At 37.0% G+C, this 72,089-nt stretch overlaps 4 protein-coding genes across 11 annotated transcripts; all 4 read left to right on the forward strand.

Moving 5' to 3' along the window:
• The first annotated feature begins 5,332 nt into the window (after positions 1-5,332).
• On the forward strand, positions 5,333-21,697 carry LOC104243286 (putative late blight resistance protein homolog R1A-3). Of its 8 annotated transcripts, XM_009798459.2 has the most exons (12): positions 5,333-5,620; positions 6,362-6,454; positions 7,612-7,704; positions 9,115-9,236; positions 9,979-13,713; positions 13,813-14,009; positions 14,142-14,346; positions 16,008-16,326; positions 16,472-16,552; positions 16,632-16,693; positions 21,340-21,436; positions 21,644-21,697. In XM_009798459.2, the coding sequence occupies exons 4-5, from the start codon at positions 9,177-9,179 to the stop codon at positions 13,690-13,692; spliced, it is 3,774 nt and encodes a 1,257-aa protein (XP_009796761.1). In that variant the 5' UTR covers positions 5,333-5,620; positions 6,362-6,454; positions 7,612-7,704; positions 9,115-9,176; the 3' UTR covers positions 13,693-13,713; positions 13,813-14,009; positions 14,142-14,346; positions 16,008-16,326; positions 16,472-16,552; positions 16,632-16,693; positions 21,340-21,436; positions 21,644-21,697. The 8 variants fall into 8 exon arrangements, with proteins under 8 accessions (XP_009796761.1, XP_009796763.1, XP_009796760.1 ...); XM_009798461.2 differs by lacking the exons at positions 5,333-5,620; positions 6,362-6,454 and adding an exon at positions 6,698-7,478 and having other exon boundaries at positions 16,469-16,552; XM_009798458.2 differs by lacking the exons at positions 5,333-5,620; positions 6,362-6,454 and adding an exon at positions 6,698-7,478.
• Positions 18,501-19,385, forward strand: LOC138868330 (uncharacterized). Its single transcript, XM_070145879.1, has one exon. It carries the CDS (start codon positions 18,501-18,503, stop codon positions 19,383-19,385), a length of 885 nt encoding a protein of 294 aa, XP_070001980.1.
• LOC104243287 (uncharacterized) lies at positions 20,164-22,195 on the forward strand. The gene is made up of 4 exons (XM_070145880.1): positions 20,164-20,533; positions 21,644-21,697; positions 21,915-21,992; positions 22,110-22,195. The coding sequence occupies exons 1-4, from the start codon at positions 20,164-20,166 to the stop codon at positions 22,193-22,195; spliced, it is 588 nt and encodes a 195-aa protein (XP_070001981.1).
• A 6,611-nt stretch (positions 22,196-28,806) lies between these two features.
• Positions 28,807-36,220, forward strand: LOC104219849 (putative late blight resistance protein homolog R1B-17). The gene is made up of 8 exons (XM_070145881.1): positions 28,807-28,980; positions 30,655-30,760; positions 31,105-31,205; positions 33,588-33,738; positions 33,787-33,977; positions 34,709-35,150; positions 35,253-36,016; positions 36,107-36,220. The coding sequence occupies exons 1-8, from the start codon at positions 28,807-28,809 to the stop codon at positions 36,218-36,220; spliced, it is 2,043 nt and encodes a 680-aa protein (XP_070001982.1).
• The last annotated feature ends 35,869 nt before the right edge of the window (positions 36,221-72,089 follow it).

A 72,089-nucleotide genomic window follows, 5' to 3' on the forward strand; every position in this document is an offset into this window, starting at 1 on the left:
TTTTATTAATTTAACAAATAAGCAAACACAGACAAATACAAATAATTATCCAAAAATATCACAAATTCCCCTCGATGATTTCTCAACTACCTCTCTAGTTAGGCCTTTTGTAAGTGGATCTGACACATTATCACTTGACTTTACATAGTCAATCGTGATAATTCCTCTAGAGAGAAGTTGCCTAACGGTTTTATGTCTTCGTCGTATATGACGAGATTTACCGTTATACATAACGCTCCCAGCCCTTCCAATTGCCGCTTGGCTATCACAGTGTATGCATATTGGTGCCAACGGTTTGGGCCAAAATGGAATGTCTTCCAAGAAATTCCGGAGCCATTCAGCTTCTTCACCCGCTTTATCTAAGGCTATGAACTCAACCTCCATTGTAGAGCGGGCAATACATGTTTGTTTGGACGACTTCCAAGATACCGCTCCTCCACCAATAGTGAATACATATCCACTTGTGGACTTCGATTCAGTTGAACCGGTGATCCAATTTGCATCACAATATCCTTCAATCACCGCAGGATATATATTGTAGTGCAAATCAAAGTTTTGGGTATGTTCTAAGTATCCCAAAACTCGTTTCATTGCCATCCAATGAGATTGGCCTGGATTACTCGTGTATCGACTTAGTTTACTTATAGCACAAGCTATATCTGGTCGTGTACAATTCATGATGTCCATTAAGCATCCCAACACACGAGCATAATCCAATTGTGATATGCTTTGGCCTTTATTCTTTGCTAGTGCAAGATTTGCGTCAATTGGAGTCTTTGCAACTTTAAAGCCCAAGTGCTTGAATTTTTCAAGTACTGTCTTAATATAATGAGATTGTGACAATGCCAGACCTTGAGGAGTCTTTTGGATCTTAATCCCCAGAATTAAATCCGCAATTCCCAAGTCCTTCATATCAAACTTGCTAGTTAGCATACGCTTAGTAGCATTTATGTTGGCAATGTTATTACTCATTATCAGCATATCATCCACATATAGGCAAACAATGACTATGTGATTTGGAACATTTTTAATGTACACACATTTATCACATTCATTTATCTTAAAACCATTTGACAACATTGTTTGGTCAAATTTCGCATGCCATTGTTTGGGTGCTTGTTTTAGTCCGTAAAGGGACTTAACAAGTCTACATACCTTATTTTCTTTACCTGGAACCACAAACCCTTCAGGTTGTTCCATGTAAATTTCTTCCTCCAACTCTCCATTTAAGAAGGCCGTTTTAACATCCATTTGATGAATTTCAAGACCATACACTGTAGCTAATGCTACTAACATTCGTATGGACGTAATCCTTGTAACTGGAGAGTATGTATCAAAGTAGTCAAGACCTTCTCGTTGTCTATACCCTTTGACAACAAGTCTTGCCTTAAATTTATCAATAGTGTCATCATCTTTCATTTTTCTCTTAAAAATCCATTTAGAACCCAAAGGTTTATTTCCAGGAGGAAGATCAACCAATTCCCATGTATGGTTGTTCAATATGGATTCTATTTCACTATTGACTGCCTCTTTCCAGAACAATGATTCCGAAGAAGACATAGCTTCTTTAAATGTTCGAGGCTCATTTTCCAATAAGAAAGTCACAAAATCTGGTCCAAACGAAGTAGACGTTCTTTGACGTTTACTACGTCTTGGATCCCCCTGATTAAATGTACTTTCTTTTGTTTCTTCCCGAGGTCATTTAGATCCTTCACCAATCGACTCGCATTCCTTTTTATATGGATATATATATTCAAAGAACTCAGCATTATCTGATTCTATAACCGTATTATTATGAATGTCGGGATTTTCTGATTTATGAACCAGAAATCGATATGCTTTGCTATTAGTCGCATATCCTATGAAAACACAATCAACTGTTTTCGGTCCTATTTTTACCCTTTTGGGTTTAGGAACTTGCACTTTTGCTAAACACCCCCACACTTTAAAATAATTCAAGTTGGGCTTCCTTCCTTTCCATTTTTCATATGGAATGGATTGTGTTTTACTCTGGGGTACTCGATTTAGTATTCGGTTGGCCGTAAAAACGGCTTCCCCCAACAAGTTCTGTGGCAAACAAGAACTTATCAACAATGCGTTCATCATCTCCTTTAATGAACGATTCTTTCTTTCCGCAATCCCATTGGATTGGGGCGTGTAAGGGGCTGTTGTTTGATGAATAATTCCATATTCTAAACATATTTGTTCAAAAGGAGATTCATATTCACCACCCCTATCACTTCTTATCATTTTGATTTTCTTGTTAAGTTGCGTTTCAACTTCATTTTTGTATTGCTTGAATGCGTCTATTGCTTCATCTTTACTATTAAGTAAGTAAACATAGCAATATCGAGTACTATCGTCAATAAAAGTTATGAAATACTTCTTTCCACCGCGAGATGGTATTGACTTCATGTCACAAATATCTGTGTGAATTAAGTCTAAAGGATTTGAATTCCTTTCAACCGACTTATAAGGATGTTTAACATACTTAGATTCCACACATATTTGACATTTTGATTTTTCGCATTCAAACTTAGGCAATACTTCCAAGTTTATCATTTTTCGCAAGGTTTTATAATTGACATGACCTAAACGTACATGCCATAAATCATTTGACTCAAGTAAGTAAGAAGAAGCTGAAGTTTTATTATTAGTTTCAACAACTATTACATTCAGCTTGAAAAGGCCCTCAGTAAGGTAACCTTTTCCTACAAACATTTCATTCTTACTAATCACTACCTTGTCAGATACAAAAATGCACTTGAAACCGTGCTTTACAAGAAGTCCAGTAGAGACTAAGTTCTTCCTAATCTCGGGAACATGAAGGACGTTGTTCAAAGTCATGACCTTGCCAGAAGTCATCTTGAGAAATATCTTACCGTATCCTTCAATTTTTGCTGTAGCAGCATTTCCCATAGAGAGCGTCTCTTCGGGTCCAGCAGAAGCATATGTAGAAAATGCTTCCCTCACAGCACAAACATGGCGAGTGGCTCCAGAATCAATCCACCACTCCTTTGGGTTTCCTACCAGGTTGCATTCAGAAAGCATGGCGCACAAGTCATCAACATCATCATGCTTTTCTACCATGTTTGCTTGACCCCTTTGCTTGTCTTTCTTCCGAGCACGACACTCCGTAGATTTGTGTCCGGTTTTCCCACAGTTGTAGCAGTTTCCACTGAACCGCTTCTTGCTTGGGTTGTATTTCGGACCAGAAGCCTTCTTTCTCTTTTTGTTATTTTCAACAATATTTGCTCCCATTATTGTTGAATTTCCACGGCCTCTTCTCTCAGCAGCTTTATTGTCCTCTTCGATTCTCAATCGAACAATGAGATCTTCAAGGGACATCTCCTTTCGTTTGTGTTTCAAATAATTTTTGAAGTCCTTCCACAATGGAGGCAACTTCTCAATTATTGTTGCTACTTGGAATGCTTCATTGATGACAAGACCTTCAATGAAAATTCCGTTAGTAAAATTACTAAAAAATTTACTTTCAATATCAATATTTATTTGAAACATACCTTCAGCAAGTAGATCATGAATAATCACTTGCAATTCCTGGACTTGGGTAATAACAGACTTGCTATCTACCATTTTGTAGTCCAAAAATTTTGCGGCGACGAATTTCTTCATCCCGGCATCTTCAGTTTTGTACTTCTTTTCAAGTGCATTCCACAGTTCTTTTGACGTCTCCACGCCACTATATACATTATACAGATTATCCTCCAGTCCACTAAGAATATAATTCCTGCACAAGAAGTCAGAATGATTCCACGCCTCAATCACGAGAAAACTATCATTCTCTGGAGTTTCATCTGGAAGATCAGGAACATCTTCCTTGATGAACTTCTGTAGACATAACGTAGTCAAGTAGAAGAACATCTTTTGCTGCCAGCGCTTGAAATTCATCCCGGAAAATTTTCCGGGTTTCTCTGCCGGTGCCAACGCCGGAGTTCGACTTGTCGATGCGTTGGCAGTCATCATCGGAACAGCTTGATTTCCGTCATTCGCCATTTTTACTGTAAAAATGACACAATCAAACGTTTAATAAACGTTTAAAACTGGAGTGAAAAATCACGTAGATTTTAATCTCCAACAAAATGCCACGAAGGCTTTAAAACTGGAGTAAAAATCACGTAGATTTTAATCTCCAACAAACCGCCACGAAGGCTTTACTCTCCAAACGGGAGTACACAAAAAACCACAAAGGTTATAGTTTCCAGAATAATAAAAGTAACACAAATACAGAAATTAAATTATTAAATTCCTTAAGATTGTTGTTCCTTCTGTACTTGTAAATAATGATTCTGGAAATTAGAACGTTAGCTTATAAACGTAAATATAAATAAAACAGAAATTAATTCGAGCCCACTGAATTCACAGTGTTTCCTTAAGGAATTTAATCCCCTCCTAGTACCCAAAGTTATAGATTATTTCCTCCCAGGATAGAACGAATTACACACTGGTGTAGCGGTACTTCAAATCCCAGTGTTTCAGCGAACACAAAGTTCGACAGCAAATCACACTTATGGATGCTTTGTTTGTAGTTAAAAACAATGCAGAATAAGGAGGACAACTCAGAAGTCGAATAGAAATTCTGAGAGGAAGGAATGCAAAGTATAGCCGTTGAATTCTTACTGAAGAGAATATCAGATTGCAATTCGTTTTTCCAGTGTATACGCAGTGTATACAGAGTGTATATCCAGTATATACAGAGTGTATATCCAGTGTATACAGAGTGTATATTAAGTGTATACAGAGTGTTTTTTCCGATGTATACAGAGTGTTTTTTCCGATGTGTTCTTCTTTCTCTCCAACTTATGCTCTATTTATAGCAGTTATTTGAGAGAAATCCGCCCCTCCATGGTGCAACAAGCACTAGGCTATCATGGAGGAAGCACTTCCATGGTGGAATGTACACTTGCTTGGTGGGAGGAGCACTTGCACCATTGTGGGAGGTGCACTAGGCTGCTTATTGCTTAGTTTTGCAACACAATACACGGATTGGAAAACATCTGTTACAAACACGGATTATATCACGTTAATATTCACTATTAACAAATAAATTTGGTCCAAAAAATTAATCAATCGATCGATCATTTGACCAAATCCGAATCCAAATCCCATTTCCCATTCACTCTAATTTTAAGACTATTTCATCTTAAACAAAAACTCAACAATCCCCCACATGAATGGGGAATGGCTATATCATGGAAGTATGCATGAAAAACTTGTGTGATTTGCAAACAAGAATTAATTGCATCTGGATAAGTAGGTTTCCCTTTGAACTTTCCGTAGTGAACTTATGTCGGATATACTCGGTCAATCGGTAGAATTAGAGGAAATGCACAATCTGAGTAGATGTAATTTGTTTTATTTGGCTCTATTTCCAAGTTACTATATCAGGCTTGATAAATCTTACCTTATCAGAAAAAAAAAATATCAGGCTTGATGTGGAGAACAAGTTCTAGGTCAACATAAGCTAATGCTTTACGATGTCAGTACTTGTCAGAACATAAACTCGAATAGCCAACCAGCGCAATATTCTTGTTTTTTCCTCAGAAACTAGGTGGAGAATCTGCCTTATATCACTGCTGCAATAACAGCTGTTTTGACCAAGGTATTTGAATTCAAGGAGGCTCTTTAATTTATCCATTTTAACTTCTTAATATTTCTTAAGGCCTTTCATTTAAAATGAATTCAGAATAAAGGCTCAGATGAACTTCAACGTCGGTTGTATTCCAAATGTAGGGTGTGTCTGAATTTGGTTTCAGGTTTTGTTTTGATAAAAGCTAATTTGGATTCTGTTTTTTTTTTTTTAAAAAAACAATTGTATTTCCAATCTAAGGCATTTTAATATTGGTTTTAGGAAACAAATGTTTGAAAGGATATAACTAAAATTTAGAAATGTCGTAAGTGCTTTTAAATTAACTGCTCCTCTGGTTAATGTCGATTTAACTGTTGGATTCAAAGTTGAATACATCCTCCTTCCTCTTATTTACACCAGGGATCAAATTAAGGGTTGGGTTGGGATATGTATTTCTGGTGTATTCTGCATTATTTTTTTTTGTAAATATAAGGTTGCGCACAATAGACCCTTGTGTGGTCCAGACCTTCCCCGGACCCGCGCATAGCAAGAGCTTAGTGCACCGGGCTACCCTAGTAAATATGGTGCTAATTGTGAACATTCTCTAAACATTTTTGATGGTGCTGTTTCGGTATACTGCTTGCTGAAACTAATGTTGTCATTGCAGGTATTTTAAGCTGGTTAAATGCCATTGTTCTGAAATTCGCTGCTTGTGCTGTAATTGCTGGTTTTTAAAGCTGATATAATGTTGCTAATGCCTAATTTTGAATGTAGATAATGTATCTGCTGTTTTTTAAAGCTGCTTCATTGTTGCTGGAAAGGATAAATGCTATTTGAGAAAATTGACAAGATGAGAAACCTAAAAAGGTCAGACTCAATGTATAATTTGTGAACTCGATTTTATTTAGTTTAAAATCAAACTCATTTGAAATAATACATTTCTGTTGGTGGCTTTTCAAGTTGAGTATATAATATTACAGGTTAGAGAGGTGTATATAATTTTCACAATTGATTACAATGACTAAGATGTTAGTAATGGTTATTAAAAAGACTTCTGAAGTCAATGAACTGTATTTTAATCTTAGAATTAAAAATCTCTATTTTATTTTCCTGTCTATTGGTGGGCTTTTATGTTGTCTTTAGCCAATTACTACAACTCACTCACAGATCTTTCTGAAGTCCAGCGCTTACTTTTTTCCCCACTCTTCATCTATTTCTCAATCTATATTAGGAACTTCACGTCAACATGCTGTGATTGGGAAAAAATCGAGAATATCGAAAAGAATATCAATATTGAAAAATCAACTCTATGTTGGTTTGATTTGATTTGTAGATCTAGAAAAATGTAAAATAATTCCATTCTACATATATCTCATCATTAGGTGAAAAATGAAACACAAGTTTTCTGTTCATGTATGTAATAAATAGTTAGAGATAAGTCTTGTTGAAGTTAATTTGATTCTACTGATTGACATCTATATAACTATTGAAGTAGTTAAAAGGTTTTGCTGGTGATTTGATGTTAAATGTTTAAACAAATATCAAGAATATAATATTATAAGCCAGCTCTCAAAACAAGACAGGTGAAGCATATAATATTACAGGCCAGCTCTCAAAACAAGGGACAGGTATATTATTTTCATAATTGATTACAAAGACTAAGAGGTTAATGGGTATTAAAAAAGACTTCAAGTCAATGAATTATAATTTTATCTTGGAATTCTCAATCTGTATATGATTCTTCTTTCTATTGGTGTTGTCTTCAGCCAAATACTTCAACTACTCTCATATATCTTTCTTTCGTTCTGAATCCCAATTCTTACTTTCTTCACCTATTTCTCGAACAAGAGGTTCTAACAGCTTAATCTTCGTTGGTTTACTGAAATTTAAGGTATGATTATATGTTGGAAATCTCTTATTTCCTTCTTTCTGGTGCTTTCTGTCTTCTATTTCCAGTGCAGCTTGATTTATTGTACTCTCTTATTCCGTCTGGTGGTTCTAATTAGTGTTTTAAATATTCAAAGGAAGTTACCCCCGATATTTGGCCGAGTTCAAGACTGGTGCTGAACATAATTTGGAGGTTTCTGAGAGCTCTCACTGCCTACAAAGCTGCTCAGGTTTGTTTCTTATTTGCCTTATGCTTCATCTGTTTTGTGTTTTGATTGGGATTTTACGGATCTGTTTGCTGCGATTTGATCTTCTGTTTTGTTTTGCAAAATGAGATCGTTTTGTTATATTTTCGATAGATTTGGCCTTAATTAGCAACACAATGACATAAGATGTTGAAATGCTCTTCTGTAGTGAGTAATTGACGGATTTTCCTGTCCATGTAACATTTTTTGAAAAATAAAATATATTTTATAACTTTTGAAATGTGTTATTTTTTTAGATAATCTTTTTCGAATAATATTTATAATAAAACTTGGCTAGAACTACATTATTTAAGCTAATTTTTTATTTGGCTAAAAATAATAAAGTTTTAGTTATTGTTTTTTGAATTTGACCTGAAAAATAAAGATTTATATAGTTGAAATAAATAGTCAAGACATCTAAAAGATTTGATTTTTATTATTTTGGCTATAATTTATATATAGCTCTAAATTATGGAGCTCTATATAAATATATATATCGGAAAAAGTAAAAATACACAGTTGAAAAAAATATTCATTGCATCATATTTTAATTATTCTTGTTCAGACTATGTGTTTATGGATTCTCTTCATGTACACGGGGTTATTAATTTAATTATGTCTCTGATGCTAAAAAATTGTTGATTTTGTCTCTATTTGTGGTAGCTATATTTGTTCAATATAATCAAAGGTCATTCTTATATCCAAGAGCTGGAAATAAGTTTATAATCTTATAAACTTCTTTTAAAAATTAATAGTTATGTGGGATAATATGTGTATGATTTCGTGTCCAGACATTTGTGTGATTATGATTGACATTTCTGGTGTTAGGGTCTAGTTGCACAGAAAGTTATTATTCATCAAAATAATTGCTCCACCGATACCATTCGATGTTTGACCTTGATCAATATTTCGAGGATTTAGAAATTAAGATGAATAAATTATTTTCTTGATACATACCAACTAACTCAAGATGAAAATCTTTTATATGCTGAAATATTAGCAAAATTAGCAACAACCTACTGCAATCAACTTGACAACCATAGGCTCAAGCTGAAGTACAGTACTTCCATTGTTTTTGTAGCCCATCCTCTTTGTTCAGTAGATACAACAACAACAACAGACCTTACCCATACCTTCAAGAAGGCAGAAAGACTGTTTCCGAAAGACTCTCGGCTTAGGAAAGATAAAAGGAAGAGACTTTTTTCAGTAGATAACTCCATATTATTTTGATAACTGGGTTGGGAGATTTATGGTCAATCCACCTTTTTTTGCTTGAGGTGTCTGGCTATATGTGCAGTAAACTGTCATCTGCTATATGCTTTATGCTTCTTCTTTCAGATTCTTGTGTTCTTTCTTCTACTTCTTTCTCTTAGTAAATGTTTATGTACTTTTCAGACATCAGATCTCGAGAACTTTAGAGGAAGGGAAGGAAAAGTTACTTAGCGAGAATTACATACATGGAAAAAGGAAAAGAAAATGAAGGAGAAAGAGAGAAAGGGGAAGCAAACAACTCATTGGTATGCCATACAATATTTATATGTATTAAAACTAATATGAGTTGGATGACTATCCAAGTAATCCTCAAGACACTATAATGTTATTCATATCTTTTGGAAATTGTTGTTCAAAAGTTCATAATCTGATCATGGTATTTTCTTTATATTTACTTTCTAAGGCGTAAAATAGTTATTCGATTGATATCTGGAATATTTAATTAATAATTGTTCTTACTCATATGTAGTAAGGTTCAGAAAGATAAATTGGAAAAACTTTTTTTTCTTTCAGTTGAACTTGGTTCACCCTTATTTTGAGTAAATAATATATATTCCCTCCATTCAAGTTTATGTGAACCTATTTCCTTTTTGGTTCCTTCCAAAAATAATGACCTCTTTCTAAATTTGGAAACAACTTAACTTAAACTTCCAATTCTACCCGAGAAGCTTCTATAGCCACACAAATACTCTGACATGTTTAACATCACAAATTTTAAAAGAATTATAGCCACACAAATATTATGGCTTGTTGAGGACCAGAAATTGTAAAACCCTTCATTTCTTTCTTAAGCTCCGTGTCCAATCAAATTGGAATGGAAGGTGTACAAAGTAAACCATATTTCTTTAACATGCTTGCTTTGTGATATAAGCTATAACTACAGGATAAACATTTAGCTTCTCCAGTATTGCCAGTTAATTTAAAGTAAAATTTATCATGGTGAATATGTGGCATTGAAAATATGATACACATTTGGTCTTTTGGCAGATGACATCTGCTGTATTTCACAAGGACATTGACAATCTGTTGGATTTTATAGAGAGGCTAAAGAATCGACGAGATCAAATTGCTCTTGACATAGATGAAAATGAAAATCTGACAATGCTGCTGAAGTTTATGTCATCATTTTTTCAGCTTTTTTATTTCATTCCCGGTGGTTTGGATGCCGAAAAATCTTGCATGTTATATGAGTTTCATGGTCTGGTTCAGTCACTTTTTCATCAGAATGGAGATGACATGCTGCGTAAATTGACGGATGATGTCCCTACTTGCCTCCTGGAAAATATGGTAAGTTGTCTCAGCTCATATCATAATTCTGAACCAAGTGCCACTATGACTGAGGATCAGTTGGTCGTATCTATGACTGAGGATCAGTTGGTCGTACTTTTGGACGCCCTCCTCGTGTATCTCCATGATCAATCCAAGTTGTTTGCTAAGTTGATTTGCCCATTAAAGACTGAATATGAGGTTCTTCAGAATGTATGTGGTAATTTAAGAGATTTCCATGGGCTAAAAGTAAATAATTACATTGAGTATGAGACAATTGAATATGTCTTGTCTCAGTTTCAACTTATGGCTGAGAGAGTAAAACACTTCTGTTTTGCCTTTTTGGCTTATCATTTTAAAATGATAGCTGACGTCCCTCAAGTCAAGCTAGCTCATCTGCTTCTGGAGATTGTTCCTGTTCAACTGGAGGTTATGCACATATGTTGTACAAATTTGAAAGCTTCAAAATCAGCAGAAGTTGGACACTTCAAGAAGCAGCTCTTAGAAGCCTCTCCCGACATTCTTAGAGAATATCTGATTCATCTACAAGAGCATAGGGTAAATGTTATTACTCTTAGCACTTCAGCTCAAAACATTTATGTCATGATAGAGTTTCTATTGATTATTCTCACAGATTTGCCCAAAGACATTATTCATCACGACAAACTGTTTGTATTCTTGTCACGTGTTGCAACTCTTACTAGGGAGGTATCCATTCTGGTTCGCAACACAGAAGAGAACTCAAGGAATGAAGAGAATACGAATGAAACAAGTTATACAAGTCTAGATTTACGGGGAAATATTGAATTCCTGAAGGAAGATCTCAAATATGTTTTCTTGAAAGCCCCTGTAGACTCACAACAACTTTGCTTCCCCAATAGTGATGGATCACTCTTCATGAATCTTCTACTCATAAACTTAAATGGTTTGCTCAATTCCAATGCTTATGCAATTGCTTTGATTAAGGAAGAAATTGGGTTGATGAAAGAATACCTACAGTTCATAAGATTGTTCTTTGGGAATGTTGAGCAAGAATTGAATAGGGATCTTTGGACTCGTGTTCTAGATGTGGCATATGAGGCAGAACATGTCATCAATTCAATTCTTGTCAGAGATCATGGTCTCTTGCACCTTATTTTCTTACTACCTGATACCGTTGAAAAGATCAAGCTTATCAAGAAAGAGGTACAGGAAAACATGAGTCTTATTGTTGTAAACTCTCCCAATAAACAAGTTGAAAGAAAGCCATCAAAAAAGCAAGTTGGGCAAATAATTGTAGGCTTTGAGGAGGAGAAAAACCTGTTAATTTCACAGCTTACCAATCGACTAGCAGAGCTAGATGTTATTTCGATCATTGGCATGCCTGGTGCAGGTAAAACTACTCTTGCGTACAAAGTATTCAATGATAAGTCAGTTACTAGTCATTTTGATATTCGTGCATGGTGTACAGTCGACCAAGAGTATGACAGCAAAAAGGTGTTGCATAAATTTTTTAATCAAGTCACTGGTTTAGATGCGGAATTTACCGAGGATTTTGATGTTTATGATGAGCTTCGAAAAACGCTGCATAGTAGGAGATACCTTATTGTTTTGGATGACTTGTGGGATACTAAAGCATGGGATGAGCTAACAATGCCTTTTCATGATTTTCAGAAAGGAAGTAGAATTATTTTAACAAGTCGAGAAAAGAAAGTGGCTTTGCATGGAAAACGTCATAGTGATCCTCTTAACCTTCGATTGCTAAGACAAGAAGAAAGTTGGGAGTTATTAGAGAAAAAGGTATTCGGAGAAGAAAGCTGCCCTGATGAACTAAGGGATGTTGGAGAAGAAATAGCCCTAAAGTGTGATGGTCTTCCTTTGGCACTTGATCTGATTGGTGGAATCATTGCGAAGATGGAAAAGAAAGAGGATTTGTGGCTGGAAGTTTTAAATAATTTGAAATCCTTTAAGAATGAAGGGGAGGTGATGGAGGTTATAGAGTTAAGTTATGACCATTTATTGGATCACCTAAAGCCATGCTTGCTCTACCTCGCAAGCTACCCAAAGGACACAAATATTCAAATCTCTCAATTGAATGACTTATGGAGTGCCGAAGGGTTTGCGGAACAAAATGACATAAAGAGTGTGGAAGAAGTATCTGAGTCTTATGTTGATGAGTTAATTTCTAGTAGCTTGGTAATACTTTTCAATGAGAGAGGTATCAGTGACCGGAGTATCAAAATTCATGATCTCGTGCATGATTTTTGTTCGAGAAAAGCTGAAAAGAAAAATTTGCTAGGCTTTGTAAGATCAAGGGATCCATCCTCTTTTTCAGATCTGATGCCACGGGGAATGATCATTCATTATGATCATTCAGAAGAAAGTTTTGTCCTGTTCAGCCCAGAAAAGAAAAATCCTTATGTTAAACACCTCCTCTCTTTGAAGGTAGACATGGATGAATATGGGATGCCCAACAAGCTTCCCGAAAACTGTCACCTAAGACACTTGAGGCTTCTTACACGGTTGGAGCTGCTCCACATAACTTTGACAGATTCTACGCTGAATGAAATAGGCATGCTTGTTCATTTGAGGTGCTTAAACATTCGAACAGAGGCAAGAGCTTTCCCTCCATCATTTGCAAACCTCTTGAATCTGGAAACTCTGGTGGTGGATAATGGTCGATCATTAATGGTAATATCACCTAGTATTTGGAGTCTTCCAAAGCTACGACATGTGAGCATGAATAAATTTTTTCTCTTTGAACCGACCATCGACAAACCAACAGTGTTAGAAGAAGAGTTGAAGTTAGAGAATTTGAGAATATTACATAAGCCCGCCATTTTCTGTTTGGAAGACAGAAAGGAGATATTCAAAAGGTTTCCCAATCTTCGAAACCTTAAATTCAGCATTACCATACCAAGGAATTTCAGATCAGATGCAATAGACGAGGAAATTTGTTTTCCAAGATTGGATGTCCTTAATGAACTTGAAGAAGTTTCTGCATATTTTAGCGTCAAGTGGCACAATGCACATCAGTGGGATTTTCACTTTCCTTTGAGCTTGAAAAAATTGGAGCTAAGACGGTTTGATCTGACATCCGATTCGCTATCAAGAATTGCGAGATTACCCAACCTTCAAAAACTGTGTTTACACAGCTTAACCATCCAGGGTAAAGAATGGAACGCTGAGGAAGTCACCTTCCACAGTCTCAAATCGCTAAAGTTGGCATGGGTGTCTTTTTCTGAATGGCAGGTTGGGGAGGAATCGTTTCCTGTGCTGGAAGAACTACAATTACGACACTGTACTGAGCTTACAGAGATCCCAGACAGTTTTGGGGATATTCCTTCATTGAAGTCCATCGCACTGGATAGCAACCCTCAACTCGAAGATTCAGCCCTAAGGATTAAGGAATATGTTTCAGAAATGACGGGAAAAGACAAGCTTGAGTTAAAGTAGTCCTTATATGCACAAATCTCTGTGAGTATATACGAATTTACTATCTTCTTCATACATTAATTAAGTTCCTTTTCAGTGTATTTTTTCCAATTACTTTAACCTCTACAATCTTGTTTGCAGAGCGCATATAAAGGTTTCCATACAATTTACTTTGGCCAACACATCAACCTGTAAAGGCTTCAAATGATGGATCATACTCAGACTTCTAATGTCTTATTCCAGCTGTTTCCTTTCCATTTCTTTTATTCCATTGTGGCCAAAAAACTGATTGTCATTTGTGACTCGGATTTCTGTTCAATTTCTTCTTCTTTTTTTTGGTGAGTAAAGCTGTTAAGGGACAGCAAAATTATCCTAGAAACAAAGTAGTATCTTATATATATCCCAAATTTGTTCTATTTCCTTCTTAAAAGTAACATATATTCTTTTCTTTTCTATTTCTACTTATATAGAAGAGCGGGAGAAGCAGCTCGAGGTCGTCATGTGTGCTTGCCGCTAGAGGTTATTCTGGTCATTTCAGGTTTAGTCTTTAATTTCTCTTAGAACAGCTGCAGGCACCCTAACACTGACAGCAGCAAAGTAGCCGCCTAGATTATGATCGGCGCTTGGTTTCTCTGTTGGTGGCTCAACGCGTGCACTTCCATTTTTTATATCCGGGTAAGTGACCGGTTCGTATTTTCAGTCATAACACTATCTGAAAGTTTCCCTCTCTCTGAACACCTCCTTGCAATCTCTGCTTTCTCTCACTGTTATTGTTGCTAATTGCACTTCAATGATTTTTCCTCGCTCCACTGTTATTTTCCGGTGTGTATGTTGGTCCTCATCTTGTGCTTCTTTCATCTTTGATGGCATGTTAGAAATTTGTGTTTCTTGAAGAATTAGGCTTCTGCGTATAGAAATTTAACATGCCAAGGCTTTTGTTCTCTAAATGTTTGAAAAAATTCTTCAATGAATTGTGCTTCCGGGGTGAGTTTAGTTCATACTAATTAGATTCCATATATTTTCCTTTTGGTTTTCTGCTGCGTTTGATTTATGTAATAATGAAGTTTTATACTTTAAAACCTCATAGCATAATGATAATTCCTTTTAAAAAGATTTGTGCTTTTGTCAATTAAATTTTAGAATAAAAAGGGTTTGGCAGCATGTTTTAGACAATTTACCTGTAGTTCAGCAGATGCTCTAATAAAATACATCTTTTCCCACTGATTTCTTCTTTGTTTCAACTTTCAAGTGAGTGATGAATTTGTTATCACTGTAATCTATGAGTTTGTTTTGAATTATTGTAAGCTCTTTGCTGTTTTGATAGCAATTTGGTCGCTACTTTCGATTTTATGGAAAATATCTGTACCTTCCTCTTCAATGTTGATTTTTATCAATCTCATTGGTGCTTGTTTTTTGGGGTTTTCCAGGGCTAGCACAATGTCGTATGTTAATTAGTCAATTTTTGGTTTTATTGATTATGCTTTTTGAGAAATTTTGGACTGATTAAACATCTAAATCTTTTTATATGCTTTTCTCTACTGTTGCTTTGAATAATATGTTATTTTCAGTTCTGTATGTGAAACCATTTAGTAATGATTTTTAGTGATAGCAAGAACAATACTTCTTCCGTTTTTCTTCATAGAATAAGTTGTTTTCTTTTTTAGAATATATGTCAAAACATGAGTGTGCCTCAAATATTTATCTTTCTTCTATAAGTTTATTTTGTTGCAAGGTTTCTGAGCTGGGCTATAATCGTGTGCAAGAATAAACAATCTTTGTTCTAAGTTCAGCCTATTTTTTGGCATAATTGTTAAAAGTTAATTCCTGAGTTAGCAGTTGAAAAGTTTACGAAAGAAAATGAGAAAGAATGAAGTTTCTTCTTTTCACTCTCTTGAGGCAACTAATAGTGCAACTATGACAGAAATTCGTTTTCATGTTTTCAATAGTTTGCTCTAATCAACTTAAAACTATTTAAAATTTGAAAATAATTTGTATTTCTTCCAGTGGTGTAAAAGCTTTAATACGTTTAGCAATTTGACTATTTTTTGTATAAGTTACCAATAAATATTAAGAAGCCTCGTCTATCATTGTGCTCTTGTTTCTATTGTACACTAAAACCATAGTCAATGTTCAAAGTTTCTGCCATGTACAAAAACTAATTCTATAATAAGAAACAATTATAGTATTAATTCGTTTGCTTTCCAGCATTACCACTATTGAATTCTTTATTTTGGTCGTCATCTTATTTGCCTAGAGTAACAAATACATACTTTGAACTGTAACTCTCTATATCTGTTTGTAGAACCTTTCATATATAGAAATCGTTGTTACTGCAGATTTGATGTTAAAATTTTATAGATTGCTTGAACTGCAAATGTCGACTGTTGAAAAGCATTTACCGTCAGCTTGTTCAGAAAAGGAAGCAACAGTACTCAACAGAAACCGTCTCTAAAATTAACCGTAGGAGACGTGATCTATACAAGCAGTTATCGGTTGATAAAAAAGAATTGCTTTTAACGCACTGCCGATCAAAAAAACTTGAATTAAAAAACGATTCGACTGCGCTGCTTGAATATACGAAACAAGCTGCTGGGTTTGAGCTGCATACAGAAAAACCTCTGACAATAGTCGACGCACCATGCGTTGCTGAGAAAGGTTAGAAACCAAAAAAGATTTATTCGAGCAAAAGACACATCTTTTGTAGACAGAAATATATGCATGTATATATGTGTTTTTCGTCGTGATCGTACTTAAATACAATTTGCTCTTACTAAACACATTTGGATTTGCATATTAGCAGGTATATCTTCAGTTGTAGGGGCAGTAGTTGATTGTCACAAGGGAAAAAATATTACTGATCACTTCTCCGTTTTTGAACATGGTAAGTGAGTGAAAATATGTTTTTACAGCTTGACTGTACTCCCTTTTAATATATTAATTAGAATTATTTGTATGTCAAGTTCGACCTCTGGTGCACCTTGTGACCAACATCATATAGAGACATCTGCTGTCATAAACAAAGGTTTGTCTCAATTTAATTTTATATTACCACTTGCTGTTTCTTTCTTCTCAACACTCATAGGATATATTGTTGCAACTAATATACACAGGTTCTAAATCAAAAATAAAAAGTTGGAACTGGAACATTAGAGAACTACCCACTGATGCAACCATTTTAAAAATTGTACCAGACTGTAAATATTGTGGAGCAAAAAGATTTGAATATGAGCCGCCAACATTTTGTTGTAGCAATGGTTCAGTTAAGTTGACGTCACATGAAATGCCTAATGAACTCTTGAGTTTATATTTAGGCAGTACCGAAGAATCTGAACACTTCCGTACCTACCTTAGATTATACAATAATATGTTTGCATTTGCTTCCCTTGGAGTGAACTATGACAAAGTACTAGCAAAAAGAAACCAAGGAATTTATACATTTAGAGTACAAGGTCAAATGTATCACTTTATAAATGATTTAATTCCAACAAATCGGCAACCAAGAAATTTACAGTTGTATTTTTACGATGAGAATGCAGAAATATTAAATCGAATGGCTTCGTCGGATATACTTCGACAATCGATTGTTGAGAAACTAATGAACATACTAAAGATAAATCCTTATTGTATCTTCTTGAAATCTCTAATACATATTCCAGAATTATCAAACTTTTATATTGCATTAAGATGTGGCTCTGGCTTAGATCAACGAGTATATAACCTGCCAACTGTGTCAGAAATAGCAGCATTATGGCTGGAACAAGAAACAAGCAATAATAGTTCTGCACCCCATGTTCGAATTTATACTCACAGTAACAAAAGCCAATTAGTAAATTACTATTATGGTTGCTATGATCCTTTGCAATATCCACTTTATTTCCTTATGGTCAAAACGGCTGGCACTGCGGTATTCCAAAATCGAACAACCTAGAAATAAATTGAGAAATCGAGCTTATTATGAGACCGAGCAGCTTCCGAGTGTCTCTAACATGTGTTCTATTGATGGATTACTTGATATGGAAGCAGATGTTCTGCAAAAGGGGAAACGAAAAAGAAATAATGTTTCTTGTCGTGAATACTACTGTTACAAATTCCAGATGAGAGATAATGAGGAAAACGGAGTTTTACATTCTGGTAGATTATTTCAACAATATTCAGTTGATGAATTCATAAAAGTAGAAACTTAGAGATTAGATTTTGCCTCATTTAACCAAGATTTATTTCGGATTGATGTACTACAAGGACTTTTAGATATCGTGAGACTTGGCGAAAGAGAAGCTTCTAAGATAGGAAAACAAAACTTTCTTCCAACAAGTTTTACGGGTGGTCCAAGAGATATGCGTCAATGTTATATGGATTCTATCGCGTTAGTGCAGCATTTTGGAGAGCCTGATATATTTCTGACCATAACATGTAATCCCTCTTGGCTTGAAATAAAGGAACATTTGCTCCCAACAGACGAAACTCAAAATAGGCCTGATTTAATTAGTCGAGTATTTAGAGTAAAGGTAGAAGAGATGAAAACAGATATATCAAAAAGAAACATATTTGGAAAAGTTGCAGCCTTTATGTACAATATAGAATTTCAAAAATGCGGTCTTCCACATGCCCATTTTCTTGTTATACTTATTGATGATTACTAATTATTAACGCCCGAGGCTTATGACAAATTTGTTTGTGCTGAGCTGCCTGACCCTGATACATACTCTTACTTACATAAGCTTGTCGTTAAACACATGATGCATGGGCCTTGTGGTCATTTAAATCCTACAAATTTATGTATGAAAAGAAATGAGTGCAAATTTAAGTACCCCAAGAGCTTCGCTGATGAGATGACGAAAGGAAAGAACTCATACCCAATTTATAGAAGACGAAATACTGGTAAATCTGTTAAAGTTAGAAAACAATTTCTTGATAACTCATGGGTTGTTCCCTACAACCCCTATCTGCTATGTAAATACAATTGCCATATAAATGTAGAGGTTTGCTCCGACACTAAAGTTGTGAAATATATATACAAATATATCTGCAAAGGACATGATAAGATATCATTTGACTTACACGAAGATAACACAAATATACAAATAGATGAGATAAAAGAGTATCAATCTGCTAGATGGGTGTCACCTCCAGAAGCTATGTGGCGCTTATTTGCGTTTCATATTAGTGAAATGACTCCGAGTGTTTATCACCTCCCATTACATCTTGATGGACTACAATTTGTCTCTTTTAAAAAAACCGACACAATAGATAGTATCATAAAAAATCCTATGATTAAGAAGACGATGTTGACAGAATTCTTTTTGATGAATGAAACAAACAAAGATGCTAAAGAGCTTAAATTACTGTATAAAGATTTTCCACAACACTTCGTATGGTCATCTACCTATAAAATGTGGACTCGACGACAACAAGGTCACGTTATTGGCCGGGTAGTAACATGTCATCCAATAGAGGGAGAAAGATATTACCTTAGATTATTACTAATGAATGTGAAAGCACCAAAATCATACAAAGATCTTCTAATGGTAAATGGAATATGCTGCGACACATTTAGAGAATCTGCAGAAAAAAGAGGGTTGTTACACTATGACAACAACTTGATTGGATGTTTGTTAGAGGCTGCATGTTATCAAATGCCTTATAGTTTAAGACGTTTATTTGCTACAATATTAGTATACTGCAGCCCTGCCAATCCAAGAGAATTGTGGGAATAGTTTGAAGATTCCATGTCCGAAGATTTTAAAATCCTAGCCAATATAACAGCAAAAGATATCCACCTCGCTGTTCTAAATCACATTAATGATATACTACATTCTATGAGTCGTGATATTAATGAGTTCAATCTTGTTTCAAAAAATATTACATCTTCGAAAATGGCAAATGAAGCATATTTCGAAAGAAATATCGTCGTGAGTAACGAAGATTTGTTGTTACATAGAAAATTAAATACAGAACAAAAAATAGCATACAACATAATCTTGCAAAGAGTATTTGCCAATGAATCAAGAGCATTTTTTATTGATGGTCCTGGAGGAAGTGGTAAGACGTTTTTTATATTGTGCCTTATTAGCAACTGTGAGATCTAAAGGATTTGTAGCATTAGCAACAACAACTTCTGGAGTTGCAGCTTCGATCCTTCCAGGAGGACGAACAGTTCATTCACGTTTTAAATTTCCGATTAATATTGATGAAAATTTTTCTTGCAATATTAGCAAGCAAAGCTCACTGACATCTTTGATTCGTGATGCAAAATTGATTGTGTGGGATGAAGTATCAATGGCTAAAAAGAACATGATTGAAGCTTTAGATTCTCTCTTGAAAGATGTAATGAACACAAATGTGCTTTTCTTTTGAAAAGTTGTTGTGTTTGGAGGGGATTTTAGACAAACACTTCCCGTGGTTCGAATTGGAAAAAAGGAAGATTTCATTCAGGAAAGCATATTGAACTCCGAAATATGGAACGAACTTGAAAAACTACGATTATCAGAGAATATGCGTGCCAAAACTGATCCCTCTTTCTGTGAATATTTGATGCTAATTGGAAATGGAAAAGAAAAAACAAACATGGATAATAAAATAGAAATTTCGAGGTCTTTCATTGTTCCTTATATTACTGAAAAAGAATCTTTGGATCTTTTATTCAACATAATATATCCTAATTTGCACATGTCTCTTCGCAATTCTTCTTTTTTAACTTCACACGTTATTTTGACGACAAAAAATGACTTTGTTGATGAAATAAATGAGAGACTTATAGCTCAATTCCCTAAAGAAGCTAAAACATTTATTGCAATGGATGAAACTGTTGAACCAAATGATCAAAGCCAGTTTGAGGATTTTTTACATTCATTGAACCCTGCTGGTTTGCCTCCTTACAAATTAATCTTGAAGGAAAATTGTCTTGTTATGTTGTGAAATTTAAATCCTTGTGAAGGTTTATGCAACGGTACACGACTGATATGCTGTGATTTTATGAGTCGTGTTATAAGCGCTAAAATTGCGAGTGGTGATTTTAAAGATACACATGTATTTATTCCTAGAATACCATTATTATCTTCAGATGATGAGAAGTTACCAATCCCATTTAAAAGAACTCAATTTCCAATACGCCTGTGTTTTGCAATGACGATAAATAAAGCGCAAGGGCAAACATTAAATTATGTTGGTATTTATTTGCGTGAGCCAGTGTTTTCTCATGGCCAGCTATATACTGCTTTATCCAGAGCAAAGAGTTCAAGTTGTATTAAAATATTAATCCAACCACCTACCATAGATAACGATGATGACCATTCTACATATAACATAGTGTATAACGAAATCATTCAAAAAGCACTTCTATAAGTCTGTAGCTTTCTTCTTTATACTCCTGATTTAGCCTTCTATTCTTTATTTCAATAATTTTCTTGAGACTTGAGATAATTTCTCTGCAATTTACTATGTGCTAAATAAGAGTTGGCTTGTGTATCTACAAATCCTTCCTAAACTTTTACTCATTTGATATTGTTTTTTGATGCACAATATACAAATCAAATTATTTACATTGTGAACATCCAAAACCAATAAGTCAAATCATTCATCTTTGCAAATCTATAAATACAAAAGCTACTTGCATATTTATGTGATTTTTTTTCAACTCTGTGAAGCTGACCTGGCTGACATTTACATCAGGAAAAAGATAATGTTTTTACCTCCGCCTGTGTTCAAATTATATTGTAACACAGGCGATCCCAAGCCCGAACAAAGGAGGAGGGTCTATTGTCTATTGGTAATAGCAATTGTATTTTATTTCTTCATTTGAATGTACTTAGTGATTTCCTCTTATAAATTTTTATACATCACTATTCAATATGTTGGCGAAAAAAAAATCTATTGTTCGTTTAAGAAACGAAATGAGAAATAAGTTTATTTATCTTCTATTTTGATGTCTTTATGTTCCTTTACTGCTTACTAACACATATAATCTGTGTTGCAGGTATTTTAAAGAGATCTTCTAAAGTAAAATGTTTTCACAAGCTGGTACTAAAAGGTACTGTCACACTAACCAAATTTTGATATAGTAATTTCATTTTCTACCTTAGAGATTTTTTCATTATTTGATTTTATATGGATATCTTTGCATATTTCAATGATGTGATTAGTTTTACTACTGGAAGTTATCCAATTAATCTTCTTTAATGTCTTTATTATATTCATTCAAGTATTATGCATACATACAAATAATTAACATCATATATATTTAACAGAAAAAGCAGGCAGGAGACCGTCGACATCCCTGCTTGCTGACAGAGGGCAATTTGGTCTTTCTACTACTTCTGTGCTAGGTATAATTCCTTTTGTGTCCCTGCACTTGCTGATTTGTGTCTTCCCGAGAAAATCTAAATATGTAATTTTGTAGTCTCCATTGACGACTACCAACGATTTTGTTTCGCTTTTGGCAGAAGTGAAATCAGGTGCTTTGCTTGGTATTTTGCAGTTCCATATTTGCTCTATTAAAGTAATGGTTGAATCCTTCTTGATTTTGTGAAATTAACTGCTTGAAGAGAAATTGGTGTTTCAGCCAACTTATCTTGTCTTTGTTACTATGTTTTTTCATAGCAACTCCATTTCCATAAGTGAGGACTCAAAGAATTCATTAAAAGAAGATTTTAGGGCTATGTCCAGCGGCATCCCAACCACAATCATCAATTTTTGAATATATCAACAAAACAACAAAGACTACTGCTGTAAATTAATGGGAATGGAGACAACTGATAGAGTGAGTTAAAATTCTTGTGAGTTAAAACTCTTTAACAGTAACTCATGTTGGTATTAGCTACTATAATTTTCCAAAGAAAGTTTTAAGCTCCATTATTCAAAACTTCGGTTTTAAAGAGATGAATACTATGTTATATGCTTTTGCTGTCAAGTAACTACTGCTTTGTAAATCCAAATGAAAATAGTGATACCCTTGTCCTATAGTTAAAGTGTTAGAAGAAATTTCTGTTTCTTATTGATGGATCCCCTTATTGTGACTCAGATTTTGCGGGTGATATGGACAAACGAAGATCAACTACTGGTTATGTGTTTACTTTTGCAAAGGCACCAGTTAGTTGGAAGTCTACTTTGCAGTCAACAGTTGCTTTGTCTACAACAGAGGCAGAATACATGGCTATTACAGATGCTGTGAAAGAGGCAATTTGGCTTCAAGGATTGCTAAAGGAGCTTGGTGTTGAACAAAAAGGTATCACAATTTTTTGTGATAGTCAAAGTGCTATTCAATTAGCGAAGAACCAAGTTTATCATGCAAGGACGAAGCACATTGATGTTCGGTATCATTTCGTACGCGAAATCATAGAAGAAGGTGGAGTCACGGTGAAGAAAATTCATACTACAGAGAATCCTGCTGATATGCTGACAAAGGTGGTGACTGCGGTCAAGTTTCAACATTGTTTGGATTTGATCAACATTGTTGAACACTGAAGATTGAAGATGAAGACACAACCAAAATTTGTTATTGAGAGAGAATTGAAAATGTGGAATTTTGCCAAGGTGGAGATTTGTTGAAGTTTGGCAAAATGCCAAAGTCCCACATTGGTTGGGAGTTAAGTTTGGGGGGGATTTTTCCCCTATAAAAGAAGGCCTAATGTTTAGGATTGAAATACACCTCTCATTTGCCTTCTCATCTGTTTAAGGCATTTGTATCTTCTCTCTTTAGTATTATTTCACTTGTATTTTTGGAGTGAAATAAAATATTGGTTGTGTCCGAGGAGTAGGCAAAATTAGCCGAACCTCGTAAATTCTGGTGTTCCCTTTTATTGTTGTTTTATTGTCTTATTTATTATTTGGTGGCTGTCATAATTTTTGGTATAGTAGTTGTGACTTATTCACACTATATACATTTGGCTTCCGCAACAATTGGTATCAGAGCCAAGGTACTGTCTAAGTATGCTCTGTGGTTGCAGCATAGTCTGATCTTCCACATCAGAAAAGATTTATCTTGGTAACTGAGTCAAGGTTCTGTCTGAGTATGCTCTGTGGTTGCAGCTTAGTCTGATCTTCCACACCAGAAAGGAAATAATCTTGATTTGTGTCGTCAGCTATTAAATAATATTTGTGTCAAAGATGGGAGACAATAAACAAGAAGAATCTACATCAAGTGTCAACAATACGTCATCATTGGCATCTTCGCTTATGACAAGAATTGTGTCAAATGCGAAATTTGCGGTCGAAATATTTGACGGGTCCGGACATTTTGGGATGTGGCAAGGCGAGGTTCTAGATGTCCTTTTTCAACAAGGGCTAGATCTGGCCATTGAAGAAAAGAAACCAGATGTTATTGGAGAAGAAGATTGGAGAATTATCAACCGTGTTGCTTGCGGTACCATTCGATCCTACCTTGCTAGAGAGCAGAAATATCCATACACAAAGGAAACTTCTGCAAGTAAATTATGGAAAGCACTGGAGGATAAATTTTTGAAGAAAAATAGTCAAAATAAATTGTACATGAAGAAGAGACTGTTTCACTTCACCTATGTTCCTGGTACCACGATGAATGAACATATCACCAGTTTCAATAAGTTGGTTACAGATTTGCAAAATATGGATACAACTTATGATGATGGTGACTTGGCCTTGATGTTGTTGGCGTCACTTCCTGATGAGTACGAGCACCTTGAAACTACTCTACTCCATGGAAATGACGAAGTTTCTCTCAGAGAAGTTTGTTCGGCTTTGTACAGCTATGAACAAAGAAAGCGAGAAAAACAGAAGGGCGGAGAAGGAGAAGCACTATTTGTGAGGGGTCGTCCTCAAAATCAAACGAGGACAAAGAAGGGAAGATCCAAGTCAAGATCCAGACCCAGCAAAGATGAATGTGCCTTTTGTCGAGAAAAAGGGCACTGGAAGAAAGACTGTCCGAAGTTGAAGAATAAGGCCAAACATAACAATGGAAAGGCCATTATGGATTCAAATGTAGCTGATTGTGATGATTCAGACTTCTCATTAGTTACAACAGAGTCATCAACATCATCAGACATATGGTTGATGGACTCGGCTTGTAGCTATCATATGTGTCCCAACAGGGACTGGTTCGTGGAATTTCAAGAAGGAGAATATGGAGTCATCCACACAGCGGATAACAGCCCTCTTACCTCATATGGCATTGGTTCAATACGATTAAGGAACCATGATGGAATGATCAGAACATTGATAGATGTTCGATATGTACCGGATTTGAAGAAGAATCTCATCTCTGTGGGAGCCCTAGAATCAAAAGGGTTCAAAATCATTGCAGAAAATGGAGTGATGAGAGTATGCTCCGGTGCACTAGTGGTAATGAAGGCTAATCGGAAGAATAATAATATGTACCGCTATCGTGGCAGTACAGTTATTGGGACAGCGACAGTAACATCCAGTGACGACAAAGAGGCAGAAGCAACCAAGCTATGGCACATGCGCTTGGGACATGCTGGAGGAAAATCCTTGAAAACTCTATCAGATCAAGGATTGTTAAAAGGAGTAAAGGCTTGCAACTTGGAGTTTTGTGAGCATTGTGTCAAAGGGAAACAGACAAGGGTTAAATTTGGTACAGCGATCCATAATACTAAAGGCATTTTGGATTATGTACACTCTGATGTTTGGGGTCCTTCCAAAACACCTTCATTGGGTGGGAAGCACTATTTTGTAACCTTTGTTGATGATTTTTCTCGAAGAGTGTGGGTGTATACAATGAAAAACAAAGATGAAGTGCTGGGAATTTTTCTCAAATGGAAGACGATGGTGGAGAATCAAACAGGCAGGAGGATCAAGTGTATTCGCACAGACAATGGAGGTGAATACAAAAATGATCATTTCAATAAGGTCTGTGAAAATGATGGCATCGTCCGACACTTCACTGTTAGACATACACCACAACAGAATGGAGTGGCAGAACGTATGAACCGGACCTTGCTGGAGAAGGTACGGTGTATGTTGTCCAATGCTGGCTTGGGCAAAGAATTTTGGGCTGAGGCAATTACATATGCATGCCACCTCATTAATCGTCTACCATCTGCTGCTATTGATGGCAAAACACCATTTGAAAAATGGTACGGAAAACCTGCTGTAGATTATAACTCTTTGCACGTGTTTGGCTCAACTGCATATTATCATGTGACAGAGTCAAAATTGGATCCAAGGGCAAAGAAGGCTATTTTTATGGGAATTACTTCTGGAGTCAAAGGATATCGCTTATGGTGTCCTATGACAAAGAAAGTAATATTCAGCAGAGATGTTACCTTTGATGAATTTGCTATGGTAAATAAGGTAACAGAAGATACCAAACAAAATGAAGGTGCTTCTAAGCAGGTGGAGTTTGAGGGAAAATTTATTTTTCCTACACAAGAAGCAGAGGAGGAAACAAATGAAGATTACCCTCTGGAAGGAGAGCCAGTAGAGGAGATTCCAACTCAGGAATCTCAACAACAACTTGAATCAATAGCAACCAGCAGGCCAAAAAGAACAATAACGAAACCTGTTCGTCTCATAGAGACGGTTGCTTGTGCAACCTCAATTGTAGCTGATGATGTTCCTACTACTTATAAAGACGCTGTCCAAAGTTCAGAAGAAGATAAGTGGAGGATTGCCATGAATGATGAAATACAGTCCCTTCATCAGAATCATACATGGAGATTGGCCAATCTCCCGAAGGGAAAGAAAGCAATTGGGTGCAAATGGGTATTTGCAAAGAAGGAAGGATTTCCTAACCAAGTAGATGTTCGCTACAAAGCAAGATTGGTGGCCAAAGGATATGCTCAAAAGGAGGGAATTGATTACAATGAAGTGTTTTCTCCAGTTGTAAAACATTCCTCCATTAGAATTATGTTGGCTTTGGTAGCACAATTGGATTTGGAACTAGTTCAGATGGATGTAAACTTGGAGGAGGAAATCTACATGACTCAGCCAGAAGGATTCAAAGTTGCTGGAAAAGAAAATATGGTGTGCAAACTTGAAAAATCATTGTACGGATTGAAACAATCTTCTAGACAATGGTACAAGCGATTTGACGAGTTTATGTTACGGCAAGGGTACAAGAGAAGCAAATACGATCATTGTGTGTATTTGCACAAGCTTAAAGATGGTTCCTTTGTATATCTTCTCCTATATGTTGATGATATGTTGATAGCTTCCAAGAATTTGGAAGAAATTGATAAGTTGAAGATTCAACTGAAGAAGGAGTTCGAGATGAAGGATTTGGGTGAGGCAAAGAAAATTCTTGGCATGGAGATAATTAGAGATAGACGTTCAAAGAAACTCTGTTTATCTCAAAAGGAATATTTGAAGAGAGTACTTCAACGTTTTGGCATAGATGACAAGACTAAGCCAGTTAGTACTCCACTTGCTTCCCATTTTAAGCTAAGTACTACTATGTCGCCAATGGATGAAGCTGAACGAGAGTATATGTCAAAGGTACCATACGCAAATGTTGTTGGTAGCTTGATGTATGCAATGGTTTGCACAAGGCCTGACATTTCACAAGCTGTTGGAGTTATTAGCAGATATATGCACAATCCAGGGAAGGAGCATTGGCAAGCTGTGAAGTGGATTCTACGGTATATTCATAATACTGTAGATGTCGGGTTAGTTTTTGAGCAGGAAGACAATCAGTCTGTAGTTGGATATTGTGACTCAGATTTTGCGGGTGATATGGACAAACGAAGATCAACTACTGGTTATGTGTTTACTTTTGCAAAGGCACCAGTTAGTTGGAAGTCTACTTTGCAGTCAACAGTTGCTTTGTCTACAACAGAGGCAGAGTACATGGCTATTACAGATGCTGTGAAAGAGGCAATTTGGCTTCAAGGATTGCTAAAGGAGCTTGGTGTTGAACAAAAAGGTATCACAATTTTTTGTGATAGTCAAAGTGCTATTCAATTAGCGAAGAACCAAGTTTATCATGCAAGGACGAAGCACATTGATGTTCGGTATCATTTCGTACGAGAAATCATAGAAGAAGGTGGAGTCACGGTGAAGAAAATTCATACTACAGAGAATCCTGCTGATATGCTGACAAAGGTGGTGACTGCGGTCAAGTTTCAACATTGTTTGGATTTGATCAACATTGTTGAACACTGAAGATTGAAGATGAAGACACAACCAAAATTTGTTATTGAGAGAGAATTGAAAATGTGGAATTTTGCCAAGGTGGAGATTTGTTGAAGTTTGGCAAAATGCCAAAGTCCCACATTGGTTGGGAGTTAAGTTTGGGGGGATTTTTCCCCTATAAAAGAAGGCCTAATGTTTAGGATTGAAATACACCTCTCATTTGCCTTCTCATCTGTTTAAGGCATTTGTATCTTCTCTCTTTAGTATTATTTCACTTGTATTTTTGGAGTGAAATAAAATATTGGTTGTGTCCGAGGAGTAGGCAAAATTAGCCGAACCTCGTAAATTCTGGTGTTCCCTTTTATTGTTGTTTTATTGTCTTATTTATTATTTGGTGGCTGTCATAATTTTTGGTATAGTAGTTGTGACTTATTCACACTATATACATTTGGCTTCCGCAACACAACCGTGTTTTTATTCAATTATAGAAAGTTACATTAGACCATTCCTCATATTTGGATGGCTATAACAGAAAATGAAAAATATTAAGTAACAAATAAAGTTAAAATACTTTAGATGTTTATTAATATATCAAAATTCATGTTAAAGGAAACAAATATTAATATTGTGATGTCTGCTTCTTGATTTGGATGGTTCCAAAAAAGAGAAAGAAAAAGTTGCTAACTTCTAAAAAGAGTAACCATGTTAGACATTATTAATATATTGAAATTTATGGTATAGGAAAAAACTAACTTTTTCTCCATTTATGGATAATAAGAAATGAATTTTCTTGGCTTATGATAAAAAGAACAAAACGGAAATAGTTTACTAATAATTTACGCATAGCTGTTCACATGAATAACTGCTTTTCTATATCCTTGTATATTTGATTTTTAGTTTTTTCATGTATGTATGTTGCATTTGTTTATTCCTTTATTTTGGTATAAATAAAGTTTTATTCCCTTCTTTATGAACAAAATTCACAAAAATATATCAGTAACTCCACAACATGGCAGTCTCATTTCTGTCATATGATATCAAACTTATCAAAAGTAAGAAGGATGTGTTTATGTGATGTTACATACGTTTGAAGATGATGTTGGAGTTGTGGATGTTGACTCTACTTCTGCTTGCTTTTCTCAATTAAGTCATTTATCCTTAACCTATGAACTCACATATTCACTTAAGTGTGGATTGCTTGGTTATTCTCAGCTGAAAAATGCGGTTATATTGGAACTTGGCTGGAAAGTGATTACTGTCAATAAAATTTTTCTTTTTTGCTTCTGTGAAAACTAAACTTGTCAGGCCATGGCTTCAGGGACAGGAAAATCAGCAGCATATATGCTTTGATCTTTAATGTCTTTCTTTACTTCATTGTTATTGTTATTACTTCTTGGGATGTCAATCATACCATAGTAAGCATTGCTATTTTTCCTATTCAATTTGATTAAGACAGTAATTCAACTTTTCAGGCTAAGTTTATTAAAACTGAGAAGAATGTGAAAGAGTTGAGCAGTTGAAAGAGCGGCTTTCGCTGAAGATGATATGAACCGTGGCCTGTCCGAGCTTCAATGCTTATTTTCTTCATTAATATACTCAAAGCGTAAGACTCCCTGCAGCGGCATTTTCACATTACAACTTATATGAACACTTTTTGGTTACAGGGATAAATTCTCAAGTGTGTTTTCTTGTTCTGCTTATTCTTAACGGGTTGCTTCACTTGAAGATACACATTTTGCAAATTTTATGGATATTACATCAATAATACCTGGTTGTAATTGTTACCTATGGTTAACTGGATAGCAGTAATGTTGTAGATTCTTTTTATGTCCTATTTTGCGGATATTGTACCATCCTACAATTTTCTATGCTATATCGAAAAGCCTCCTGCCTGTGATAGCCGAGTTTCTTATCTGCAGATGGACCACTATTCCATTGGTAACAGAACACTCACATAAAAAACAAACAGAATGCTTGATATGTTGGGCCCGTGCGATATGTTACGCGGCGCCTTCCTAAGATTCCTTGGAAGGGCGACGTAAGGCTAAGCAACTGATGTCAGTGCAGTTGCTGTCCGCCAACTGAGGTCCCCTCCGTACGCTAGACTAGATTGTCAGTGCCGTACGGGAAAACCAATGCCAAGAGCAATTGAGAGAACATGAATGAGAATTGAGAATGAAAGAAAGCTTGATTGCATTAATGAAAGCTATTACAGAAAGGCAACGCGGTGTCGAGGGGGAGAGACACCAGTACAGAGAATTGTTTGCTTGCTAGAAAGTTTGATTGCTTGATCCCCCCTAATAATGCTTAAAAAAAATAATCCAAAGCTACAAGACTAGACTTGATTAAGCTAGAGAAACATAATGGAAGTACATGGAATAAAACTACTCTATATTTACAATGAAAAAGACTTAGTTTGCTATAAGGCAGAAACGGGTCCGTTGTCAGCAGCATAGTCTTTGGCATCAGGGTGTGCGCGCGCGGCGTTGTCTGCACGCGCGGTGCTGTTGGCATCTGCCTGCGGTTGGGCGCTGGCGAGGGATATCGGTGGGGCGACAGAGGCACATGCGCACTTGTCACTTGGCGCGGCCAAGACCACGGGGCCGTCCGTGGTGCTAGGCATTGGAAGGCTTGCTAGGATGCCACGGGGCGCGCCCAAGGGGTCATGGGGCACGGATGAAAAGCCGCCCATGACAGATAGCACGGGCAATCTTCATCTAGACTACTATATAGAAGCCGCTTGGAAGTAGGTCAGGGTCGTCATGCCTGCTTCCCAAGGGCTACTTTAGTCTTTTCGTAAATTTTGCTAATAGCTAACACGCGTATGGTAACTTTGACGGGTAGTGTGATTTAGGGACTCTCACTGCCAACGACTAATTCCTCCCTCTGTTCATCCTCTTTCTTTCTCTGCTTCATCTTCAGATTTCTTTCTATCTCACAGCGATTAATCTGCTTCCGTTTCCCTCTGCTCTTCCTCTTTCTGCCTCTGCTTCATCTTCAGAATTTGCTGTCACTTTTGACACCATCGGTTAATCGAAGGTCTTTGCTTAGGAAACTTGGTTCACTGACTTTCTTCCCAATGTTTTATCACCAATACAGCATCAAACGTTTTCGGAATAGCTGAGGAAACAGTTGCGGAGAATTTATATAAACTGTACTTTGCATGATGATGCACTTACTATTTTGTTGCTGGTGGTTCCTGAGATTGAAAGGTATAAAAATGTATTTGCAGGATTATATTCTGTGTTTTGTTATTGGTGTTGATCCAATGCTATTTTTACTGATGGCTTCATCAAAAATGTTATTTGTACTGATGAAGTTGGTTTGACTCTGAACTGTTTGCTTTAATTATTGCTTCTTTTTCTGATGTAGAATTTATAGTTGAACTTGATGAGTTTTGTATTATGATCAAATTTGACATTTTCTTTGTGTTATTATTGAAGTCAATCATCTTAGCGGTTGTGGTTACAAAGGTAGCATATACTGTGATGTATCACTCTTTCGACACAGCCAATATTCTCCATCATATTGTTGTTACTTCTTCAGTTTTTTTGTATAAATTATTATATTGGAAATTCTTCTTTCAAAATTTCCTCACACTTGTGTTCTTGCAGGTTTAGCTCAACTTCTATGATGCTGCTGGCTCATCAACTGCATCTCTCATCTCTTGTTCAGACCCAATGTGTGCTTCGACTGAGTGCTGTCTATTATGCGTCAGATTTATTATATTTTGACACAGTCCTCGCGACCTCACTGATTGCCAACTCTTCAGCACAAAAATCCAACTGAAATTCTGTACCTATTGCAATTCCATGATGTTAAAAGCTATAGTATGGTAATAAACAACAAATGTATGTTCCAGCAGAATATTCAAAAAGCTTGAAAACCACCAGACAATAATAATGACAAACACGAATTCTAAGTATCAATTCCAACAAAAAATAAGTAATAAATTTTCTTCTCTCTTTTTTGGTTTCTAATTGACTGAATACCACAGTTTTTTCCTTCTCATTACTTTTATCTTTTGCTTTGCAGATTCATGAAATCCATCCAAGAAGGTGGCCAGGGAGGATCAGTGGAATTGTCCAGATAAAGTGATATGAATAGGCATCTCATATGAGCAGCTTATACTGTAGAACAACATGGACTGGTAGAAGAGCCTTGTAGACAGAGTTGAGCAGTATGAAAGTTGAAAATACAGCCTAAGGATGCTTTCCACACAATTGACGTGCAAGGACAACTTCAGTAAAAAAAAAAAAGAAAAAAAATACCATCCATGAAATGGATGATCAAGTGAAATATTACTTTGATACATATATTCTTTACAATTAACTCAATTTATTTGTGACTACCGCAACAAATAAAGAGAACTTTAGAATTGTTGGGCCCATGCGAAGCATGGGCAAGATTATCTAGTAGCTCTATATACATGTGATAGTTTTATTAATGACTCTTTTTGTCAGTTTAGCATTCAGAGAATCTCAAATTTAGCTTTTTCCCATGTAGTTTTAAACGTTTCATGCTGTTTTCAAACCAAAATCAGAAATAAGAAAAGGTATAAATATTAGGGATTTATAATAAATCCACAAGCTGTTAATGACTGACTAAACATCCACAATACTTTCTTGTTGAGAACTTCTGATGTACTTAGATTTTTCTAAAGCTTGTGACTCCAATCTCATCATCTATTATATTTCAAATGTTAAGAATAGTGAGAGGCTATGCAAGGGTGTTCAAAGTGTATTTTTTAATCAATAACAAGTGGTAATATTTTAAATTATACATAGTATAATATTTTGGCGAAGGATGTTCAGTTTGACCCTCCTTGAGCCAACATAGCTTCGCCCCTGATAATAAGACTCTTAAAAGTAATATTACTTGCGTAAAACGCTGGTAATTTAGAGCCAGTTTGGCTTACTTGATTGAAGTTAAAGTAACTTATGAGCATCAAGTACTGAAACTGATTTTGTTCCAATATGAATCGTTTCTAAACATTAAGAAATAAGTTCATAACACAAAATGAGGCTAATCAAATATTATACAACAATAACTGCTATCTCAATCTTCATAAATATTAATTAGAAATTCATAAATGGTTTATGAATCTTCATAAACCATTTCGCTTTATTTAAGCTCTCTATATATATATTCTATATTTTGAGGATCCAACATATATTAATTAGTTTTACGCCGGGGTTGTCAGCCTACTGCGACCCTCCTCATTTGTCCCCGTGTGGGACTAGTGATGGGTGCAAGCTCATAAGAAGAAGTTAAGTCGCATGTTTACGGTTAAAGCAAAATAAATTACATAAACAATATAAAGCTTATCGATCCTTGTCAGTTATAATTTGCAAGACAGTTTTATATGTTTGTTAGTTATCTCTTTTCACCTCTTCCTCCAAAAAACGGTTTAAGAAAGTATTTACTAAATCATCCATGCATCCATATTTTATGCATACTCTGTAAAGAAATATATATAGAATAAAAGTTGTTTTTTTTCTCTAATGGACGAGTAACTAACTAGTTTGTGGGTGGATAGATCAGTAGAAACTCGATCGTACTAAGGTTTAAAAAAAATCAGAAATTACTTTTTTTTTTCTTTGTTACTGTTGAACTTGGTTCACCCTTATTTTGAGTAAATAACATATACAAATTAAACCATGTTTCTTTGAGATGCTTGCTTTGTAACAAAAGTTGTAACTACAGGACAAGCATTTAGCTTATCCAGTAAAGCTATTTTGGAGAAGGCCCTTTACACTTATGTTAATTGCCTACTAGTTAAGACTTAAGAGTAAAAAATTTGATGGTGAATATGTGGCATTGAAATTTTGATATAACATTTGGTCTTTTGGCAGGTGTCGTCTGCTGTACTTCGCAAGGACATTCTCAATCTTTTGGATTTCATAGAGAGATTAAAGAATGGACGAGTTCAAATTTCTCTTGACATGGATGAACTTGAAAAGCTTGCATTGGAGCTGACATTTGTGTCAGCATGTTTACGGATTTGTTAGTTTATTTCGGATGGTTTCCATGCTGAAATATCTTGCAAACCAGATTATGAGGTTCGTGATCTGGTTCAGTCACTTTTTCATCAGAGTGGAGATGACATGCTGGTTAAATTAAAGGATCATGTCGTTCCTCGCCTTCTGGAAAATATCAAAAGTTCTAAAAGCTCACGTGATTATTCTGAATCAAGTGACACCATGACTGAGGATCAGTTGGTTGAACTTTTTGATGCCCTCCTTGTAAATCTCCATCATCTAAGTACCGTGCCGAGTTGATATTCCCATCGATGACTCAATATGAGCTTCTTCAGAATGTATATATGTGGCAATTTAAGAGATTTCCATGGGCTGAAAGTAAATGGTTGCATTGAGAATGAGACAATGGAATATATCTTACCTGAGTTTCTGCTTTTGGTCGAGAGAGTAGGACACCTCTGCTTTGTCCTTTTGAACCATCAACTTGACACAATAGATGTAACCTATTAACTTTATGAAACAGATGATTCTGATGATATGGATGACATACTTGATGTCCCTTAAGTCAATTCCATGCTAGCTCGTCTACTTGTGAAGATCATTCCTGTTGAACTAGAGGTTATGCACATATATGTTTTACAAATTTGAAAGATTCGAAGTCAGCAAAAGTTGGACGCTTCATTAAACAGCTCCTAGAAGCCTCTCTAGACATTCTTAGAGAATATCCGATTCATCTACAGGTGCACATGGTAATTGCTCTTACTGCTAACACTTCAACTCGAAACATTCATGTCATGATAGAGTTCCTATTGATTATAGCCCAAGGACGTTATTCATCATGACAAATTGTCTGTTCTCTTTGCACGTGTTGTAGCACTTACCAGGGAGGTTCCCATTCTTGTTTGCCACTTAGAAGAGAAATCAAGGCGTAAAAAGAATACCAATGAAACAAACTGTGCAACTCTAGACTTGCTGGAAATGTTGAACTTCTGAAGGAAGATCTCAAACATGTTTATATGAAAGCCCCAGACATCTTCCCCATGAGTGATGGACTAATCTTCATGACTCTTCTACTCAAAAACTTAAATGATTTGCTCAATTCCAATGCTTATTCAGTTGCTTTGATAAAGGAAGAAATTGGGCTAGTGAAAAAAGATCTAGAGTTCATCATATCATTCTTCGGGAATGTTGAGCAAGTTTTGCATACAGATCTTTGGATTCGTGTTCTAGATGTGGCATATGAGGCAGAACATGCCATTAACTCAATTCCTGTCAGAGATCATGGTCTCTTGCAACTTATCTTCTTACTTTCTGATACCGTAAAAAAGATCAAGCTTATCAAAGAAGAAGTACCACAGAAGATCCCCAAGAACATGGACCTTCTTGTTGTGAACTCTCCCAGCAAGCAATATGAAATTAGCAAGTCATCAACAGTTGGTCAGCTAATTGTAGGTTTTGAGGAGGAGACAAAGTAGATAATTAAGAAGCTCACCAGTGGACCAGCTGGGATAGATGTCATTTCTGAAGTTGGCATTCCAGGGCTTGGAAAAACTACTTTGGCTTACAAAGTATATAATGACAAGACTATTGTTGATCATTTTGACGTTTGTGCTTGGTGCACAGACGACCAAGAACGTAACGTGAAAAAGTTGTTACAAATTTATTTTAATCAAGTTATTGGTTTGAAAGAAAGATCCAATGATGATGGCATAGATGATAACATTGCTGATAAGCAACGGAAACAGCTGTTTGTAAAGAGGTACCTTATTGTCTTGGATGACATGTGGGATACTGCAACATGGTATGAGCTAACAATGACTTTTCCTGATAATAAGAAAGGAAGCAGAGTTATTTTAGCAAGTCGAATACAGGAAGTGGCTTTTCAAAGTAAACGCCACAGTGATCCTCTTTATCTTCGATTGCTCAGACTAGAAGAAAGTTGGGAGTTATTAGAGAAAAGGATATTCGGAGAAGAAAGTTGCCCTGATGAACTATTGGAAGTTGGAGAAGAAATAGCCAGAAAGTGTGAAGGGCTTCCTTTGGTACTTGATCTGATCAGTGGAGTCATTGTAAGGAAGGATGAAAAGGGAGTGATGAAGGTTATACAGTTAAGTTATGACCATTTATCAGATCACTTAAAGCCGTACTTGCTTTATCTTGCAAGCTATGGAAAGGACCAAAGTATTGAAATCTCTACATTGAAATATCTATGGAGTTCAGAAGGACATGTGGAACCAACTGAAATGAAGAGTGTCGAAGAAGTACTGGAGGTTTATGTGGATGAGTTAATTTCCAGTAGCTTGGTAATAGTTTTCAATAAGAGAGTTGGCAGGGACCCAAGGTATTAAATTCATAATCTTGTGCATGACTTTTGTTTGATAAAAGCTGGAAAGGAGAAGTTGTTTGACTTTGTAAGTTCAAATGCTCTGTCGTCTTCTTCGTCAGATCTGATTCCACGTAAAGTGACCACTCGTGTCGATGAAAATGTTGTCCTGTTCTCCACATAGTTTGATATCCACTTCCCTTCGAGCTTGAAAAAATTGGAGTCGTTTAAGTTTGATCTGACATCCGATTCACTGTCAGGAACTGCGAGACTACCCAACCTTCAAAACCTGCATATTGAAAAAGCAGTCATCCAGGGGAAAGAATGGAACATGGAAGAAGTGACCTTCAAGAATCTCAAATTTCTGAATGGCTGGTTAATGGAGAGGAATCCTTCCCTGAGCTCGAGGAATTACGAATATAATGGTTGTGTACGCTTATGGAGATCCCAGACAGTTTTGGGGATATTGCTTCATTAAAGTCCATCTCACTGCACTACAACCCTCAACTTGAAGATTCAGCCCAAAAGATCAAGGTGTTGGGAATAAACCCCGTAAAATAGTATTCACGGTATTAGTGATAAACGTTGAACACTAAGTTATGGTTAAATCAGCAAGAATAGAAATGCAGCAATAATGACACCAAGATTTTACGCGAAAACCCTTCTGAATAAGGGAAAAACCACGACCAAGAAGAGCAACTGATATCACTATAGCGAGAAATTTTACACTATGTAGTAACGAGTAAAAATACTCCTAAGACCACTACACCCTCAAAAGAAATAAACACTCTTTTGCTTTTTTCACCTAACTACAATATTTCTGACACTCTATTTTTCTTCACAAACTATTTTCTTATAGTTTATGAAATACCTTGCTCTCTCTCTCTTTTCTCTCTTTGTTGGTGTGTGGAAATGAGAGTTAAAGCTCTCCTTTTATAGCCGAAACCTCACTCTCTAAAGCATACAATATTTGACAATTTGCACACCCTTTTCACAATTTCAATAAGGTTGGCTACCAAACCAAACCAAGTCAACAAAATTGGCTACCAAATCATTTGAATGAGATGGACACCATATCAATCTCCCCCTCCAGTCTCATTCATGTAGAGGAGGTAGCACTATCTTATAGTCTGAGTGCATGTCGACAAGTTCTTTGCATAGCTCAAACTTATCTCTTGGTATCACCTTGGTCAACATATTAGCAGGATTCACTTGTGTGAATCTTTTTGTCCTGAAGTGATTCGTTCTCCACTTGCTCACGAATCCAATGATATCTGACGTCAATGTATTTTGTTCTCGCATGGTACATGGAGTTTTTGCTCAAGTCTATTGCACTCTGACTGTCGCAATAGACAACATACTCCATCTGTCGCAATCCAAGTTCTTGAAGAAATCTCTTGAGCCATATCATCTCTTTGCCAGCTTCAGTAGCCGCAATATACTCCGCTTCAGTTGTAGCTAGTGCGACATACTTCTGCGACTTCGACTGCCATGATATAGCTCCCTCTGAAAAAGTAAACAAATATCCAATAGTGGATTTTCTGTTATCAAGGTCACTTGCCATATCAGAATCTGTATAGCCTTTCAAAATTGGATTTGATCCTCTAAAACATAAGCATTCATGAGAGCTTCCTCTTAGATACCTGAGTATCCACTTTACAACTTCCTAATGCTCCTTTACTGGATTTTTGAGAAATCTGCTAACAACACCGACTGCATGAGCAATATCTGGTCGAGTGCATACCATTGCATACATCGAACTTCTAATAGCGGAGGAATAGGGAATCTTGGCCATTCTCTCTTTTTCCTCCGTTGTTGTAGGACACATCTTCTTACTCAACTTTAGATGACTAGAAAGGGGTGTGCGAACCAACTTAGCACTTTTCATATTGGAGCGCTCTAGTACACGTTCTATGTACTTATCCTGTGACAAGTAAAGCTTTCTTTCGTTTCTCGAATGAGTAATTCTCATGCCCAAAATCTGCTTAGCATGACCCAAGTCTTTCATTGCAAAAGACTTATTCAACCGTTTCTTCAATTCGTCAATCTTGGAAGCATTCCTGCCCACAATCAACATATCATCCACATGTAGCAAGAGGATGATAAAGTCATCATTAGAAAATCTTTGTACAAACACACAGTGATCTGATGAAGTCTTCTTGTAGCCTTGCTCCCCCATAACAGACTCAAACTTCTTGTACCATTGTCTGGGAGCTTGCTTCAATCCATATAGACTCTTCTTAAGTTTGCATACAAGGTTTTCTTTACCTTTTGCCTTGAAGCCTTCAGTTGTTACATATAAATCTCCTCTTCTAAGTCACCATGAAGAAAAGCAGTCTTCACATCCATCTGCTCAATCTCCAAATCAAGACTGACAGTCAAACCAAGAACTGTTCGAATGGAGGAAATTTTCACGACAGGAGAAAATATTTCGTCAAAGTCAATACCTTTCCTTTGACCAAATCCCTTGACAACCAATCTAGCTATGTATCTGGGCTTCAAACTATGTTCTTCAACTTTAACTTTGAACGCCCACTTGTTCTTCAAAGCTCTCATGCCCTTAGGCAATTTCACCAACTCGTAAGTATGGTTCTCATGCAGAGATTTCATCTCATCTTGCATGACTTCAATCCATTGATCCTTGTGCTCATCTTCTATGGCCTCCGCATAACATTCAGGTTCTCCCCCATCAGTGAGTAATACATACTCATTGGGTGAATAACGGGAGGAAGGAGTATGAGGTCTAGAAGATCTCTTGAGTCGAATGTCTACCTCGTCCATAGCTTCGTGAGTATGAGCATCTACCTCATCAACATTAGCATTGTTATCACCATCACTATCAATATGTTGATCTGGAATATAGTTCTGGGCATCACCATCATCATTGATCCCACCAACGCCATCTGCATTTGTATGAGGAACTTGATCAAGATTAACTAAACCTTCAGAACTTGGAGATTTTATCTTCTCCGCTTTGTTAATATCTTCAATGGTTTGATCCTTCACAAAGATAACATCATGGCTTATCACGACCTTCTTCTCAATTGGAGCATATAGCCTGTAACCAAACTTATCAAGGCCATAACCAATAAAGATGCACTACCTTGTCTTGGCAGTTAATTTTGACCTCTCATCTTTAGGCACATGTACTTTTTGCAACCAAACACTTTCAAGTGGTCATAAGAAACATCCTTGCCATACCAAACTCTGTTTGGAACATCACTTTGCAAAGTAACTGCAGGGGATAGATTAATAACATATGCGGCGGTCAACAAAGCCTCACCCCAAAAACAATTTGGCAACTTTGCTTCAGAAAGCAAACATCTGACTCTTTCCATCAAGGTCCTATTCATCCTTTCTGCTAAACCATTAAGCTGAGGAGTCTTAGGAGGAGTCTTCTGGTGTCTGATACCCTGTTGTTTGCAGTATTCATCAAACAGTCCACAATATTCACCACCGTTGTCAGTACGAATACACTTCAGCTTCTTTCCAGTTTCTCTTTCAACTGAAGCCTGAAAATGCTTAAAGACACCCAACACTTGGTCTTTAGTCTTCAATATGTAGAGCCAAAGTTTCTTTGAGCAATCATCAATAAAAGTAGCAAAATAAAGTGCACCAACCAAAGTCCTTGTCTTCATTGGATCACATAAATCTGAATGCACCAACTCAAGCAACTCTGTCTTTCTTGAAGGAGGATGAGATTGGAAAGAAACTCTTTTTTGTTTTCCAGCCAAGCAGTGCTCACATTTTTCTAATTTTGCACTTTCAAAATTTGACAACAATTTCTTCTTGACCAGAACATTTAGTCCTTTCTCGCTAATGTGGCTAAGCCTCTTATGCCATAACGTTAAAGAGCTATTGCTCTCAACGACATTCACCATATCAACACAGGTAGAGGCCATAGTCCAGTATAGACCACAACGTTTTTCCCCATGAGCCACAATCATGGAACCCTCAGTGAGCTTCCACTTTTTAGTACCATTGGTACTGACATATCCCTCATCATCCAAAACACCAACAGAGATCAAGTGCAAACGAACACCAGGTGCATGTTTTACATTGTTTAAAACTAGTTTAGTTCTAATACTAGTTTCTAAACAAATCGTTCCAATACCAGCCACCCTAGATACAGTCTCGTTACCCATACTCAAAGTTCCAAAGTCGCCCTGAGTATAGGGTGAGAATAATTCCTTCCTTAGTGTCACATGAGATGCGGTACCACTGTCCACAACCCAGCTTGACTCATCACAAGCAATATTTATCAGATCCGCATAAAGGGCATTAACAAGATCTTCTGTAGTGACAGTGACTACACAATTGACATCTTCTTTCTATTCTTCCTTGTCTCTATTCTCCTTTTACAAAATCCGGCAGAACTTCTTTGTGTACCCTTTCTTCCCGCAATGATAACACTCAATATCTTTAAGTCTGCTTCTGGATTTGCTTATATTATGTTCTCTATTTTGAGAACCCCGATTATTGCTTCTCCCCCTAGAGTGAGTCACCAAGACATCTGATGAGGAGGAACCCTGAGATTTTTTTCTCATCTATTTATTTAAAAGGCTGCTCTTGGCAAGATCTATAGAGATCACACCATCCAGAGCAGAATTTGATAATAAAGTTCCAAGAATTTCCCAAGAATCTAGTAGGGAACCAAATAGAAACAGGCCTTGAATTTCTTCATCAAATTTAATGCCCATAGCAGATAACTGGTTCATAATCCCCTGAAAATTATTCAGATGATCTGTCATCGTGGAACTATCATGGTATTTTAAACCCAACATCTGCTTTATCAGAAACATCTTGTTGTTTCCAATTTTCCGAGCATACAAACTTTCAAGGTGCTCCCGTAGAGTCCGAGCATGTGTCTCCCCAGAAATATGGTTCAAAATATTATCATCAACCCACTGTCTAATAAAGCCGTAAACCTGCATGTGTAACAAATTCCACTCTTTATCTGATTTATTATCAGAAATTATAGTGGTGAAGACAGGTTGATAAAAATTCTTGACATAGAGCAAATCTTCCATTTTGCCCTTCAAAATGGCATAGTTTGTGCCATTCAAAGTAACCATTCTACTAGTGTTGGCTTCCATCGTTTATCACAAATACAAATACTATTAATTATGAGACCAAAGTAATTCTTTTCTGATGTAGAAGTTCAGACTGTGCTGCAACCACAGAGCATACTCAGACAGAACCTTGGTTCTGATACCACTTGTTGGAATAAACCCCGTAAAATAGTATTCACAGTATTAGTGATAAACGCAGAACACTAAGTTATGGTTAAATAAGCAAGAATAGAAATGCAGCAATAATGACACCAAGATTTTACGTGGAAACCCTTCTGAATAAGGGAAAAACCATGGCCAAGAAGAGCAATTAATTTCACTATAGCGAGGAATTTTATACTATGTAGTAACGAGTAAAAATACTCCTAAGACCACTACACCCTCAAAAGAAATAAACACTCTTTTGCTTTTTTCACCTCACTACAATATCTCTCACACTCTATTTTTCTTCACAAACTATTTTCTTATAGTTTATGAAATACCTTGATCTCTCTCTTTTCTCTCTTTTTTGGTGTGTGAAAATGAGAGTTAAAGCTCTCCTTTTATAGCCAAAACCTCACTCTCTAAAGCATACAATATTTGACAATTTGCACACCCTTTTCACTATTTCAACAAGGTTGGCTACCAAACCAAACCAAGTCAACAAAATTGGTTACCAAATCATACCAATTCAACAAGATTGACTACCAAACCAAACCAAGTCAACAAAATTAGCTACCAAATCATTTGAATGAGATGGACACCATATCACAAGGAATGTGTTGCAGAAATGACGGGAGAAGACAAGCTTGAGTTAATCATAAAGCAGTGAGTACATACGAATTTATTAACATCTTTTGTATGTTAAGTTACAACTACTACGCTCCAGTCCCAAACAAATTGGGGTCGGCGATACGAATCTTTCCTTTCTTTATGGTCAATTCATATTATCATCAATATCAAAATAATATGAATAATAGTAATATTATCTTCTTTTTGTACATTAAGTTCCTAATATATTATTTTTCCAGTTACTTTAACCTGTATAATCTTGTTTGCAGAAAGCCCATATAAAAGATTGGCTAGAATATCAACCTTAGAGGCTTCAAATGATGGATCAATCCTCAAGACTTTTATGCCTCTTCTTCCAGCTGTTTCAGTCCATTTCTTTTGTTCTATTGTGATTAAGCACTGGCTCTCTACCTCTCCAGGTAGGTGTAAGGTCTACGTACACACTACCCTCCCCGGACCGCACATGTGGAATTATACTGGGTTTTTTTATCGTTGTTGTTGTTGTGATTAGTCACTGTTTTTCCAATTAGACTTCTGTCACGACCCGGATTTCCCACCCTAGGGAGTCGTGATGGCGCCTACTGATGAGAGCTAGGCAAGCCAACCTTTAACTACCCTTTTCATTAGCAAATTAACTTCGTTTAGCAATTATCAGTAATATCATAAAAACAACGGATTTAAATAAATATGCGGAAGAATTTAAATTAAAGAAACTGAACAATAATGCGGAAATCAACATATGCCTCTACCCAAGAACTGGTGTCATATTACTCACGAACTTCTAAAAGTACTAAATAAAACCGTTTGAAAGAAAAGAAAAAAAAATATAAACCATTTGTCTCGAATACAGAAGATTACAGACTGAAATAAAAGATAGAGGAGACGCTGGGCCTGCGGACGCCTGCAAGGGTACCTCGGTGTCTCATTGGACTGAAGGCTGGCTCCCGCGCTATTACTACTGTCCAAGACCTGGATCTGTGCAAAAGAGCACAGAGCGTAGTATCATGTGCTGGTAAGTGCCTAGCGTAACCTCGGCGAAGTAGTGACAAGGCTAGGACCAGACCACCAAATAACCTGTGTAGTTTAAAATATATATACATGTACAGCGGAAAAGAAATACAGGAATTAACCAGTCAATGTAGGAAGGGGAAACATGCCGGGGGGAGATAACAGTTTCAAATAGAAATCCTCAATAAAAGAAAGAAGCAACAAAGCCAGAATATCAACAAGAATCAAAAGTCAACAATTTGCACGGCATCACCCTTCGTGCTTTTACTCTCGTCCTCACCCAAGCAATATTTATAATAAAAATGTACACGACATCACCCTTCGTGCTTTTACTCTCGTTCTTACCAAATCAATTCGTATCATAATAATGTGCATGGCATCACCCTTCGTGCTTTTACTCTCTTTCCTCACAATATAGTCAATGAATATCGATACAGAATGGTACATCGTACGGCACGACATCACCCTTCATGCTTAACACTCTTTCCTTACAATAACAAACAATGCACGGCATCACTCTTCGTGCTTTAACACTCTTCCTCACCCAAACAACAATCACAAACAAAGGGGCAAGGGAGTAGACAAATAATGGTAGAAATCTCGGCAAGGGAATACAATTAAACAGCTAAATCCTGGCAAGGGAACACAATTAAACAGTTAAATCCTGGCAAGGTAACAATATCAATAATCTCAGCATCCCGGAAAGGGAGATAATCAACAAGCAACAAATATCCCGGCAAGGGAGCAATTTAATAATTCTTTCTCTTTCTTTCACTTTTACTTCTTATCTCACTTTACCACCTGAGCCAATGCTCCAAAGGGGTTCAATCATTTCATATACTTTCACACTTTGTAATATAACTCGAGCCAATGCTCCTCGAAATTCAAGGTCACAATTTCCTTCACAAGCTTTTCACAACATATAGAAATCATCATTAAGGCATGAAAGATACAACAAAATCAGAATATCCGCAATATAAAGACTCACGGTCATGCTAGACACCAACATATAGATACTCGTCACCATGCCTATACGTCGCACTCGACAATTAGCACGTAGCAAATAAGACTCAACTCCTAATCCCTCAAGCTAAGATTAGACCAAACACTTACCTCAAGCTTCCACAGCCAAATCAATCCTCAATTACCGCTTTTCCTCTCGAATTTGGCTCTAAATCGATTGTATTTATACAATAATGACTTCAATACATCAATAAATGCTAAACAATGCGATCCCAATGCCTAATTATAGCCTTCCAAGCATTCTTCCCAAAATCCCAAAAATTGACCCCGGGCCCCCTTGGTCAAAACACGAGGTTTGGACAAAAATCAAATCACTCATTCACCTACGAGCCCGAATATATAATTTGTTTTCAAATTCGACCCCAAAACGAGGTCTAAATCAAGAAAAATCAAAAAGCCCTAACTCTACCCAATTCCCTAATTTCTACCCTTAATCACATATTTTAGGCCTAGAATTTCAATAGATGTTGATGAAAAATGAAGGAAACGAGTTAAGGATTACTAACCCAAGAAACTTTGGTGAAGAAGTGCTTCAAAAATCGCCCTAGAACTTTGGAGAAAAAAGAGTTTGTGAAGTTTTGGTGAAATCCCGTAAGGGGTTCTGGTTTGGGGTTTTAAAATAACTGGGCAAAATTGCCCTTCACGTTCGGATGGTCCAGGTCTGAAGACCTTCGCGTTCGCGACACTAGGCTCGCGTTCGCAATGCTTTAGCACCTCGAGCCCTCGCGTTCGCAGGCCACTGGTCGCGTTCGCGTAAGGTAGCTGTCACACCTCCTCTTTCCGGCCCCGCGAGGGTGCGAAGAAGTTTTCTCCAATTAAAGGACAGTCAAAACGGGATTTATTTGTTTGTTTCAGAGTCGCCACCTGGGAATTTTAAGGCGTCCCAAGTCACCGGTTTTAATCCCTGAATCGAGGAGAATATGACTCTGTTTGTTATTCTGCGAACCAGAAATCCTGAGTAAGGAATTCTGTTAATTCGGGAGAAGGTGTTAGGCATTCCCGAATTCCGTGGTTCTAGCACGGTCGCTTAACCGTTTTTATATTTGGCTTAATTATCTTGATTTACTAAATACATTTTTTCTTGTTGCCCGATTTTATTACCGCTTTTGTTTAGATTGTTTACAATTATGTAAAAGAATCACGCGTACGTATATTCGTATTATATACCCTTAGTAGAGAATCGTGCCACGCATACGTGTACACAGAAAGGTTGATAATATTTTTGTATATATAAAAAATATGATGTACGCAATTGTGCTTAAAATAAAATCAAGAACATTCGCCCCCTTTATATGATTAAGTAGTGAACCGCACATCTCGGGTTTTTTATGAAATTGATTTAACATCCTCCGACGAATCTCTTTTTTATTAAATGTTCGCTCGAAGTTGCGCGAACGCATAATCCGAATTGCTTTTAGAAATATAATCAGGTTACACGAACGCATCCCTAATCACGCAAAATATTCTTAATAGTAATATAGATTTTCCACAAATTGTTTATTACTACCATATATTTTATATGAAAGTCATGAGAAATCACTATTTGGTACGCCTCTAAATTCCTCGAAAAGAATTCACAAATTATTGAATGTTGACCGCAAATTATATTTTTCTGCATAAGAATTATATTTCTCCAAGCCATTCAAATTTAAAGGGTAAAAATAAACGTGGGATTAATACTACCATTTTTCCGTAAATACAATATATGCATACCCAAAAAGTGAATTGAATATAAAAATAGGAAAAAGAATTAATTTGATAAACAAATTAATAGTTTTCGAAGAATTTTCATTATTTATATTTAGTGCAAATTCTATTTCTACATTCTTAAAATTGTTACACCTTATAAATCTAATTCCTTCTACATCGCTTGTTCTTACTCTAATAGGCATAATTATTTTGATTAATTCTGCTTATGATTGAGTTTGGGATATACATAATTAAACCAATTTTTATTCTCAATCTATGCGAACTATTGCTAAACACTAACTTTACGCATTGTATAAATTCCTAGGCCATTTGTTATTAAGAAAGAGAACAAATCTACCTGTTGACTTAATAAGATGATATTACATATAACATTATTCGCCATATTTCAACATTGTGAACATAACGGATTGTACTAATGCATCTTTCAACTATTGATTATAAACATAACCATTATTATGCCATATATGAACAAAATAAAGCTAACATCATTCGATCCACAACTAAATCGGATAGTTGACAAAATAGGCTAGTGATATAGTTTTTGCCATTTCCACACTATTCTTTACTTAACTAACAATGTCACAAGACTTAATTAATGGCCAACTTTATGCCATGTTCCCTATCTTGATAATTCAATCACAACTATACTTAATGAAATTCTGAAATAGATAACACTATTACAATACTTATACGAACTTCAAACGGGAATGATTAACTAATAGTCATTATGTCAAGCATATTACCATGTTAAATAACTAAAACAAAACTGAAATTTAAACTAATAGATTTAAACGAGTAAAGACATAATTATAATCCCAAACTTCATTTTTCTTCCAATGTTGAAGCTTTTCACAACATGAGTCTTAAAAATATGTACCTGGAAATGAGGGCAGAAGGGGTAAATTTCAGCAGTATCAGTAGCAACAAAACCAGCAGAATATACAGGACCCGTGAAACCCAGACACACAGTAGCAGGACTTTTTAAGAAAATTCAGATTTTAAACCAACAATAAGATCACACAAATCCGAATGGATTCAAGGGAAACAGTTTTTCTGATTTTTAAGACTTAGGACAAGGCAGACTGAAAAGCTCTCAATTTCAAAACACAGAATCAGCTTCAATACTAGTTTCCGATGTAGAATTCTGTTTTACTGTTTTTGTTTTTCTTTCTTTCTATCTTCTTCTTATTTCAGATTTTTTCTTTCTTTCCTTTCTTTTGCTCTCTTCTCTCTATCTGTATCTCTTTTTTTTCTCTTTTTTCTTTTCTATCTTTGGTTCTGTTTTTCTTTTCTGGTTTCTATCTATTTTTTCTCTGTATTTCTCCCTTTTTTTTTCTATCTCTTCGATCCTCTCTTAAATCAGTCCTAACTCCCCTCTTATATAACTTATCATCCTAATGCTGCCTGGACCCTTTTCTCTTTTAAAAATCTGGAAATCTCCACCCAAATAACACTAAGGCTGATTTCTTAATAAATCAGCCACTAAAGATACTTTTTCCCTTATTTTCAGCACTCCCATTACCCTTTGTTTCCCATTATCTCATTAAATTATATCCATTACACTCCACTATCAGCACACTACTATTATCATATTACCCTCACTGTTTTATTCCTCAAATACCCCTGAAAATCCCTTAATATTACTGTTATTACTGCCACAGACCAAAACTGCCTAAACCTTAACAAATTTAGCTGAATTAAACTGTTTAGTAGATAATAACCAATTCCTAAATCAAACAAACATTCTGTCCTTACAGATTATGCTAAATAGGGAAATGCAATAGCTAAATTCAGATTGAACACTGAACTTGCATACAAACATATTAACAATACACAACTCAACAGAACAAAATTTGAATCGAAATTGAAGTCGGCATGAATGCAGGGGCATTGTCAGTATTGATATTGCCTGAAACTAACTGCCCAGAAATCAATACACACACGACATCCATTTGACGGACGCATTGATTTACAAACAAGCATGATTTAAAAGACTAATCAACTGACTATCTATAACAATTGTCAACAAACAATAGGTAAACAGATTGTTTCAATCAGTATTATCATAAACGGGAATTCATAATATAACTAATCGACGAACTTAATCGAGTCGATTACACACATTGTAAACAAACATAACATACAGAGACAAATGCCATTATTTGATCACAAGAACGGGTATGAGACAGAATCACAACACTAAATAAACAAATATGAAAAGTACACAGGCTATTGAAACAGGCAACAATATACACATAAAATACAGAAAGAAATAAGCAAATACCTCTGAATCTTCAAATCTATACGGACCCAAGCTTAACTTTGAATTCGGACCTTTTTGAGGCTAAACAGACTTTATTCGAAGTATTCTCAATTGAGAATACTTCGATTAAAGTCTCTTGGATCTCAATCCCTCACTTAATTTGGGCAAATTCCATGACAGGAAATTTTTAGGGTTTCAGATTCTTCGATCTCAAATTCGAACATTTCTAGGTATATTCGAATCAAAACAATGGTGTTCTAGGCACGAGGGGGGTCAGGTGGATAACTTGTGTGAGTTTGAGGTAGGTTGGGATAGGGTCAGGTTTCACTCGAATCTTCAAATGAAGATTCGAGCAGTTCCAGGAGGATTCGAACCATGCCACTAACAGATCCGTGATGAGGATGAACTGGGGAGACTGTGGTGTTAATTTGGAGGCCATCGGAGAAAGTTGGTTTTTCAGATCAACCTTCAATCGAAGATTCGAGACTATGTGATCTGATTCGAAGGAAACTAATATTAGATCCATAAAGAGGGGGTTGTGAGGAGTCGAGGGTGTTAAGGTGGTGACCGGCGGCGTTGTTGCCGCCGGGTTTCAGGAGATGGAGTGTTAAGGCGGCTAGGGTTAGGGGTGTGTTTTCGGAGATGATGATGAACAGGAGAGGGGGGGTGTTTAGTTAGGGGGCCGTGGTAGGGATTTGGATTTATATAGGGATGGGGTGGATTGATATAAGCCGTTGGATTAAGCAGAATAGATGGCCAGGATCTATCCGCTTACAGGAACGACGTCGTTTTGGTTTAGTTGGGGAATGGGTCGGCCTGGACAATGGATCGGGTAGGGGTTACGGGTAAGGGGAGTAGAATATCAGCCGTTGGATTGATTTATTCCAACGGCCCTTGATGAATGATAACCAAACGACGTCGTTTGGTGTAGTTGAATTGGACCGGAAATGGGGTGTTTGGATTGGGCTATGGGGTTATTTCTTGTTTGGGCCTGATTTTGTTTAAAATTTTGGCCCAGATCCGTTTTGCCCATTTAATCAATTCCTTTCAATTTTCAACTTTATTCCTTAATTATTAAATTCCTAATTAAAATTATAAAAACAAAATTACCCTTACAAAATATTAATTACTTTTTTAACAACTATTAACACATAAACAAAACATTAATCACACAATGACATAATTAAATAAAAAATAAGATAAATGCATATTTTTGTGATTTTCTCTTTGAATTTAATCAATTCTTAAATGCATAACTAAATCCTAAATATGCATGCAACATGTATTTTTATTTTATTTTCGTTTAATTATAACAAAGCAAACATTTATGGACAAAACACAAACAATTAATAAACGTCACATAAATTCTAAAAATTGCATACTAAGAGAATTTTGTTTTATTTTTGATTTATTTTAGAGTATTTTTCGTGAGGCAAAAATCACGTGCTCACAGCTGCCCCTCTTTGTGCGGAAACTCGAAGAGTTTTCGTGCAAAGATAAAGTGAGCGGATACGAGCGATTTTTGCCTGTTCGAATACTCCGTGGGAAGCATTTTTTGAAAGATTTGACCGAACCTCTGCTTCAAAGGTTTCCTACATATCCTTGGCTATAAAGGAATCAGGTCAATGTAGTTCGGGAAGTTTTGGGTAGCTGGTACTACCATGGGACTGTGATGCCGCTGCTGTTTCGTGCTGCTTTTGCTGCTTACTGACTTCCTTATTACCCCCTGCTTTAAAGGTAAAGTAAAAAGCTAAACTAGACTATGGTATATGAATTACAAGATCTTATCTAGATCATGCCCTTGCGTTTCTTGTTGTCTTGATGTCTCGGTGACTCTCGGGCATCTTTTGCTTCTGACTTGTTCTGCATTTCCTTTCATTGTGTCTCGTGTTTCCTTTATTTGTTTGGGACTCTTGTTGTTTCTTGCTGGGGATTTGGTTGGGCTCCTCTGCTTTATTGACTTCACGTGTGCTTCTTTCTCATATGGGCGGGCTTTTGACTTCAACCCGTAATGTCAATTCTTCATCCTCATTCTCCAGGTGGACGCCTGATTTCTTCTTCAATTCTTCATCCTCATTCTCCAGGTGGACGCCTGATTTCTTCTTCAATTCTTCATCCTCATTCTCCAGGTGGACGCCTGATTTCTTCTTCAATTCTTCATCCTCATTCTCCAGGTGGACGCCTGATTTCTTCTTCAATTCTTCATCCTCATTCTCCAGGTGGACGCCTGATTTCTTCTTCAATTCTTCATCCTCATTCTCCAGGTGGACGCCTGATTTCTTCTTCAATTCTTCATCCTCATTCTCCAGGTGGACGCCTGATTTCTTCTTCAATTCTTCATCCTCATTCTCCAGGTGGACGCCTGATTTCTTCTTCAATTCTTCATCCTCATTCTCCAGGTGGACGCCTGATTTCTTCTTCAATTCTTCATCCTCATTCTCCAGGTGGACGCCTGATTTCTTCTTCAATTCTTCATCCTCATTCTCCAGGTGGACGCCTGATTTCTTCTTCAATTCTTCATCCTCATTCTCCAGGTGGACGCCTGATTTCTTCTTTAATTCTTCATCCTCATTCTCCAGGTGGACACCTGATTTCTTCCTTAATTCTTCATCCTCATTCTCCAGGTGGACGCCTGATTTCTTCTTTAATTCTTCATCCTCATTCTCCAGGTGGACGCCTGATTTCTTCTTCAATTCTTCATCCTCATTCTCTAGGTGGACGCCTGATTTCTTCTTACTTTCTTCATCCTTGTTCTCCAGGTGGACGCCTGATTTCTTCTTCAATTCTTCATCCTCATTCTCCAGGTAGACGCCTGATTTCTTCTTCAATTCTTCATCCTCATTTTCCAGGTGGATGCCTGATTTCTTCTTCAATTTCTCATCCTTATTCTTCAGGTGGACACCTGATTTCTTCTATTTCCTTCACCGGGTGTTTCCTGACACAAATGTTGTTTTTGCCCCTGTTTCAAATCAAAGAAAACTTTGTTATTTTAAAGCAGGGTGGTTAGCTGGGGCATTCTTGTCGATGGTGGAGTTTCTATTCATCTTGTTTTACTGCCTTGGAATGGTTGAGAAGACTGTTTTGTCCTTGTAATTGATCCTTAACTTATAGGATCCCCAACCGTTGTTTTCACTTCAAACCCTTTCAATTGTAATCATATGTCTCTCCTGACATTGCTAAACCACTTTTTGATTCCACTTTTCTTACACCCATATATTATTTTTTTTATCCTATTATCTCCTGCCCATCATCGCCGTATTTTGTCCTATGCAATCTTGAATCTTGGTAGTATACCTTGACATTCCTTCTTATTTGTTTGGAACAAAACTCATCTCAAAAGCTTTAGAAGAGTAAGATTATTAGTGACGAAGACATGACGATTTCGACAATCTAGAATGAAAAGAAAAATCCAAATTTGGATAACTGTTGGAGAAAGAATAAAGAACTTATCTGATTGGAATTACTGGCACCAATGATCATGGTATGCATTTTGGATTAATCAACCCAGTCTTTTTAACCAATCTCCTTTCAATTGTTTCATTTTGTTTTCCCAAAATTTCTACAACCCAATTTTCTTTTGCCAATTTACAAGCCTTATTCGGATTGCTGTATCCAAAAGAGTTTTCACCGGCAAACCTTCCTCATTTGTTTATTTCTTCATTCCTTTTCGCCTTATGGTGCCTGAGAAGGTTTTCACCAATAAGACTCTCTCATTTTACTTTCTCTCAACTTCCGTTGTCTCATGGTGCCCGTGGGGGTTTTCACCTATAAGACTCTCTCATTTTCATCGCTTTTCTTGTTTGGACCAGAGTGTTATGAACCATCTTCATTTGTTCGACTCGGTATTTTTCTAAAATTGATCGGAAGGTCTTTTTGGTATGTGGTTGGAATCAAAAGTTAAACAATTTTGATATGGGTTTAAAATTACAACTCTTGGAATCTTTTTCTTATTACCAATACAATCCCTGCCCCAGTTTCTTGATTGGGGTCTCTTGATGTTTCTTTTTGTGCACATTATGCATATCGTGCACCCTATGACCGAGCCGTGAGGCGCCTACATATCCTTCTTGAGGAATCAGGTCAAACGTAGTTCACTACAATAATAGTGATTTTCTATTTTTTATTATTATTATTATTATTATTATTATTATTTATTTGATTTGATTTTCATTGATTCCAAGAGAGGGTAAGAAAGAAACGAATGTGGCTCAAAGGGGAAGCAAAGGGTTTAGTGTTTGGATAGCAGAATAAATTGCCTTTGTCATTCCAATCTTCGAAATAATGCCGAATACAAACATTTAGTAATTATACCAAAGAAAAAAATCATGCATAATATCTCTTTACCGCGTCAGAATTGATAGCCATGTCTATGCATTTTCCTTCAATATCTGTTAAACATAGTGCACCATTCGACAATACTCTGGTCACAATGAATGGTCCTTGCCAATTTGGGGCAAATTTGCCCTTTGCTTCAACCTGATGTGGAAGAATACGTTTCAGCACATGTTGACCCACTTCAAACTTTCGGGGACGCACCTTTTTGTTGTATGCCCTTGCTATTCTTCTTTGATATAATTGGCCATGACATACTGCTGCCAATCGTTTTTCATCAATCAAGTTTAACTGTTCCAAACGGGTTTTGACCCATTCATCATCATCAATCTTAGCTTCGGCGATGATCCGAAGGGAAGGAATTTCAACTTCTGCAGGAATTACTGCCTCAGTGCCATATACCAACAAATAAGGAGTTGCTCCTACTGAAGTGCGAACAGTAGTGCGATATCCCAATAACGCAAATGGTAGTTTTTCGTGCCATTGTCTTGAACCTTCTACCATTTTTCGAAGTATCTTCTTTATGTTTTTGTTGGCTGCCTCGACTGCTCCATTCGCCTTGGGCCGATATGGAGTAGAGTTGCGATGTGTAATCTTAAACTGTTGACATACTTCCTTCATTAAGTTACTGTTAAGATTAGCACCGTTATCTGTGATGATCACCTTTGGGATTCCGAATCGACATATGATATTTGAGTGAACAAAATCGACCACAGCTTTCTTGGTCACTGATTTGAATGTTTTGGCCTCAACCCATTTGGTAAAATAATCAATGGCTACCAGAATGAACCTGTGCCCATTGGATGCTGCCGGCTCAATTGGTCCAATCACATCCATGCCCCAGGCGACGAAGGGCCACCGTGCCGACATTGTGTGCAACTCGGATGGTGGATAATGAATCAAATCCCCGTGTATCTGGCATTGATGACACTTGCGCACAAAACTGATACAATCTCGCTCCATGGTAAGCCAATAGTAACCAGCTCGGAGAATTTTCTTTGCCAACACATATCCGCTCATGTGGGGTCCGCAAACTCCCGAATGTACTTCAGACATGACAGCCGTAGCTTGTCTGGCGTCTATGCATCTTAATAATCTAAGGTCTGGTGTTCTTTTATACAAAACTCCTCCGCTTAAGAAGAATCCATTTGCCAATCGCCTAATGGTTCTCTTTTGATCCCCTGTGGCTTGTGCTGGATATATCCCTATTCTGATATACTCCTTGATGTCGTGGAACCATGGTTCACCGTCAAATTCCTCTTCAACCATATTGCAGTAAGCGTGCTGATCGTGGACTTGAATATGCATTGGATCCACATAAGCTTTGTCCGGATGGTGCAACATTGATGCTAGGGGTAGCCAATGCATCGGCAACCTCATTATGGATCCTTGGAATATGTCGGAACTCCACTGATTGAAACCGCTGACAAAGATCATGTAGACATTGTCGGTATGGTATGAGCTTCAAGTCTCGGGTTTCCCATTCTCCTTGAATTTGATGTACCAAAAGATCCGAATCTCCCATGACTAAGATTTCCTGGATACCCATGTCTGCGGCTAGCCTTAACCCCAAAATACAAGCTTCATATTCAGCCATATTATTGGTGCAATAAAATCGAAGTTGAGCCGTAACAGGATAGTGATGCCCTGTTTCAGAAATAATTACGGCTCCTATCCCGACTCCTTTCATGTTAGCGGCCCCATCAAAGAAAAGTTTCCAGCCAGGTTTTTCAATTTGTTCCATCTCATCGATATGCATAATTTCTTCATCGGGAAAATAGGTTTTCAACGGCTCGTACTCCTCGTCGACCGGGTTTTCAGCTAAATAATCAGCCAGCGCTTGGGCTTTCATTGCAGTTCGAGTCACATAGATTATGTCAAATTCTGTGAGCAATATCTGCCACTTTGCAAGTCTTCCCGTTGGCATAGGCTTTTGAAAAATATATTTCAACGGATCCAGACGCGAAATGAGGTAAGTAGTGTAGGATGACAAATAGTGTTTCAATTTCTGAGCTACCCAAGTTAGGGCGCAACATGTCTTCTCCAGATGAGTATACTTAACCTCATAAGCTGTGAATTTCTTGCTAAGGTAGTAGATGGCCTGTTCTTTTCTGCCGGTGAGGTCATGTTGCCCCAATACACAACCAAATGAATTTTCCAAGACCGTCAAGTAAAGAATCAGAGGTCTTCCTGGCTCCGGCGAGACCAGCACGGGTGGGTTCGACAAGTATCCTTTTATCTTATCAAATGCTTCTTGACATTCATCGGTCCATTTGACCGCAGCATCCTTTTTCAACAATTTGAAAATAGGCTCACAGGTTGTCGTAAGCTGAGCAATAAACCTGCTGATGTAATTCAACCTCCCCAACAAACTCATTACTTCAGTTTTGTTCCTTGGAGGTGGCAATTCTTGGATGGCTTTGATTTTTGATGGGTCTAGCTCGATGCCTCGCCGACTGACTATGAATCCCAGCAACTTTCCAGATGGAACTCCAAATGCGCATTTGGCAGGGTTAAGCTTGAGGTTGTACCTGCGAAGTCTTAAGAAGAATTTCCTCAAATCCCCAACGTGGTCGGCCTGATGCTTTGATTTTATGATCACATCGTCCACGTATACCTCAATCTCCTTGTGTATCATATCATGAAACACCGTGGTCATTGCTCTCATGTAAGTTGCCCCGGCGTTCTTCAAACCGAATGGCATTACCCGGTAGCAATAAGTTCCCCATGGTGTGATGAATGCCGTCTTTTCTGCATCTTCTTCATCCATTAGAATTTGATGATACCCGGCATAACAATCCACGAAAGATCCTATCTCATGCTTGGCGCAATTATCGATCAAAATATGGATATTGGGTAATGGGAAATTATCCTTTGGACTTGCTTTGTTGAGATTGCGGTAGTCGACGCATACTCTAATTTTGCCGTCTTTCTTTGGTACAAGAACGATATTAGCTAACCAAACAGGATATCGAGTGACTCGAATGACCTTTGCTTCCAACTGTTTGGTGATTTCTTCTTTAATTCTCACACTCATATCAGGCTTGAATTTTCTCAACCTTTGCTTGACAGGAGGCACCATTGGATCGGTGGGCAATTTGTGAACCACTAAATCAGTGCTCAAGCCCGGCATGTCGTCATATGACCATGCAAAAACATCTTTGAATTCTATGAGTGCTTTAATTAACTCTTCTCGGATCCTTGGTTCGAGATGGACACTTATTTTAGTTTCCCGGATATTATTCGTGTCCCCTATGTTGATGTCTTCGGTATCACTCAGGTTAGGTTTGGTTTTTTCCTCAAAGTGAATTAACTCTTTACTAATCTCTTCAAAAGCCTCATCTTCATCATATTCTGATTCATAATCACAATATATTTCTTGAATTATTATTTCGGAACCAGATTGATTTTTAAGACTGGGCTGAGGATTCCTCATGCATGCCATATCACTAGAGCCAACGTAAAAAGAACTGTACAGAAAAAGAAGAAAAAGAAAAGAAAACTATCAGGAACGATAATGAAAAAGGAAACTGTATTTTATTGGATGATGAAAGATAACAAGGTTTGCACACTTCAAACAAACTGTAAGATAAGCATTGGGATTACAACCCTGAGGTAACCCAAACAAACTGAAGGAAAATCAAAAATAAACTACCAAGACTCCTTTCGAATGGGGAGAGGAGTGGCTTTCCAATTATTAAGCTTTGTTTCTGGCCCAACGAATTGAACTTCTGCGTTGCTACAACCTTCCCCGCTTTCCACCATATTCACATCGTCAAACAATTTCTCGAATCTTTCAATTAATTCCTCCTCAGGATTGACCAGGGATTTAGGAATTGTTGTTATCAGGCGATTTTTAGCACCGATATTGATAAAAGACTTTGATAAATGTGGGACTAGTTTTGGAAGCACCCATGCCTTTTGTTTCAGCTTTCTGGCCTTTCTCACGTCTGTGACAGTGGGTATGAATCCCAAACCAAATGTTCCCCAGTTCTCGGGGAGAGATACTGGTTGTATAATTCCTTGCAAAGATGAGCCCAGACCTTTGCCGGGTATAAAACCATTTTTTAACATTTCATAGGCTACAATGACTGATGCAGAGGTTATCTTTGGATTCGGAAGGTACTTCCCCTCTGAAATTTTCTCTACCGACACTGTATCGGACACTTGGTATACCCATGGTCCCTGGTCATTTTCTATTCCCTCGACCGGTACAATGGCACTGCTGTGAGCATTTAAACTTTCTTCCCCATGCACAACTATTTCTTGATGATCCCATTCAAACTTGACCGCCTGGTGTAGTGTTGACGGGACTGCTTTAGCAGCATGGATCCATGGTCGACCCAACAACAAATTTTAAGAAACATTTATGTCCAGTACTTGAAACTCCATCGTGAATTCAACTGGCCCTATTGTCAGTTCCAGCACTATGTTGCCAAATGAATCTCTGCTTCCACCGTCAAACCCCCGTACGCAAATACTATTCTTCTGGATCCTCTCCTCTTTGATTTTCAATTTGCTTAAAGTGGAGAGAGGGCAGATGTTTGCACTTGACCCGTTGTCAACCAATACCCGGGTTACTATGGAGTTTTCATATTTCACGGTGAGGTAAAGAGCTCTGTTGTGCTCAGTACCTTCCACAGGCAATTCATCATCAGAAAATGTAATTCTGTTGGCCTCAAAGATTCTGTTGGCTATTCTTCCCAAATGATTTACAGAGATTTTATCAGGAACGTGAGCCTCATTCAGGATTTTCATCAGAGCCAGACGGTGCTCCTCTGAATGGATCAGTAATGACAATAATGAAATTTGAGCGGGCGTCTTCTTCAGTTGATCCACAACAGAATAGTCATGGAGCTTCATTTTTCTTAAAAACTCTTCCGCTTCTTCTTCCGTCACAGCTTTCTTTATTGGTGTTGGATTATTTTTAGTTTTTCTTAACTCTTCGGGAGTAAAACATCTTCCCGAACGAGTCAAGCCTTGCACCTCACAGACTTCTTCCTTGACTTCTTTTCCCTTGTACATTACTGTCACCCGTTCATAGTTCCATGGAATGGCCTTGTTGTTGATCACCGGTAACTGGGTTACAGGTTTGATAATAACCCGATCTATACGGGCTCCATCCACGACTACAATGGGTTTGCTGGCGACCCCTGGTACTATCACTTTCGACCTTTCTTGCTTTGTGGCAACTTTGCTCGAAGACCCCTTCTCGACTACCACAGATGGTTCATCACCATTTCTGTTCTGCTTAGGTACCGACTTCTCCTCTGTTAACTGCTTATCTGGCTTGGCTTCATGAGACCTGATCATCATGACGGTTTGTGACGGCTTCTTTGTCTCCCCATCAGCCTGTACTATTTCTATCATATTGGCCTCCTGATGGGCTGGCATTGGATTTCTGTTGATATTGGGAGCTTCGGGGGTTTGAACCTCAATTTTATTAGTATCAATCAGCTCTTGTATTGCATTCTTTAAATGCCAGCATTTTTCCGTATCATGGCCTGGTGTTCCAGAACAATACTCACAGCTAATGGTGTAGTCCAGATTTTTTGGAGGAGGATTGGGTAGCTTGGATTGTATTGGTTTTAGCATGTCCAGCTGTCTCAGCCTGTGGAACAGACTAGTGTAGGACTCTCCTAATGGAGTGTGAGTTTTCTTTTTCTGCCCCCTTTCACCCCTGAATACTGGACTAGGCCTGAAACCTGGTCCGGAGTGGGCTCGCGGATAAGGGTAGGTACTTGGTATGACAGGACCACGCCAATTAGCGTGAGCAGGTGGATGATTGTATGCTTGTGCATGGTTGATGGAAAAATGAGGTTTCGAAGGGTGATAGTTGTGTTGAGGTGAATTGTGGTGGTAAGTTGATTGGTGAGGTCTATGTTGATTATAGTAAGGAGGTGAACCTCTGGATCTCGACCAAGTTCCTGAATCAACTACGGCTGCTTCCTCCCTTTTCTTTCTTCCGATTCCTCCTACCCCGCCTTGAATAGCTTGAGTAGTTGCCTTAATTGCTGAATAGCTCATGATTTTATTTGTCTTGAGGCCTTCTTCCACCATACCTCCCATCTTCACTACTTCGTTGAATGATTTCCCTACCGCTGAAACCAAATGGGCATAGTAAGTTGGTTCCAAGGCTTGGAGGAAGTAGTCTACCATTTCACTCTCCTTCATAGGAGGATCCACTCTTGCTGCCTGTTCTCTCCACCGGAAGCCATACTCTCTGAAACTTTCATTGTGTTTTTTCTCAAATTTTGTCAAAGATAGTCGATCTGGGATGATTTCCAGATTGTATTGGAAATGGTATGCAAATGCCTGTGCCAGGTCATCCCAGGTGTACCATCTCCCATGGTCCTGGCGTGTATACCACTCCAAAGCTGATCCGCTTAAACTTTGACTGAAGTAAGCCATCAATAATTCGTCCTTTCCCCCAGCTCCTCGCATCTTGTTGCAGAAACCCCTTAAGTGGGCTACTGGATCACCATGACCGTTGTATAGGTCAAATTTGAACATCTTAAAACCAATTGGTAATTGCACATTTGGGAACAAGCACAAATCCTTGTAGGCTACACTGACTTGCCCACCTAATCCTCGCATGTCTCGGAACGATTGTTCTAGGCTTTTGACCTTCCTGAAACATTTCTTCTTGTTCAGCTTTTTTGGCTGGCTTGTCAATTTCGGTTGGGCGGTCAAAACAAGGTGTAGTTGAATGGATTTCGGAGGCTTTGAGGGTGGGCTCCGGGGGGTAGTATTGGTTATCCTGGGCCTGGAATGTAGGCTCACTAGGAGATTTGTGGAGTGTAGCTGTGGGAGGTGCCACAAAGACAGGAGTTATAGGTGGAGGAAAGTATGGAACTGGTTTAGGAGGGGGAGACTGCGGTGTCTGAGATGTGGTGCCTCGGTAGTGTTGGTAGATGGGGAAATTTGGGGGTAATTCAGTGGTAAGATTATCCTGAGTTTGGGCCATTGATGGAGCAGGGTTAGTTGGGTAAGATGGGGGTGACTGCCCTGTAGACCAGGCCCGGTACATCTCAGCCATTTGCTGCTTGAGTTTAAACATCTCTTCTTTCATTTTACCGACATCCATCTCCTCTATCTCAATACCTGTATCAACATCTGGGATAGACATACTTTTGGGTATTGGTCCTTTTGATCTCGTGTGATAATGATGATATGCCAGTATACTCTTTAGAGAAACTAACTACTTGAATTCTGGAAATGAGCAAACTTGTTAGTTTTGAGAGTTTAACACATATATAATTACACGTTGAGATGCAATGTTCCTAGACAAATAACCCCTTTCTATTATGCATTTGCTCGGCTGCTTGTATCATCCCAGCTTTCTTGAATTTTTTTATTGTTACTCACTCTCAATTTATTTATTATCTTATATATTTTTTACTGTGGTCGAATCTTATAGAGATTGCCTACGTATCATGCCCCTGCATGAATCAGACCTTGCGTAGTTCGGACGTAAGGCAAACACTTTTATTTATTCTTAAAAATAATACAAAGATGGAACAGACATTACATTTGGAAAACATTATAAGAAAATGGTTTGAAAACACACACACCTAAATCAAAATAAAAGACACAACTCTTAACATCTCTGAACATGCTCCACTTTCCACTTTTGTTGTTAATCATTGGATTATCTGCTCAATGTGGGGCTTGAACTGGATGACCTCCCAGCGTACGATACATTCTTTCTAACTCCGTTGCCAAATGACGTTCCAAAATAGGTGCATGTTCTCTAAACCTTTCATAATCCATCCCTTGGCAGTTTACATAACTTTGAGAAGTGTAAACAGCTAAATCATGGATTTGTGCCCTGAGGTCTTGAAGACGTTGGTCTTGGTTTTGCAGTTGCAGTTGGCGAGTTGTGGCTATATCTCTGATACGGTCTTCACGATCTAAAGCTGACTCTAACTGAGCTCGGAGTCTGGCCAGATCGAGTCTTGCCTGTGACCTTTCTCTGTCGATATCCGCATGTTGATGTTCTCTATTGTATCTTCTCGCCTCTTCCAGTTGTGCATGAAGTTGGGCTTCTGAATGTATCCAATGGTCTTTTTCCTTCTTGAATTGTGCCTTGTCTTCTTCGGATTGCCTTACTTGGCGTTCCTTATTAGATCTGGCTTCTTCATTTAATTGTTGGATTCTTTCTTTAGCTTTGCTCAACGCCCTTTCGTTTTTTGCAAAAATGGAATCATAATCTTGCATTTTTTCAAAAAGATTGGCGATGATTTTTTGATCCTTCCAACTCCTCATTGGTGTTTCAGAAGCTTTTTTCATTTTTTGAAATTGAGCGTGAAGATTTTCATTCTCACAAGCTAGACTCTTCTTCTCGCCTTCGGCTTCTTGTGCTTGCAAATCTTTCTCCAGACTGAGGCTCCTTAGATTTTCCTTTAGGGCATGGATAGTTGCTTTGTACCCTTTTCCTTTTCTCCCCAAATCAACCGCTCTTGGATTTTATCATTAAAGGTCTGAACATGGGGTCTTTTTGTTGGCCTTCTTAGATCAGGTTCTGGTGCATCATCCACGCGGGACCGTTTCTCAAACCACCTTGCATATCCTGGATTTATCTCGCCCTTTGTAGTGTCTGGGACTTGAGTATCATCTTTTAAGTATCGACATCCATTCCACATCTGCTGAATTAAAGCTTCGGGAAGAGTGGATTCAGGGTGTAACTCGATTACTTGCATACTCAAATCTTCATCATCAGGAACTACTTGGTATCTCCCTAGTTGTCTTAGAACTCTTTGTGGCGCATATGGCTGGATGCTTCTCAATCCTAATAGTAGTAAATAACTACTCGAGGTTGACATGTGTATCACTTCCCTCACCGGGAGCCATCCAAAAGTCCACTCAATTTGACTTGCCGTTAATGATCTTAGATGAGATACCCATGCTTCGACCCCTTCTGGAGACTTATAATCTTTTATTCTTTCTTCATAACTCTCGATGAAATTATCATGGCTTGGACCATACTGTATGAACTTGGGGTGATGTTGGATATGTTCAATCATCCACATTTGTAACAAAATTTTGCACCCTTCGAAGATCTTTGCCCCTGATTTACATAAGGTCAACGCCCGATAAATGTCTGAGAGAATGATCAGGACAAGGGTGTGATTTTCCTTGGTAGTGAGGACCTGTACGACTTTCGCTGTGCGAATATCAATTGTTCGTTCTTTGTTTGGGAAGACCATGATTCCTAGAAAAGCCACCATGAATGCGAAGCGACGGTGAATTTGCCAGGTGTCTTGGTTCTGTTTGTTAGTAAGGCCCTTTTCATGAATTTCAAACCCGTCCGGCTTTCTGAATCTTGAATATAGGAAGTTGAAAGAACAACACCCGTTGACAACATTGCTTTTTTTTATTTGATTACTGATGTTTAGAAGACCAAATAATCGATGCACTGAGGGAGCTTTTGGGAATATAAGACTTTGGTTTCTTAATTCTCCGTCAAAACCGGCATATCCAGCTATTTCTTCTAATGTAGGAGTAAGCTCGAAATTAGAGAAGCGAAAGACATTGTGAACAGGGTCCCAAAAAGTTACAAATGCCGCAATCAGATCATCCCGTGGTTTAACTTTCATAATATCTGTGAGATTTCCCAAATGCTTAATGACCTATTTTTGACCATCTTCGCCTAACTCATACCACCACATCTGAAGCCGAAATAGAAGCTCGTCTGCATTTGCGGACGGTGGGTTTTGGGTGGTGCTCATTCTGTATCTGAAATTAATTTTAACAAAATCAAGACTCATTTTGAAAACAGACACTAAACAAAAAATCAATTTATCTATTTATTTAGCACTTCTTATTTTTTTCAAAACTTAAAACTATATATATATATATATATATATATTTAAAAAAAACATTTTATTTCTCGGCTCTCGCAATGATTTTTTTTCAATTAAGCTGGTCAACAAGCAAATCCGAGGCAAATGAATGCACAAGTAGCAAGTAGGATGCATCAGGATGGTCTTTTCATTTCGGGTTCACCTATCCTAGACAGACCCAACCCCTATGTTGAGTCTCCAAGGCCAAATGTACATGATGCAAATAGACGTTCCTACTAGGGATCCGGTACATGGCTGAGTTATTCTAAGTGAAAAACCTGAGGCAGATTGTTCTAAACCTGGCTCACCCAAACGGTCAGTTTGAGCCGAAATGGGGGCAACGTACCGGGAGCACGAAAGTCTACCCGGCCTAGTTACTTGTTCCAACTTCGTCTTATTTGGTATGACTTTAATAGAAGGGTGGGCCACGCGCACGTGTGCACCATAAATTCAGAAGACTCAGAAAGAAGGGGGGTTTCGTAGCAGTTGTATATATTCACAATTCAAATATTATTAAAGTGGTAAAAAGCAACATTTAGCATATTAAGCATAAACAAGTGAAAATCATATAATAAATAAAGCCAACTATAACAGTTATTTTAAGCTCGAATTCTTAAACCCTGAACCAGAGATTCTGGGTTCGGTCCCCAGCAGAGTCGCAAGAGCTGTCACACCTCCTCTTTCCGGCCCTGCGAGAGTGCGAAGGAGTTTTCTCCAATTAAAGGACAGTCGAAACGGGATTTATTTGTTTGTTTCAGAGTCGCCACCTGGGAATTTTAAGGCGTCCCAAGTCACCGGTTTTAATCCCTGAATCGAGGAGAATATGACTCTGTTTGTTATTCTGCGAACCAGAAATCCTGAGTAAGGAATTCTGTTAATTCGGGAGAAGGTGTTAGGCATTCCCGAATTCCGTGGTTCTAGCACGGTCGCTTAACCGTTTTTATATTTGGCTTAATTATCTTGATTTACTAAATACATTTTTTCTTGTTGCCCGATTTTATTACCGCTTTTGTTTAGATTGTTTACAATTATGTAAACGAATCACACGTACGTATATTCATATTATATACCCTTAGTAGAGAATCGTGCCATGCATACGTGTACACAGAAAGGTTGATAATATTTTTGTATATATAAAAAATATGATGTACGCAATTGTGCTTAAAATAAAATCAAGAACATTCGCCCCCTTTATATGATTAAGTAGTGAACCGCACATCTCGGTTTTTTTTTATGAAATTGATTTAACATCCTCCGACGAATCTCTTTTTTATTAAATGTTCGGTCGAAGTTGCGCGAACGTATAATCCGAATTGCTTTTAGAAATATAATCAGGTTACACGAACGCATCCCTAATCACGCAAAATATTCTTAATAGTAATATAGATTTTCCACAAATTGTTTATTACTACCATATATTTTATATGAAAGTCATGAGAAATCACTATTTGGGACGCCTCTAAATTCCTCGAAAAGAATTCACAAATTATTGAATGTTGACCGCAAATTATATTTTTCTGCATAAGAATTATATTTCTCCAAGCCATTCAAATTTAAAGGGTAAAAATAAACGTGGGATTAATACTACCATTTTTCCGTAAATACAATATATGCATACCCAAAGAGTGAATTGAATATAAAACTAGGAAAAAGAATTAATTTGATAAACAAATTTATAGTTTTCGAAGAATTTTCATTATTTATATTTAGTGCAAATTCTATTTCTACATTCTTAAAATTGTTACACCTTATAAATCTAATCTCCTTCTACATCGCTTGTTCTTACTCTAATAGGCATAATTATTTTGATTAATTCTGCTTATGATTGAGTTTGGGATATACATAATTAAACCAATTTTTATTCTCAATCTATGCGAACTATTGCTAAACACTAACTTTACGCATTGTATAAATTCCTAGGCCATTTGTTATTAAGAAAGAGAACAAATCTACCTGTTGACTTAATAAGATGATATTACATATAACATTATTCGCCATATTTCAACATTGTGAACATAACGGATTGTACTAATGCATCTTTCAACTATTGATTATAAACATAACCATTATTATGCCATATATGAACAAAATAAAGCTAACATCATTCGATCCACAACTAAATCGGATAGTTGACAAAATAGGCTAGTGATATAGTTTTTGCCATTTCCACACTATTCTTTACTTAACTAACAATGTCACAAGACTTAATTAATGGCCAACTTTATGCCATGTTCCCTATCTTGATAATTCAATCACAACTATACTTAATGAAATTCTGAAATAGATAACACTATTACAATACTTATACGAACTTCAAACGGGAATGATTAACTAATAGTCATTATGTCAAGCATATTACCATGTTAAATAACTAAAACAAAACTGAAATTTAAACTAATAGATTTAAACGAGTAAATACATAATTATAATCCCAAACTTCATTTTTCTTCCAATGTTGAAGCTTTTCACAACATGAGTCTTAAAAATATGTACCTGGAAATGAGGGCAGAAGGGGTAAATTTCAGCAGTATCAGTAGCAACAAAACCAGCAGAATATACAGGACCCGTGAAACCCAGACACACAGTAGCAAGACTTTTTAAGAAAATTCAGATTTTAAACCAACAATAAGATCACACAAATCCGAATGGATTCAAGGGAAACAGTTTTTCTGATTTTTAAGACTTAGGACAAGGCAGACTGAAAAGCTCTCAATTTCAAAACACAGAATCAGCTTCAATACTAGTTTCCGATGTAGAATTCTGTTTTACTGTTTCTGTTTTTCTTTCTTTCTATCTTCTTCTTATTTCAGATTTTTTCTTTCTTTCCTTTCTTTTGCTCTCTTCTCTCTATCTGTATCTCTTTTTTTTTCTCTTTTTTCTTTTCTATCTCTGGTTCTGTTTTTCTTTTCTGGTTTCTATCTATTTTTTCTCTGTATTTCTCCCTTTTTTTTTCTATCTCTTCGATCCTCTCTTAAATCAGTCCTAACTCCCCTCTTATATAACTTATCATCCTAATGCTGCCTGGACCCTTTTCTCTTTTAAAAATCTGGAAATCTCCACCCAAATAACACTAAGGCTGATTTCTTAATAAATCAGCCACTAAAGATACTTTTTCCCTTATTTTCAGCACTCCCATTACCCTTTGTTTCCCATTATCTCATTAAATTATATCCATTACACTCCACTATCAGCACACTACTATTATCATATTACCCTCACTGTTTTATTCCTCAAATACCCCTGAAAATCCCTTAATATTACTGTTATTACTGCCACAGACCAAAACTGCCTAAACCTTAACAAATTTATCTGAATTAAACTGTTTAGCAGCTAATAACCAATTCCTAAATCAAACAAACATTCTGTCCTTACAGATTATGCTAAATAGGGAAATGCAAAAGCTAAATTCAGATTGAACACTGAACTTGCATACAAACATATTAACAATACACAACTCAACAGAACAAAATTTGAATCGAAATTGAAGTCGGCATGAATGCAGGGTCATTGTCAGTATTGACATTGCCTGAAACTAACTGCCCAGAAATCAATACACACACAACATCCATTTGACGGACTCATTGATTTACAAACAAGCATGATTTAAAAGACTAATCAACTGACTATCTATAACAATTGTCAACAAACAATAGGTAAACAGATTGTTTCAATCAGTATTATCATAAACGGGAATTCATAATATAACTAATCGACGAACTTAATCAAGTCGATTACACACATTGTAAACAAACATAACATACAGAGACAAATGCCATTATTTGATCACAGGAACGGGTATGAGACGGAATCACAGAACTAAATAAACAAATATGAAAAGTACACAGGCTATTGAAACAGGCAACAATATACACATAAAATACAGAAAGAAATAAGCAAATACCTCTGAATCTTCAAATCTATACGGACCCAAGATTAACTTTGAATTCGGACCTTTTTGAGGCTAAACAGACTTTATTCGAAGTATTCTCAATTGAGAATACTTCGATTAAAGTCTCTTGGACCTCAATCCGTCACTTAATTTGGGCAAATTCCATGACTGGAAATTTTTAGGGTTTCAGATTCTTCGATCTCAAATCCGAACATTTCTAGGTATATTCGAATCAAAACAATGGTGTTCTAGGCACGAGGGGGGTCAGGTGGATAACTGGTGTGAGTTTGAGGTAGGTTGGGATAGGGTCAGGTTTCACTCGAATCTTCAAATGAAGATTCGAGCAGTTCCAGGAGGATTCGAACCATGACACTAACAGATCCGTGATGAGGATGGACAGGGGAGACTGTGGTGTTAATTTGGAGGCCATCGGAGAAAGTTGGTTTTTCAGACCAACCTTCAATCGAAGATTCGAGACTATGTGATCTGATTCGAAGGAAACTAATATTAGATCCGTAAAGAGGGGGTTGTGAGGAGTCGAGGGTGTTAAGGTGGTGACCGGCGGCGTTGTTGCCGCCGGGTTTCAGGCGAGGTAGAGTTAGGGCGGCTAGGGTTAGGGGTGTGTTTTCGGAGATGATGATGAACAGGAGAGGAGGGGGGTGTTTAGTTAGGGGGCCGGGGTAGGGATTTGGATTTATATAGGGATGGAGTGGATTGATATAAGCCGTTGGACTAAGCAGAATAGATGGCCAGGATCTATCCGCTTACAGGAACGGCGTCGTTTTGGTTTAGTTGGGGAATGGGTCGGCCCGGGCAATGGATCGGGTAAGGGTTACGGGTAAGGGGAGTGGAATATCAGCCGTTGGATTGATTTAATCCAACGGCCCTTGATGAATGATAACCAAACGACGTCGTTTGGTGTAGTTGAATTGGACCGGACATGGGGTGTTTGGATTGGGCTGTGGGGTTATTTCTTGTTTGGGCCTGATTTTGTTTAAAATTTTGGCCCAGATCCGTTTTGCCCATTTAATCAATTCCTTTCAATTTCCAACTTTATTCCTTAATTATTAAATTCCTAATTAAAATTATAAAAACAAAATTACCCTTACAAAATATTAATTACTTTTTTACAACTATTAACACATAAACAAAACATTAATCACACAATGACATAATTAAATAAAAAATAAGATAAATGCATATTTTTGTGATTTTCTCTTTGAATTTAATCAATTCTTAAATGCATAACTAAATCCTAAATATGCATGCAACATGTATTTTTATTTTATTTTCGTTTAATTATAACAAAACAAACATTTATGGACAAAACACAAACAATTAATAAACGTCACATAAATTCTAAAAATTGCTTACTAAGAGAATTTTGTTTTATTTTTGATTTATTTTAGAGTATTTTTCGTGAGGCAAAAATCACGTGCTCACAGTAACTATCCCTCCCCCGCCCAAGCCCATTTGGCCTTCGCATTCGCGTGGCCAGGAACGCGTTCGCGAAGGTATAGACCCCCGCTGCCTCGCGTTCGCGACCTGTGCTACGCGTTCGCGTAGAAGGAAGTTCCTTTAGCAACATTACTCATCGCGTTCGCGAGGGTTCTCCCGCGAACGCGAAGAAAACCATACCAGAACTGGAAACCTGCAACTTTCATAAGTCTAAAACCACTCTGAAACACTCCCGAGCCCTTAGGGCTCCTAACTCAACAACATCATACGAACTTATCCGTGCGATCAAATCTCCTAAATAACCTCAAAATCAACGAATCAAACCTCAAAATCAAGAGTTTTTCCAAAAACTTCATCAAGTTCAAATTTAAGATTTCAAGTCCGAAACACGTCAAACGACGTCTGATTTTAACAAAACTTTACAGAAAGGACTTAAAACATATATAAGACATGTACTAAGCGCCGAAACCAAAATACGGGCCCGATACCATCGTTTTCTAATCAAATTTCATTTCCAATTTCCTTAAACATTTTCAGAAAATAAATTTTTTAAAAAATTCATTTCTCGGGCTTGGGACCTCGGAATTCGATTCCGGGCATACGCCCAAGTCCCATATTTTCCTACGGACCCTCCGGGACCGTCGGATCACGGGTCCGGGTCCGTTTACCCAACATGTTGACCGAAGTCAAATTTATTCATTTTAAACTCAAAACTTAGCATTTTTCACAGAATTTCATATTTAAGCTTTCCGGCTACGCGCCCGGACTGCGCACGCAAATCGAGGCGACTCTAAATGAGGTTTTCAAGGCCTCGGAAGCACAGAATGAATAAGAAAACAGGTGATGACACCTTTGGGTCGTCACAACTGCTGCTCAGTTTCTTTTGTTTTTCTATTTGGCGAGTAAAGTTGCTTAAAGATAGCAGAATTATCCTAAGAAACAAGTAGCGTATATGTTCCAAATTTGTTATATTTCGGTTATTCTGACTATGATTCTTCTATTAAAGACTCTCTTTGTCACTTTAGAATGCAGAATCCTCCAATCACAGCTCCCAAGTAGTTTTGAAACATTTGATGTTATTTTCCAAATGACATATTAACCTATGGATGATTTTAGAATGGTTAAATTTTAAGATCAGCATTTTGACAATGAGATAAACCAAATTACGATTCATTTGTCTGTACATTTCTTTAATTATAGCTGGACGTTGCTTTGATCATTCAGGAAAATATAGTCTTTTACAAAGTCTTAAAAGAAAAGAAAAATCAGAAGAAAGAAAAAGTAAATTTGTGAGGATTCATAATTTATCCACAAGAATCCTGCTGGATAGATGCAAAGAATTATTTTACACTGCTTGACTATATTCGCGACATGATTATAGGAATCAACCTCTCTACCTGGCACAAGATAGGGGTGAGGTCTGCGCCAAATGGAGTCATTTTAGGTCCTTATTTATTAGCTTCTTTTGTAGATTAAGTTTCTTTTTACTTTATTTTTCACTTTAACCTGTTCAATCTTCTTTCTAGAGCGCATGTAATACATACTGCATTCCATTGATTTTCATTCAGGAATGGTAGTTAACAGTTTATGATTACTCACAGAATTACATTTAGCAGGTTTTCTAAATGATGGAATTAATTTATCATATATCCTTTATACGTCTCACGATGCAGTTCCTTTCTTCATTTTCCTCTCTCAACGCTACCTGATCTGCAGCACCTACATCAGCAGCTGTTGTGAAATATCATATGTCTACAGTTTACTATTTCTTGTACATTCAGCAAAGAAATTATATGGAAATACCTAGCATTTGTTGGTAGCATGTGTTGAAATATATTCCTACCATTTGTTGCTCTATAGTTTCAAAAGAAAATGTAATGGAAGAGGAACGTGGAACTGTCTAAACAGCTACATTACTTTCCAATTAAGGACTTGTTATAGTCCGTTTGGCCAAGCTTCTAAAATCAGCTTATTTTGAGAAATGTTTTTCTCAAAAGTATTTTTAAAAAAAATATTTTTGGTGAGAAGTAGTTTGTGTTTGGCTAATTAATTAGAAAAACACTTTTGAGCAGTAATTAGTGTTTGACCAAACTTTTGAAAACTGCTTCTAAGTGTATTTTTCTCAAAAGTACTTTTGCAGAGAAGTTACTTTTTTCTGTTTCTCCAAAACTGCTTCTGCTTCTCCTCAAAAGCATTTTTTTTCTTACAAAAGCTTGACCAAACACCTCAATTTTTAGCCAAAAGTGCTTTTGGCAAAAAGAAAGAAGAAGCACTTTTGGCCCAAAAAAACTTGGGCAAACATGCTATAAGAATGGTCAAGGAAAGTCTGGCCATTTACATATCATGCAAAGCTTAAGCGGAAAATCCTAGTGCATGCGTTATCAATAGGTGATAAAAATGCATATGTTAGCAAAATTTTTTGTAAGTGCTACGTGTTTGTTACCATATTTAATTTTTCTATCTTTCGAAGAAAATGACAACATATTTATCATAATTGAGTTTTTATTTTCTTGAAAGGAAATTATAAACATCTCATATTTGGCTAGTCTCTTTTTTTGAAGGAAAATGTTTGGACTTTTATAAATTGAGAATCGTTCCTTCTTATTCAGCAACATCCACAATGTAGCCATAAGGGGTTTTAGAGTCTTGTTTAGGGAGAGAGTTTTCCGGGACAAGTGTTAATGTGCCACTTGTGTTTGCCTCTTCGTGATGTTGTTCTCTCGATATATTTTGTACTATCTTTTATATAGTGGATTGCTCATCTCCGCCCATGGACGTAGGTCAATTGACCGAACCACGTTAAATGTTTGTGTCTCTTTTGATATATTTCTCTTATGTTATCTGATTTATCTTCGTTCTAGGTTTACTTTACTAGCTTCCACATGATACCTGATTATTTCGATCCTAACAGTAAGTAACACACATCTTCTAAAGCTTGTGACTCTTGTGTTTAAATATTGAATTCTGAAAGAGGTTTCTCAGATATGATGTATTAGATTCTTCTAAAGCTTGTGACTCTTTTTTGCAGTTGAAATCTGAAATCTTCAGTGAGAGCTTGTTCTTGAGTTCTGATGTATTAGACTCTGCATCAAGTCTCATTCTCGTGTTCTATTAGCAGATGCTTATGTTAACTATAAGTTTCAATGATGAAAAATAATATATCACATTTGGTGCAAGATCACAAAGAATAAAACAAAGGAATCAAGAAGCAATACCAATCAAGAATAGATTAAGGAAACAATCAGCAATGCAAGGAAAGAAATCAATAATTAGCGATGAAAAAGGAAGAAGCAGCAAAGATCCGGAAGAAAAATCAATCAGTGATTCTATAAATGATTGAGGGAAGCTACTACTGGAAGGTCCCAAAATCAAAAAGAAACGAGATCGCAAAGAGAAGCACTGAAGACCGATGAAGCCAGAAATCAAGGGATTTAACGGATACGCCTCAAGTAACGAAAAGATATACCTAGCGGATAAGAAGCTCATTAAGACCACAAATCAAGGAAGATCAACGGAAATATGACTTTATTATTGGAAATAATCAATCTGTCATTCCTTTCAAGGATCAACTCCATTGGGTTTGCAATCTCTTCAGATTCACGAGTCAAGAAGGCCTCATAAAGTGTATATATACATACATTCCAGACTTTAAGCGAATATACTTTGAACGAACCATTTTCACTCCTTTTGTTCTACTCCAAACAAGCATTATAGTTCTTATAGATCCGTTGTCTAATTAGTGAGAGAAGAAAAAGAGATAAACATTGGTGAGGCATTGTATCAAAGAAGAGAGAAGTGACATAGAGTTTGTTCTATTGGTGTAAAGCTACATTAACCCTTCTGTTGACTGGACTAGGATTCACATTGAATCCGAATCAGTATAAAATTCTAGTGTCTTTAATCCCTGTACTTTATTTCTGCATTACTATTATCCTGTTTCTATTTCTAGTCGACTAATTGGTAAACTAGTCAACTACTTATAACATAATTTTTAAATTGGAAATTCACCCCTCCCCCTTCTTGTATTTTCAATTGGTATAAGAGTTAGTCTCACACTTTTTGCTTAACAGCTTGTGAGAAAAAATCATGACAAATCAAGTAATTATTGGAGCACTCTTTCAAGAAGGAACATTGCAAGTTAGACCAGCATATTTCAATGGACAACACCTTTCTCACTGGAAAGTGCGTATGGAAATATATGCAAAATCCTATGATGTCAAAGTATGACGCGTTATCAAAAAGGGGTAGAGCAACTGCTCAACCTGTTGATCCAGAAGATATAGATGAGTACACAGATGAACAGATGACAGTTGTTAAGGTCAATGATAAAGCACAAAATTTACTCTATAATGCTATAGGCGGAGAGGAATATCAGAAAATCTCAAGTTGTGATACAGCCAAGAAATGTGAGATAAACTAGAAGTTACTTATGAAGGAACCATCTAAGTGAAAGAAACTCACATTAATATGTTGGTTCATGACTGTGAACTCTTCCAGATGAAAAAAGGAGAATCCATTGAGGAAATGTTTTCAAGGTTCAGCAAAATCATTAGCGATCTAAAAGCTTTTGGTAAACCATACTCAAATGGTGATCAGGTTCGGAAAATTCTAAGGAGTCTACCTACCATTTGACAGACAAAAGTAGTTGCACTCGATTCACAAGATCTAAATAACTTTCATAT

Source organism: Nicotiana sylvestris, chromosome 5 (genome assembly GCF_000393655.2).
Source record: "Nicotiana sylvestris chromosome 5, ASM39365v2, whole genome shotgun sequence".
NCBI lineage: Eukaryota > Viridiplantae > Streptophyta > Magnoliopsida > Solanales > Solanaceae > Nicotiana > Nicotiana sylvestris.

Coding starts and splice junctions, on each gene's coding strand:
- LOC138868330 (XM_070145879.1), top strand. CDS start 18,501: ATGACGAAAGGAAAGAACTCATACCCAATTTATAGAAGACGAAATACT.
- LOC104243287 (XM_070145880.1), top strand. CDS start 20,164: ATGCGTGCCAAAACTGATCCCTCTTTCTGTGAATATTTGATGCTAATT. Junction 21,698..21,914: donor TCACAAGCTGGTACTAAAAG/GTACTGTCACAC, acceptor TATATTTAACAG/AAAAAGCAGGCAGGAGACCG. Junction 21,993..22,109: donor TTCTACTACTTCTGTGCTAG/GTATAATTCCTT, acceptor CGCTTTTGGCAG/AAGTGAAATCAGGTGCTTTG.
- LOC104219849 (XM_070145881.1), top strand. CDS start 28,807: ATGTTACATACGTTTGAAGATGATGTTGGAGTTGTGGATGTTGACTCT. Junction 28,981..30,654: donor TATTGGAACTTGGCTGGAAA/GTGATTACTGTC, acceptor CTTCATCTTCAG/ATTTCTTTCTATCTCACAGC. Junction 33,739..33,786: donor GTCAGCATGTTTACGGATTT/GTTAGTTTATTT, acceptor CTTGCAAACCAG/ATTATGAGGTTCGTGATCTG.
- LOC104243286 (XM_009798459.2), top strand. CDS start 9,177: ATGGAAAAAGGAAAAGAAAATGAAGGAGAAAGAGAGAAAGGGGAAGCA. Junction 9,237..9,978: donor GGGAAGCAAACAACTCATTG/GTATGCCATACA, acceptor GTCTTTTGGCAG/ATGACATCTGCTGTATTTCA.